This window comes from Amphiprion ocellaris, chromosome 5, assembly GCF_022539595.1.
Source record: "Amphiprion ocellaris isolate individual 3 ecotype Okinawa chromosome 5, ASM2253959v1, whole genome shotgun sequence".
Lineage (NCBI taxonomy): Eukaryota > Metazoa > Chordata > Actinopteri > Pomacentridae > Amphiprion > Amphiprion ocellaris.
Genome location: NC_072770.1, coordinates 8,443,657 through 8,515,745, shown reverse-complemented (window position 1 = coordinate 8,515,745; position 72,089 = coordinate 8,443,657). Strand labels below are relative to the sequence as shown.

At 38.6% G+C, this 72,089-nt stretch overlaps 3 protein-coding genes across 3 annotated transcripts; all 3 read left to right on the top strand.

Annotated features, from left to right (window-relative positions):
- The first annotated feature begins 20,005 nt into the window (after positions 1–20,005).
- pnp4a (purine nucleoside phosphorylase 4a) lies at positions 20,006–33,729 on the top strand. The gene is made up of 7 exons (XM_023291080.3): positions 20,006–20,116; positions 25,889–26,052; positions 27,544–27,647; positions 31,179–31,354; positions 32,207–32,397; positions 32,914–32,993; positions 33,485–33,729. Exons 1-7 carry the CDS (start codon positions 20,094–20,096, stop codon positions 33,629–33,631), a joined length of 885 nt encoding a protein of 294 aa, XP_023146848.1. The 5' UTR covers positions 20,006–20,093; the 3' UTR covers positions 33,632–33,729.
- A 3,860-nt stretch (positions 33,730–37,589) lies between these two features.
- On the top strand, positions 37,590–42,708 carry LOC111582423 (HIRA-interacting protein 3-like). Its single transcript, XM_023291082.3, has 6 exons — positions 37,590–37,732; positions 38,710–39,242; positions 39,421–39,492; positions 39,587–39,772; positions 40,156–40,230; positions 42,501–42,708. Exons 1-6 carry the CDS (start codon positions 37,626–37,628, stop codon positions 42,647–42,649), a joined length of 1,122 nt encoding a protein of 373 aa, XP_023146850.1. The 5' UTR covers positions 37,590–37,625; the 3' UTR covers positions 42,650–42,708.
- A 5,315-nt stretch (positions 42,709–48,023) lies between these two features.
- rem1 (RAS (RAD and GEM)-like GTP-binding 1) lies at positions 48,024–57,815 on the top strand. Its single transcript, XM_023291079.3, has 5 exons — positions 48,024–48,247; positions 51,026–51,420; positions 54,469–54,551; positions 56,270–56,477; positions 57,134–57,815. Exons 2-5 carry the CDS (start codon positions 51,060–51,062, stop codon positions 57,409–57,411), a joined length of 930 nt encoding a protein of 309 aa, XP_023146847.1. The 5' UTR covers positions 48,024–48,247; positions 51,026–51,059; the 3' UTR covers positions 57,412–57,815.
- The last annotated feature ends 14,274 nt before the right edge of the window (positions 57,816–72,089 follow it).

Here is a 72,089-nt window from a genome sequence, read left to right as displayed (position 1 = left end):
GGTTATTCCACCCAATATACCTCTTCCTGTCCAAATAGTTACATTTTTTAAGGTTTATTCTCACCTAATATACCACTTCCTGTCCAAATATTTAAAGTTTTAAAGGTTTATTCCACCCAGTGTACCACTTCCTGTCCAAATATTTACAGTTTTAAAAGTTTATTTCACCCAGTATACCACTTCTTGTCCAAGTATTTACAGTTTTAAGGGCTATTCCACCAAAATAGTACATTCTAATGAAGACATTATAGTTTAAAAGACTTATTCCATCCAGAATATTACTTTCTGATAAAAAGAGCTTATAGCTTTAAAGGATTATTCCATCCAGTATGTCACTTCCTGTCCAGTTTTTCAACATTGTCCCCAAATAGTACTCTCTAACAAATGAGTTATTGTCTTAAAGGTTAATTCCACCCAAAATGCTACTTCCTGACCACCTACTTATGGTTTTAAAAGATTATTCCATCCAATATACCACTTCCTGTCCATGTATTTACAGTTTTTAAGATTTATTCTTCCTAAAATGTTACTTTTCTGTCTGAGTAGTTATAGTTTTGAAGGTTTATTACACCCAAAATTGTACTTTCTGCCAAGTACTTATAATTTTCAACATTTATTTTCCCCAAATAGTATTCTCTAACAAATGAGTTATGATTTTAAAGGCTCATTCCACCCAAAATACCACTTTCTGTCCAAGTCCTTAAAATTCTAAGGGTTTTTTCTTCCCAAGTAGTGCTTACTAACTCACAATTTACGGTTTTAAAGGTTTATTCCACCCAAAATACAATTTTTGGTCCTGCAATTTAACTGTATTAGCAAACTGTATAATTAGGAAAATTAGCTGCTGTGACCTACAAAACCAAACACACCTACGAATGTTCCATAATAAATATACAAACAAAATGAACATCTTGTCTGGACTGATGCCACAACTTGGTGAATGAACTGTTCAAATGATAAAATCCTTCCTGTCATCTTAACAACACTTGTCCATTGTTTTGGTTCCTCTTGTAGCATATTTTTAAAATGAAGCCTATAGAGTGAAGTAAAATGCCCACAGTTACAGTTTTACAGTTTCTGATGGAAACATGTTGTCATTTTGGCAATGTTTCTTAAGCAACATGCTTTTTAAACATGGATTTTCACCAGAGCCATTGGTGTCCTAGCTAGAAATGTTTTGTTCTGCCTGCTGGTGTAACTCTGTTGGACATTCTGATTTACAATTTAGCCTCAATTTCAACTTTACATGACTTCCTCATTTTGTAAATAATCTCTTCACTTTCCGAAAATATATCACCTCACAAACACAGAAACTCTGCTCACTTCCTAAAACTCTCCATCGTAGCTCCTGCTTTTGTGATGAATGAGATTTTTTTTTAAAGAAGCGACAGTTTTCTCCAAATAACACTGATTCCTACTGAGAGTTTTGTAATAACTGACTGTCTTAAATGAATATAGTTGCACAACACTGCCTTGTTAAACCTGAAACCTTGTGCTTCATTTTAACTTGTGACTTGTGAGCTGATGGTCACAAGTCGTCTGTAGATTTGTGGTGAGTTTGGTGAAAAAGCTGCAGGCGGGAAGAGAGTAAATGGATTTATTTTTAGGGAGATGTGAAGCTTCACAGTCCAGTTTGGTTGTAGTCTTATCTACTGTAAGAATCAAATTGTGCTCCATTCAGGCCTGATGTTTAACTGTAAAACAGTTTAATTGATTTATCTGAGTCTCTTTCTGCAGAGCTTGCTGGACGTTGACCTTGTTTACATATAAAACAGTTTAACAATCAAATTAAAAGTCTGAATCAGGAAACTTCTAAGCAACATATAGAATAAACTGATATGTGGAATATAATTTACTATTATTGCACCAATAAAAACAGTTTTCACCCTGAATGTATAACAGTAAAATGTGTTTAACCTCATAAATACAGGATCATGAGTTCATTTTACAACTTTAACGCTGCAACAAATGATTTCTATTTCAGAACCCTTCATTAGAAATAGACCAAAATTATGTTTTAAAGATAAAAAGTCCAAAAAAAGTCAGATATTCACCATTTGCTGTTTTACCTTATGGGAAAACAGCAACTTTTTAAAGCAGCTGTTCCCTCAGTTCCTTTCTGTTCCCTCTGTTCCTTCCTGTTCCCTTGGTTCTTTCCTGTTCCCGCAGTTCCTTCCTGCTACCTTGGTTCCTTCCTGTTTTCTTGGATCTTTACTTTTCCCTTGGACATTTCCTACTTCCTCTGTTCTTCCCTGTTCCCTTGGTTCTGTCTTCTTCCCTGGGTTCTTTCCTTTTCCCTTGGTTCCCTCTTCTTCCCTCTGTTTCCTCAGTTCTTTCTACTTCCCTTGGTTCCCTCTTCTTCCCTCTGTTTCCTCAGTTCTTTCTACTTCCCTCGATTCCTTCCTGTTCCCTTGGTTCCATCCTTTCCCTTGGTTCCCTTCTGTTCCTTCAGTCCTTTCTTGTTACCTCAGTTCCTTCCTGTTCCCTCGGATCTTTCCTGTTCCTTCAGTTCCTTCCTGTTCTCTTGGTTCTTTCTTGTTCCCACAGGTTCTTCATTTTCCTATGACTCTTCCCTGTTCCTTCCTGTTCCGTTGGTTCTTTCTTCTTCCCTCGGTTCCTTTCTGTTCCATCAGTTCTTTTCTGCTCTCACGGTTCCTTTCTCTTCCCTCGGATTCTTTTTGTTCTCTTGGTTTCTTCCTGTTCCCCTGGTTCCTTCTTGTTCAATCAGTTCTTTTCTGTTCCCTCAGTTCCTTCCTGTTCCCTCAGTTCTTGTTACCTCAGTTCTGTCCTGTTCCCTCTGTTCCGTCCTATTTTCTCGGTTCTTCCCTATTTCCTCAGTTCTTTCCGATTCCCTTTGTTTTTCCCTGTTCCCTCTGTTCCTTCCTGTTCCCTCTGTTCCTTTCTCCTTCCTCAGTTCCTTCCTGTTCCCTTGGTTCCTTCCTGTTCCCTCGGTTCCTTCCTGTTCCCTCGATTCCTTCCTGTTCCATGGGTTCTGCAGCCTCGGTTCCAGCCAGTTGACTCAACAAACCCACCATCCTCCATTAATCTCTCCAGCTGCATTTTAATATTTCCTCTGAATCATGTTGACACTAAAACTGCATTTTCCAAGTTTAAATCTCCTGTTAAATGTTGAATATTTGTTAAATGAGTATTTTTATGTCATCCTGATGACTCATCCTGCCTCAGGGATGGTTTCATATATTTCTCATAATCAAATTTGCTCCAATTAAGTCGATTTTCTTTGCATGTTTGATGCTTTGATAGAATCAACCATAGTCACGATTTCCTTATTAGTTTTGTTCCCCCCCCCCCCGAGAAGGCAAAAGTTTTCTGCTGCAGTGAACTGATGTGAACTTTAATAGTACGTTTTTAAAGTTTGAAATCTCTAAACTGAGCTATAATAACATGTTTTAATAGTTAGAAAACCGTCTTTATTGATGCAAAATTCACAGAAAATCATGGACGACAGTCGGGACCTAAACTGTGCCGTAAAACACATAAATGTAGGAATCAATCTAAAGTCTGGCTGTTTCAAAATTAAAATTCTACAAGTAAGGTAGAAATTAGTTGATTTATTTAATCCTCTGAACCCCAACAGGTTAAGGAGTTATGTTATCTTTCAAAAGAATTGCTGAAATTACCATTTACCATTTATCAGAATCATCAAGGATTCTGACGGTCTTTGAACTACTCATCTGTTACATGCAGCTCTTTTGGGAAATTTAATCTAATATAAGCTTAAAATAAAATAAAAAACGAACTAATTGGTCTAACCAGATTCTGTAAAAGGCAAAAAATGATTTGATCTTGGGTGAAACCATGAAGCCATGAGTGACTCAGCTGAGACCAACAGTCATGTGACAAGAATTCAGAGTTTGTCATTTTGGTCGACAGAGCAGAGAGGAGACCAGAATGGAAACGAATGAAAGTAAAAATAAAATAGAATGCAATATTTAACGTTTGTGCACAATATTGTCACTGTAATGTGCAATATTTATTTTTCATGTTTCCACATATATATATATATATATATATATATATATATATATATATATATATATATATATATATATATATATATATATATATATATATATATATATATATATATATATATATATATATATATATATATATATATATATATATATACATATATATATATATATGGCTGCACAGTGGCGTAGTGGTTAGCACTTTCGCCTTGCAGCAAGAAGGTCCCTGGTTCGCGTCCCGGCTTTCCCGGGATCTTTCTGCATGGAGTTTGCATGTTCTCCCTGTGCATGTGTGGGTTTTCTCCGGGTACTCCGGCTTCCTCCCACAGTCCAAAAATTAACTGATTACTCTAAATTGCCCATAGGTGTGAATGTGTGAGTGCTTGTTTGTCTATATATGTAGCCCTGCGACAGACTGGCGACCTGTCTAGGGTGTCCCCTGCCTTCGCCCGAGTCAGCTGGGATAGACTCCAGACCCCCCCCCCCCGCGACCCTAGTGAGGATTAAGCGGTGTATAGATAATGGATGGATGGATGGATATATATATATATATATATATATATATATATATATATATATATATATATATATATATATATGTATATATATATATATATACTCTTTCTGTCCAAGTATTCCTTCCTTACTTTCTAAAATATTACTTGCTATCTATGTACTTATAATTCCAAAGGTTTATTTTTCCCAAATTTGTACTTTCTGTCCAAGTAATTACAGTTTTAAAGGTCTATTCCATAACAAACAATTATCGTTTTAAAGATTTACTCCACTCAGAATACTACTTTCTGTGCAAGTAGTTATAGTTTAAAGTTTGATTCTTGCGAAATAGTACTTTCAATCCAATAAATTATGGTTTTAAAGGTTTATCCCACCTATCCCTCTGTCCAAGCACATATACTTTTTAAAGTTTATTCTTACCATTTAAAACTTTATTACAGGTTTGTTTCCCAGAAAATATCACTTTTTGTCCAAGTACTTGTAGTTTTAGAGATTTATTCTTCCCAAAATACCACTTTTTGTCCAGGTTTATTCTCCCCAAACAGTACTTTCTAAGTAACAAGTTACGGTTTTAAAGATTTATTCCACCCAAATTACTGCTTTCTGACCAAATATTTACAGTTTTAAAGGATTATTCCATCCAGTATACCACTTCCTGTCTAAGTATTTCTTCCTTACTTCCTAAAATATCACTTTATAAGTACTCGTAGTTTCAAAGGTTTATTCCACCCAAAATACTACAGTCTGTCAGAATACTTTTAAATACTTTAAATGTTTTTTCTTCCCAAATAGCACTTTTAAACCAAGGAGTTACAGTTTAAAGGTTTATTACATGCAAAATACTGCTATTTGCCAAGTACTTGCAGTTTTTAAAGGTTTATTTCACCCCAAATATTACTTTACATCTAAGTATTTAGAGGTGTCTTCATCCCTAAATATGAGCCGCTAACTAACAAGTTGTAGTTTTAAAGGTTAAAATGGTTTAAAGGTTCATTTCACCCCAAATGCTACTTTTTGTGCCACAAATAGTACTTTCTAACCAACAAGTCTGGCTTTTAAAGGTTAGCTTAAAGCAAAATACCATTTTTTGTCTGAGCAATTACAGTTTTTAAGGTTTATTCCACCCAAAGTACTACTATCTGTCTAATTACTGATCATTTTAAAGGTTTGTTCTTCACAAATAGCACTTTCCAACTAACAGGTTGTCTTACAAGATATATGATATCTGACACAAGCAGGTGCTGTTGTGTAAAATCAACATGCAGGCATTTATATTTCTAGAAAAAACGTCCAGAAACAAGTTTAAACCATCTTTATGGCATAACATTTTCAGTCAAATTTAAGCCTGATTAAGTCATAATCCCTCTTATATATGAATACAAATACATGAAACTTATGTAAATGGAGGTAAAATCATTGCTTTCTTGTGGGCTTCATGCCGTTTAATGACCATCCTTTCTGTCCACATGACAACGCTCTGATCGCTCTTTCACGTTTCACCTCTTTAGAATCTTTAAAATCAAATTACTGACAACCTGCTGCACGTTAACGAAACTCGCGTGAGGAATTAAAACACACGTGAAATCATGTGGACGCTAAATTCCACAACACAGTGTGTCTCTTTGTACCTGGTGGAGGTTTTTTAAAAATTTTATATATGAATTAATCTGATAAAAGGCTAAAATTAGTTGTGTTTACTGCTGGTTGTTGTTGGTAATATCTTTAAACCTCCTTATTTCAGTCGTGTGTCTTGGTGCTGCTGCGTCACTCAGACGTCTGACAGAGAAAAAATACAAAACTTAATTTTCACTGAGAGTCTGAAACAAACTAAAAGCTGCTTCCATTAGTTTGTGGGACAAAAACACACAGCAGACGGTCTGAGTCGCCTCACGGAGAATCTGAAATATTCTCTGACGTGTTGACGGTTTTACACACTGACATTGTTTTTAGAGAAACACGTCACTCTGCAGAGAATTTGACTGTTTGTCCTACTTTATCAGAGACAGAAAATAACACACAGCTTCCATTGTGATGGAAACTACTGACATGCAAATTGTTATTTTAGAAAAACTACATTTTATTTTGGTTTTATGACTATATTAGCGGATGTTTGCGGTCTTGCTGAAGTTTTTTTTTTTCGTTTAATCTCATTGAGATCCAATAGGAAGAAGACTGGCCTCATAAAAAAGATAAAAATAAGACAAATTATGTGGATTCTGTTGATTTGGTCCATCAATACAGACATTGTAGGTTAATTCGGGATCTTTTATTGGTCTGTTTAGGTTCTTATTATTGTTAAAAAATTGTAAACTCATTCTTTTCCTTATTTAATAGTTAGACTATACGGTCTTATATTTAATGTTCAATCCAAGATAATTTCTTTCAAACTGTTTTATGGCCGGAATCTATCATTTTAGTGCAGTTTAAACATAGATTTTGTACTATCGTTATCGTCTTTTTGTCAGTTTTGTGTGTTAGCATGCTTGTGTTTTCCAGTTAGCTCAAAACTCAAACACACCAAGTCTGTCTCTAAGAAACAGCATTCATATATACTGCTTTTTTTTATTAAAGGCAGAAATGTAATTATTATGTTTATTATGTTTATGGATTGTGACAGAGTTGGAAGGAGGTGGTTGGGGTGGATGGTAGGTGAAGAAAACGCATTATTGTCACACTACAGTTTGGGGTTCACATCCAAACTCCATTCAATTGTTTGGAGAAAGATTGTGTTTTTGGTTAAATTAATACATTGTCTCTGAAGGTGGTCATTGGTGGACATTTGTGCTGTAAACCCGACCACAATAGTTTTTTGGAGGGATGTCACAATCTCTCCACAACAATTGGGACTGGAGTCAAGAAAAACATTTTTTAACATATTTGGCATGATCTGCTGTCAGACAGGTGTCTTAAAGGGAGAACATAATTTGTAGCAGAACACTAGAAATGATAATTTGAATATTTTTTTCTTAATCTGAAATTAGCAGCACAACCGATCAATAATTACCTGATTGATCACACAACTTAAGCCTACTGGACATTTGTCCTGACCTAACGTTGATGATTTGATCCATAAAGTCAGCTCTGTGATATATGAACTCTGTCCTAGTTGGTCCCAGCTGAACTTAACCATGTGAGCTCTAGTTGGAGGTCATTAAGCGTCACAGAAGTCTTTGTCATGGTGCCCGTTACTAGCTAAAGCCCCTCAGTGCTCTCTGCTTGCTAACATGAATTGTCAGTACTCCAAGTAATGCCTCCTTTGGTTGCACCAGTATCATACAGTAAGAGGCTCCACCTGGTGGAACAACCGGGTACTACAATTAATTCAGGAGCTTTTTTCCTTACAGTACAGCCCACTCTCTCCACACTACATTTAGGACAGCATACTATTGGAGCTATACAACAAGGTTCCCAACCACCTAAACAACAGTAAAGAACAGTTTTGATGCAGGAATGCTAATTTGTAGCACAAAACAATTTGATCTGAGGTCATTAACCACCACAGAAGACTTTGTCATGGTGTTCATTGCTAGCTAAACCCCCACATTGCTTTCTGCTTGCCAATAATGTAGTCTGAGTGAGCGCCCTTTGGTCACTACGCTATCAAATCAGAGTCTCCATCTGGTGGACAAACCAGGTACTACAGCTAATCAACAATACATTTACTGACATGCAGGTAGAGAATACAGACTTTCTTTGTCTTTTGGAGCTTGTGGAGTCACAGTACACCCTACCCTCGAACACTATATTTCAGACAGTGTCCTCTGGAGCTTTACAGCAAAGTTACGACCACCTGTGGAACGTTAAGGAACAGTTTGGATGAAGAAATGGGATTTTTATATAACAAAAACACTTGATCGAGGTTATTAAATGTCACAGAAGTCTTTGCCATGGTGCCCGTTGCTAGCTAAACCCGCATCATGCTCTGCTTGCCAACATGAATTGCCTGCAGTCTTAGTGATGCCTCCTCTGGTCTCTTAAACAGTAAGAGGCTCAACCTGGTGAAACAGCCAGGTACCACAGCTAATCTACAAGAAATGCATTTTTTTCCAGAATGCTTTGCAGAACTATTTGGTTATAAAGCGTATTGACTGGATTGATTTTAGTAACTTCAGTGCACTTGAAGAGTGTGTTCAGTCAATTAAGTGCTTCCGATGGAATCTGTGACATGAATAAAGTTCTTCCTCCAGCTCCCACTGTCCAACAATGCAGTCAAAAGTTCTTTGCCATCCAGACCAGTGTCTTCTTCTAGCACCTTCCTGAATGTTGTGCTAAGCCTGCCAGTCCTTCTGATAGTATCAGGTTTCCATAACAGTACTCGACCAGCTGCTTCATTGTGTCTCACCACATGTCCAGCATGACTAGTCTTTCCAGCATTCAGGAAGAGTCCAGTCAGTCTTATTTCTCGCTCTACCCGTTGCAGAAGGTCTTCTGCTTCACTGAGAGTGTGCTATGAGTGTGTATTGGCAGGTACAAAATATTAGATAACTCTGAAAAACTTGTAGTTGTTGTAATGTTTTGCCATTAACCAAGTGTATACTGCAAGACTAGATTTTTTGGCATACAAATACACATTTTCATGAAATACATAAACTACATTTTCCTGTTAGGTTAAAGGTGGAATCTGTAAATATGGAGACAGATAGTTGACATTTAGATAGCTAGCATGTTCCAGATTTACTGTCAATAATATTCATTTCAACTGAAGTGATGCATTTAACAATACATTTTTTTAAACATGTCGCCCAGTTTTTTATTCATCAGCAATAAGATTCACTCTCTGGACACCATCAATGTTATTATCATCAGCTTATGAGACATCTCAGTGCACTCTGACCGATATTACTCATTCTGACATCCCACACTGAGTCAGTTTCTGCTATGACACACTGCTTCATATGTTTAACAAGTCATCACTGGTCTGTAGTTTAAACTGTTGGTAGAAAACTCCTGCGCCCTGCACTTTTTACTGCACACAAATGCAACAATCCTTCCTGACTGTTTCAGGCTGAAGCAGCAGGAATAAACCAGGAAGCACCGATCGCTTGTACGTCACACTCGTCCAAAGAATCCCAGATATCTGAATGACATTTAAATGGACTCGGTCACATTTTTCACATTTTGACTGAGGTGAAGGAACGCAGTAATGCTGAGCGTTCAGCTGAGCATTAAACGCACAGACGCAGCAGCAGCAAAGACAGCTGGAATATATCAGTGGATTCAACATGTGACAGGAAAATTTGAGGTCAAATGACACAAATTTATCTGTTAGCTGCTGACAAGAGGAAAAAAAGGGGGGTTTGTTGGGGTTGGGATGATTTGCAATTTAGTAAAACTTCAGTCTAGAATGAACTCAGTGATGTTGTGGAGAATCTTAAAGACTTGCACACAATTCCTGCATGTGCTTCAGTTTTTACTCAAAGTGGTGAATTTTTGTGAGACTGTGACAAAGCAGGAACAAGCCAACTGCAAAGTTTTAACAATGATTTCTTCGGATCGACTCTTCAAATTACAACAATATTGCGTAAAAATGGTACAAGTCCAGTGTTTTTGATGGTATTTTAAATTTTAATAAGCACCACTCCACTGCATTAATGTCTTTGTGATGAAACCTGGAAATTCAAGCATTATGATGTTCATATAAGTATAGAAAAAGTTAGATTTTTTAGTTTTAGACACTTCAAAAGCGAAGAGCAGGGCCAATGTCCCGGTAAAATATTAGTGCAGTCTTATACAGAATATATTAAAAAACAACAGCAGAGAAAGTGCTTTCCTATGATTAAAAAACAAATGAATTCTGAATTAATTAACAAGGACAAGATTCTATAATGTTATTTATGGTGTGATTTTATTTTAGGAATTTAAATCGTACAAAAAATCTATAAATACTACCTGACAACAAAACATGTAAAGTTTGAGACCTTACGTTGTTATTAGTTATGGAAATTGACCCATTTTTGAGCTTTATTTTCAACTTTAACTGCTAAAATTCTGATTATTTTCTGCACGATTTTCTCAGTAACATCCTGAAACCTCCTTATTTCAGTTGAGAGTCAGAACAGCTGCTTCACTCAGACGGAAAAAAACACAAAACTTCAACTTTACTGAGAGTCAGAAACAAACTAAAACCTGCTTCCATCAGTTTGTGGGACAAAAAACATGCAGCAGACAGTCTGAGTCAGTTAAGAAAGAGTCTGTGGTATTCTCTGACGTGACATCCTCGTCTTTGCTTTAGGAGAAGAAATACTAGTATTATTAGTTATGGAGATTAACTGGACTAATTTAGAAGTGATTGAGTTTTGACCCTGCAAAACCGTGCTTAAAACCCCAACAAATCCATTTATAAGCTATACTTACAGCCAATAACTTATAGAATCAAGAACTGTTTTGATGCAGTTCACTGATACTTGTGTTAATGTTGTGTTATTGTCTATTTTAATGCACCCTGATGATGTGTGAGCATTATTATATGGCGTCAGTTTTTTTAAACCGACCCATGCGTTTTTTTGTTTTTTTTTTTGAGCTTATTATAACAAATGTTTCCCTTCAGTATCACTAGTATTTTTGGCTCCAGTCATTGGTCAGCTGCAGTTTTAGAAAATGGCGGCTGCACCAATTCAGTTGAGTGCAAAGGTTTCCAACATGCTTCAAATGATCCCAAAATCCAGAGGTGATCTATACATTAAACATCTGTTAGCTTCTCTCCTGCTCTCTGTGCTCACATAAACTGTATTTTAATAAACAGCTCAACACCCAATACATGTATTTTTATTCACAGATTATTCTGTTTCTGTTGTCAGACAGGACTGCACTGTGGCATGGTGGTTAGCACTGTCGCCTCAAAACTAGAAGATCCCTGGTTCACGTCCCTGCCTTCCCATGGAGTTTGCATGTTCTCCCTGTACATGTGTGGGTTTTCTATGGGTTCTCCAGCTTTCCTCCCACAGTCCAAAAACATCCTGAGGTTAACTGGTAATTCTAAATTGTCTGTAAGTGTGAATGCAAGTGTGATTGTTTGTGTCTGTATGTGTCCCTGTGATAGACTGGTGACCTGTCCAGGGTGTCCTCTGCCTTCACCCTAAGTCAGCTGGGATAGACTCCAACCCCCCATGACCCTAATGATGGATGGATGTTGTCAGACAGCAGAACTAGTGTGAAATATCTACTCAAACTCATGCAGATGACATAACATACTACTAATAATATGCACTACTTAAATAATAATCTTTTTCTATTTATTTTTATCATGCTTTAAATCACTGTGCCTTGAAATGTGTAAATACTATATATTGAATTTTAATTTCATTTAGTATCCTATAGATTTTAAAATTAGAAGCTTTTTTTATAGTATAGTATTATACAGCAAGATTTTCAGAGTATATACTAACATTTATTGTTAATGTTACTAACCTGCCTTTTTGTTATTTTATGTTGTTGTATGTAAGCTGCTGAACACTTGAATTTCCCTTGGGATTAATAAAGTATCTATCTATCTATCTATCTATCTATCTATCTATCTATCTATCTATCTATCTATCTATCTATCTATCTATCTATCTATCTATCTATCTATCTATCTATCTATCTATCTATCTATCTATCTATCTATCTATCTATGTTGGCATCATCCATCCATCCATTATCTATACAACACTTTATCCTGATTAGGGTCGTAGGGGGCTGGAGTCTATCCCAGCTGACTTAGGGTGAAAACAGAGGACACTCTAGACAGGTCACCAGTCTATCACAGGGCTACATATAGACACAAACAATTACACTCACATTCACACCTACGGACAATTTAGAATTACCAGTTAACCTCAGCATATTTTTGGACTGTGAGAGGAAGAAGGAGAACCTGGAGAAAACCCACACATGTACAGGGAGAACATGCAAACTCCATGCAGAAAGATCCCAGGAAGAACAGGACATGAATCGGAGATCTTCTAGCTGCAAGGCGACAGTGCTATCCACCACTCCACTGTGCAGCCCAGTCAGTAGATTAATTGGTAGAAAAATACCATGGAGACTTTTCCGTTGCAATCTGTGATATTTGCATGAGATTGGATTCAATTTTATTGTAATTGCACATAGTATAAATAATAATATCATGAAATGCAGTTTAGCCTCTAAGCAAAATGCAAAAGGAGTAGTAAAGTACTTTATATACAGGATAGATATATACAGTATGTCATAATATAAGTTTTACACAGTAGAAGATTGGTAATAACATACTGAATATATAAATATAATAGCTATATTGCATGACAATACAAAAATAACTAACTGCATGTAGGGATTCAAATTGTTTTATTATTGTTATTGTAAATATTATTTAAGTTTGGGTGTCTTTTTGGTATTTTTAGCATAAATTTGCAGAAAGTTCCTTAATTTGGTTGTTTTTTGTCTCGCATTTCTTAAATTAAAAACACAACTGTCAGAATCATGTCATATGTTGAAAAAAAGAATTATTCAGAGGATTAATTTATTCATGCTGTTTTTTCTTTGTTTTGTAGCAGAAATATACAGATTCACTAGGCAAGAAATCTTGAATGTATATGGAGATGCAGATATTTATGTTGTGTGAAATACCAGATTTTTTTTGATTGTATAAAAGAGCATCAGTTAGTTTGTGCCTCTAACCATCAGTTGTCGTCTTTAAATTAACCTGAAAACCAGTTTCCACATCATTCCTGTTACATAACACTTGCAAACCTGTCAAGCTACTAGACAAGAGGTTGGTTGGGTTTTTTTTGTTGTATTTTTAAGTGAATTTTAGGTTTGTTTTGGTGCCAAATGTGTTCAGATTGTCCTTTGAAGTTAAACACCAGAGTCTGGAGGTTCAAGTCCTCAGTTTGTGGTCAGTTCACCTGGTTCCAGTCCAGCTCTGGTCCTTGTCCATCCAACACACATGAGGCTCATTAGCTGATCAGAGCTGCAGCAGAGGAACATGTGAGGCATGTTAGCAGTCATGAGACTCGATGAGTTTTGTTAAAAACGGAGCTGACTGACGAGCTGTTCCTCGTTAAACCGCCGCAAGTTCAGGTGAACCGATCTGACTTTATGCTTGTAAGCTGTGCTGCAGAATGGAAGAGTAAAACTACCAACACACTGATATGAAACCTTTATTTGAAGCTAATCAGACAGCTGCAGGTTCATTCAGGTAGTAAACTCTCTGATTAAGCCGGTATAAATACCGGAGACACCGTATAGTTCATCCATCCATCCATTTCCTCCCTCTTCTAAAGAGTTGGTATGGGTGGAAACAGGCTAAGCAACGTTTTCCAGTTCTTCTTGTCCCAAGGCCAGATGAGATATACACCAATCAGGCATATCATTATGACCACTGGCCCAATACTGTGTTGGTGACCCGTCAAGACATGGACTCCACGAGACCCCGGAAGGTGTGCTGTGGTATCTGGCACCAAGATGTTAGCAGCAGATCCTTGAAGTCCTGGAAGTTGTGAGGTGGGGCCTCCATGGATCGGACTTGTTTGTCTAGCACATCCTACAGATGCTGGATTGGATTGAGATCTGGGGAACTTGGAGGCCAAGTCAACACCTCAAACTCATTGTTGTGTTCCTCAAACCATTCCTGAACCATTTTTGGTTTGTGGCACTGCACATTGTCCTGCTGAAAGAGGCCATCAGGGAATACTGCTTCCATGAAAGGGTGTACATGGTCTACAACAATGCTTAGGTACGTGTCAAAGTAACATCCACATGAATGGCAGGACCCAAGGTTTTCCAGCAGAACATTGACCAAAGCATCACACTGCCTCTGCCAGCCTGACTTCTTCCCATAGTGCAGTGGTTCTCAAATTTTTTCTGTCGGGCCCCCCTTTGGAGGACAAAAAACTTTCGTGCCCCCCCAATAACTTTGTGTGTGTGTGTGTGTGTGTGTGTGTGTGTGTGTGTGTGTGTGTGTGTGTGTGTGTGTGTGTGTGTGTGTATATATATATATATATACATATGAAACTGTGAAAACATGAATATGCAGGGCTGTGTTATTTTATCTGATTCCATTTTGTTGTTTTTCACAGTAAAGATCAGGGGTGTCAAACTCATTTTAGTCCAGGGACCACATAAATCCAATCTGATCTCCAGTGGGCCCCACCAGTAAAATCACAGCATAATAACCTATAAATAACCACAACTCCAACTTTTCCCCTTTGTTTTAGTTCAAAAAAGTACATTCTGAAAATGTTCACATTTAATCAAGTATCTTTTTACAAAATATTATGAACCTGAAATTTCTTAAGGAAAACAAGTTCAGTTTCAACAGTAGCCTATTATGCCTCAATTCATCATTTACACACGCATTGTAACTGCCAGATAACAGTTTATCTACAAAAACACAAAACATTCAGTCACAGGTATCTGCAACTGAACAATCTAGTATTTTACTTCATGATCAGAACAACTTGTCAAGTTCTAGAAATTATTTTAAATTTACAGTTTTACAAATTTACAATTTACAGTTAATGTTGTTGTGATTTTTATCATTTGTAAAGTCGTCCCGTGGGCCAAAATGGACCGTCTGGTGGGCCGGTTTTGGCCCACAGGCCGTATGTTTGACATTGCTGGTAAAAATAATCGGAGGAGATGAGCTGAGTACGTGACGTGATCGAGTACGCTGGTGTTCCGACTGCACATTAACGATGCGTTCTCCCGTTCTCAGGAGTCTGTACTTCGGAGTCTGAACGGCCAGTGCATATACCATAGATATATACAGAAGATCATTATTATTATTATTATTTATATCTATGGCATATACAGTCTATGGGGCCAGCACAATTTCAGTATTGTTGTACGCCGCGAAAAACAGGCCGACGTTAAAACAATAGTTCAGCTAATTAGTTCCGTGTTGAAGGACCTTTTCCTCCCAGTCACCCGCGCCCCCCTTGACATGCCTCTGCGCCCCCCCAGGGGGGCGCGCCCCACTATTTGAGAAACACTGGTCTAAATAAACATAAAATTTCCAGAATTATTCAAAATAGATTTAAAATTATTCAAAATAACTTGGAAACTTGTCCAAAATTATTCAGAATTTGTTCAAAATGACGATTTTTTGGACATTTTTGAGTCCAATTTTGAGTCCCACAGATGTTACCAACACTGGAAACAATGGAGGTTCCACATATTCTGGATATTTAACTGTTTACATCTTTCCAGCCTCTACAAATTTTTTAAATGTTTCACCGTGTTGAATGTATCTTCCAACAAGTTCCTGGTTCAGTTTCTGAGCCATGTTGCATTTATTTTATTCATCCAGTAGGTTTGATTTTCTTCTCAGTCTAAAACTGACCAAAATGTATTGTCCAACGTAACATAAAATTTCCAGAATTATTCAAAATATATCTAAAATTACTCAAAATAACTTGGAAACACGTCCAAAATGACTCATAATTTGTTAGAAGTGACAATTTTTTGGACATTCTTTTGTCTAATTTTGAGGTCTAACAAAGGAAACAATGGAGGCTCCACATATTATAGATATTTAACTGTTTACATGTTTCCAGCATTTACAAACTTTTTCATGTTTCACCATGCTGAATGGATCTTCCAATAACTTGCTCCTCTGTAGACACTTTTAGAGCCATGCTGCATTTAATCATCTCCAAAAAGTACCAGAATTTCTGTCATGTGATCTTTTGGTGAATTTTTAAATGAGACATTTGAACCATGATTTTAAGCTGATATTTGGTTAATTTTCCAGATGAAACCACACTGGACACTTGATTAGGTCAAGGACCATCAAAAATGTGAAAATACAAAGATTTGTTTCTACAGTTTTCTGGCTGATAAATGGTATTAATTTGGCTATTTTAAAAAAATGATATCATGCTTTTTGAGTAGCTTTAATGGTAATGCCACACCATGCTGTTTCTTCAACCAGTTGCACGTTCTTTTGTACATTGTCCTTCTATCTTGTTTGTAACATGTGTGGGGTACTATCTATCTATCTATCTATCTATCTATCTATCTATCTATCTATCTATCTATCTATCTATCTATCTATCTATCTATCTATCTATCTATCCATCTATCATCTATCTATCTATCTATCTATCTATCTATCTATCTATCTATCTATCTATCTATCTATCTATCTATCTATCTATCTATCTATCTCTAGCAGCAGTTGCACAATAACCACATCACAAAAGATTAAGAAATGACTTGAGGAAACGGCTTGAGGTTTTTTGTGCATCTTTGAGGTTGTTTTGAGTCTCTTTGAAGTTGTTTGGTGTCTCTGAGTTTGTGTTGTGTCTCTTTGAGGCTATTTTGAGTGTCTTTGAAGTTGTATAATGTCTCTTTGAGGTTGTTTTGAGTCTGAGGTTTTTTGTGTCTCTGAGGTTAATTTGTGTCTCTGAGTTTATTTTGTGTCTCTTTGAGTTTGTTTTGTGTCTCTTTGAGGTTTTCTTGTGTCTCTTTGAGGCTGTTTTGTGTCTCTTTGAAGTTGTTTCGCATCTCTTTGAGGTTGTTTTAGTGTTTTTGGGGCTGTTTTTTGTCTCTTTGACTTTGTTTTTTCCAAGCTCCAATTCAGTGTAAAAATCCGATCCACAGAGACTTAACCCTGCAACCCACAAGACCAAAAGAATCTGCTGCCAACATCCCAGTACCAAACACCACATCGACACCTTGAGAGCTCTGGTTTCTGTGACAAAACACAGTGGCTAATCAGTGCAGCTATTCTTAAAACAGTGCATTCACTATGAAGCTACAGCCAGCAGCTGGCTAGAATAGCTTATTATCTTAAACAAGTCCAACATACCCAGGATATCTGTTCATTATCTGGTTCCTCTAACAAGACCAACCATAATCCGGCTAAGCAGTCACATGAAACTGGTTATCAACTCAGGAAGTCAACCAGGATTTCTGAACTGAGCTTTGTTATTGGGTTTTGAAAGGGACAATGTTGGCACCAGATATTCTTCACAAGAACTAAAATCTTAAACCAGTTTAGAATTTTAATACAGGCTAAAAAACTGTCAATGCGTAAGGTACTAGTCTCATCACAAGTAGATCTGACTATAATTACCATTATATTATTTCATTATTACAAATGTGTTGCACAGATGTTCTCTTCTGGTGTGTAATGCAACACAGGCCTATTTCTTGCAGCTGCAAATGGTTCAACTGAACAAGAATAAATATTAAAACATAATTCAAAGTGGGAAGTCGACTTACTCACAGATCTTATAAGATCAGTAGAAGACTTTAACACTCCAGTCAGTGTTTGTATTAGGATTACATCACTAAACAAAAGCCTGTAGAACAATGAAATGGTTTTGAAATTACTTACAGCTCTAAAATCTCTAAACCCCACAGAATTTTCGAAGAAAGAAGGCGCCATTTTCGCAGAGAACTGAGTGGTCAGTAGGTAATTTAACACACATCTGGAATATAACCAACACTGGAGCAGGTCAGATATTCAGCAGAAGTTATGATTAGTCCAAAATGTGAAAATAGAAGAAAGAAGGTGCAAAGTAACATGTTCTTGTTTGCACTGTTCTTCTTCTAGCTGCACATATCATTACAAAAACAAAATGTGTCCACAATGGCATAAATCTCCTCAACAATTACCTAAAAATAATCCAAAATGACTAAGGCTGATCTAAAATTCATAAAATTAGTCTAAAATGCATCTGAAATGAGATGAAATCCATCCAAAATGACTTAAGTTTATCCAAAATTGATCAAAAATAACAGAAAAAAGTCTAAAATGACTCAAATGTATCCAAAACAAAGTCAAATTGTGTTCTTAATGAGTTCATTCTCAAAATGACTCAAAATTGATCTAAAATGACACATATATTGTCAAAGTTATTTTTCTAATTGTTCTAAATGACTAAAACTTATCCAAAATTCCTAAAATGTGTCAAAAATTTGGTGAAATCTGTCCAAAATGGCTCAGGTTTATCCAAAATTATTCCAAAATGACTAAAACTTGTCCAAAATACATAAACAATTGTCCAAAATGACTGAAAATTCACATAGACGGCTGGGTGCGTCGCTTACCTGGGGAAAACATGGCACCAGGATGCACTATGGCAGTGTTTCTCAAATAGTGGGGCGCGCCACCCTAGGGGGGGCGCAGAGGCATGTCGAGGGGGCGCGGGCGACTGGAAGGAAAAGGTCCTTCAACACGGAACTAGTTGGCTGAACTATTGTTTTAATGTCGGCCTGTTTTTCGCGGCGTACAACAATACTGAAATTGTGCTGGCCCCATAGACTGTATATGCCATAGATATAAATAATAATAATAATAATAATGATCTTCTGTATATATCTATGGTATATGCACTGGCCGTTCAGACTCCGAAGTACAGACTCCTGAGAACGGGAGAACGCATCGTTAATGTGCAGTCGGAACACCAGCGTACTCGATCACGTCACATACTCGGCTCATCTCCTCTGATATATTTTTACCAGCAATGTCAAACATACGGCCTGTGGGCCAAAACTGGCCCACCAGACGGTCCATTTCGGCCCGCGGGACGACTTTACAAATGATAAAAATTACAACAACATTAACTGTAAATTTGTAAAGCTGTAAATTTAAAATAATTTCTAGAACTTGACAAGTTGTTCTGATCATGAAGTAAAATACTAGATTGTTCAGTTGCAGATACCTGTGACTGAATGTTTTGTGTTTTTGTAGATAAACTGTTATCTGGCAGTTACAATGCATGTGTAAATGATGAATTGAGGCATAATAGGCTACTGTTGAAATTGAACTTGTTTTCCTTAAGAAATTTCAGGTTCATAATATTTTGTAAAAAGATAGTTCATTAAATGTGAATATTTTCAGAATGTACTTTTTTGAACTAAAACAAAGGGGAAAAGTTGGAGCTGTGGTTATTTATAGGTTATTATGCTGTGATTTTACTGGTGGGGCCCACTGGAGATCAGATTGGATTTATGTGGCCCCTGGACTAAAATGAGTTTGACACCCCTGATCTTTACTGTGAAAAACAACAAAATGGAATCAGATAAAATAACACAGCCCTGCATATTCATGTTTTCACAGTTTTTATATATATATATATATATATATATATATATATATATATATATATATATATATATATATATGTATATATATATAGTATATATATATATATATATATATATATATATATATATATATATATATATATATATATATATATATATATATATATATATATATATATATATATATATACACACACACACCAAAGTTATTGGGGGGGCACGAAAGTTTTTTGTCCTCCAGAGGGGGGCCCGACAGAAAAAATTTGAGAACCACTGCAATACACACACACACACACACACACACACACACACACACACACACACACACACACACACACACACACACACACACACACACACACACATTTCTACAACGCCACGCCGTGATTGGCTGCTGCTGATGAATGGAGGAGTTGTTGACCAATCAGAAGCATGTGACTGGTGAATATGTAGGCTAACCGGCATCAGTTGGACACACTTTCTCACCAAACACACATATTTACCAACAGAAGCTGCTCATTCAAACACAAACACACCAGTGAGCTCATATTCATCATCACCATGCACAGCAAAGACCAGATCAGGTGAGAAAACATCCTCATTACACCTCCTGTTTCTAACTAATGTGGGTTTTATCAGTGTGTTGTGTTATAATTGGCATTAACATGTTTTATTATTGTGTTTTGTGAACTTTTTTGGTGTAAAACTCACTATAATTGCATATTTCTGCTGTGTGTCAATGTTAGAAACCTGAATTTATCCAGAAAAACATCAAATATTAGAGGAAAAACTTTTATTATACTGTAAATTTGGTTGTCAGTTGGGTTCTTGACCCAAACCAGGCTTTTATACAACTTGTGGGTTACTATTTGATTTAGTTTCATCAATATAAAACCAATTATGAAATACAAAACTACCACTACAATTGGAAGAAAACCAAGACTTTAAGGAACAAGAGTGTTAAAACTGGGTATTTTAAATGAGAGGACGGCTCACTAAAGCTGGTGTATGGTTTTTGGTCAGGAAGTTTGGGAGAAACAGGTAAAATTTCAAATTTTTTTGCTATAAGACAGTCTTTTCTTTGTATATTTCTGCTTTATGTCACCTTCAGAAGCCTAAAAATGTAAGTTTATCCAGAAAGAATCTCAACTATTAGCGGAAAATCTTTAAATATCCTGTAAATAAGGGTGGTCAGTTGGGTTCTTGACCCAAACCAGGCTTTTATACAACCTGTGATTTACTGTTTGATTTATCCATTATCCATTATCTATACACCGCTTAATCCTCACTAGGGTCGCGGGGGGGCTGGAGTCTATCCCAGCTGACTCAGGTGAAGGCAGGGGACACTCTAGACAGGTCACCAGTCTGTCGCAGGGCCACATACAGAGACAAACAAGCACTCTCACATTCACACCTACTGGCAATTTAGAATGATCAATTAACCTCAGCATATTTTTGGACTGTGGGAGGAAGCCGGAGTACCCGGAGAAAACCCACGCATGCACAGGGAGAACATGCAAACTCCATGCAGAAAGATCCCGGGAAAGCCGGGACGCGAACCAGGGATCTTCTCGCTGCAAGGCGAAAGTGCTAACCACTACGCCACTGTGCAGCCCCTGTTTGATTTAGTTTCATCAATATAAAACCGATTATGAAATACTAAACTGCCACTACAATTAGAAGAAAACCAAGACTTGGAGGAACAAGAGTGTTAAAATTGAGTATTTTAAATGAGAGCATGTCTGACTAAAGCTGGTATATAGTTTTGGGTCAGGAAGTTTGGGGAAAATGGGTAAAAATTTAAAGGTTTTTGGTATAAAACAGTCTCATGATTGTATATTTATGCTTAGTGTTGTTGTTAGAAACCTGAAAATGTAAATGTACCCAGAAAGAACCTCAAATATTAAAAGAAACTCTTAAATGTCCTTTAATTTAGGTTCTCGGGTCTTGTTGGATTCTTGATAATGGACCCAAACTGGGTTTTTTATACAACTTGTGATTTACTGTTTGATTTAGTTTCATCAATACAACCCAACTGTGAAATGCTAACCTGTCCCTACAACTGGAAGAAAACCAAGACTGTAAATGGGTATTTTAAAGGAAATTTCTATGTAGTTTTGAGTCAAGAAGGTTGAAGAAATTGGGTAAAAATCCAATTTTTTTTTCTCATGATTGGATGTTTCTACTGTGTCATTGTTAGAAACCTGAATTTATCCAGAAAAATATCAAATATTAGAGGAAAGTCTTGAAATATCCTGTAATCCGATTTCGTTGGGTTCTTGACCCAAACCAGGCTTTTATACCATCTGTGATTTACTATTTGATTGAGTTTCATCCATATAAAACCAATTGTGAAATACTAAACTGTTTCTACTGTTGGAGGAAAACCAAGACTTTGGGGAACAAGAGTGTAAAAATTGGCTTTTTTTTAAAGGAGAGAAAGACTCATTAAGCTGGTATGTAGTTTTGGATCAGGACATTTTGGGAAAATAGGTAGAAACTCAATTTTTTGGCATAAATCGGAGACTTATCAATGCATATGACTGCTGAATGTCACTGAAATTTTAAATGTATGCTGTAAAAAGTCATATAATAATGGAAAATCTTTATTTTGGAAATCAGGTTGTCAGACTTTGTTGTATTCTTGACTGAGGACCCAAATCAGGCTTGTTAACATTTATACAGCCTGTGATTTACTGTGTAATTGAGCTGGATCAAAAAGAACACAATTGTGAAATACTAAACTCTTACTACTGTTGGAGGAAAAACAAAACTTTGAGGGATGAGAGTGTAAAATGGGATATTTTAAATGAAATGATGAATATATTTATTAGTATTGTGAACCTACAGGGGACAGAATCGGTTCTGAGTAACAAAACTGGAGAAAATGTGTTAAAGCATAGATATTCTACTAAAAATCATCTTAAAACATTTCTTAATGAATCTAAATAGGATACAAATATGCAACCAAAACCAGTACAGTCCAGCTATAAATAGTGTAAATTTATGCAGAATAAAAATCCAAAATTAAAGGAAAATCATTAAATAACCTGTAAATCAGATTGTGACATTTTTTTCTTAACCCAAGCCAATCTAATAACATATTTACAACAGTTTAATTAGTTTGAAACCAAATATGAAACGCTAACAAGGAACAAGAGTGGAAAAAATGGGAATTCAAAAAGGGGCAGACAATGAAATTACACCAAATATTACTGTACCTGTAAGAACCAGAATCAGTTCTGGGGAACAAAACTGGAGAAAATGCATAAATATGCAACCAAAACCAAAGTCCAATACCGTAATAAAGGGGCTTTAGGATAAGGAGGATTAATTGAGCAACATAAAAAATACACACTAGAGCTGCTGTGTAGTTTTGGATTAGGAGGCTGGAAGGAAATCGGATACAAATTCTAAAGTTTATTGCATAAAACAGTCTTATCATTGTATATTTCTGCTGTGTCACTGTCAGAAGCATGAAAACATATTTTCTTCTAGAAAAAATATCAAATATTAGAGCAACGTTTTCCATTACTCTGTAAATTAAGCTACTACTTCCTGTTGAATTCTTGATCAAGGACACAAACAAGATCTGTTTACATTAACACAACCTGGGATTTACAGTAAAAATTAGTTTTATCAATATGAAACCAATTATGAGATACTAAATTGTTCCAAGAAAACAATAATATGAGGAACAAGAGGGTAAAAACAGTTTTAAGACTGCAAACAAATAAATTATACCAAATATTTTAATAATAATATAACATCACAGTCCAGAGTCCAAAAATCCTCCAATGGGTTTGAAAAACATCTCTGTAAAACAACAAGAAAACAATAAATTTACTCTATTTTTTAGCCATAAAATGTAAAATCAGAGCAAATAATCCTCAGATTTTGAAGTTGCTGAGTGTCCTTGAACTACTCAATAACCAAATCTAAGCTTGAAATCATGATATTCTACATTTTCTATTTTAAAAATTAGCCAAACATAAACTGTTTGCTCTCACAGGATGCTGTAAAAAAAATAAATAAATCTGGATTTCTTTGCACAATCTTGAAACCATTCATGACTCGGCTTTGACCAACAGTTATGTGATAAAAATTCAGAGAACTTCCAGCTGAACTGCAGGCAGTGTTTTTATCAAGCAGAGGAGGAAATAAGTATGGAAGCTAATTTAAAATCTAAATAGTTAAATATCTATAGTTTGTAGAGTCACCATTTATTTTAGAAACATGGATAAAAGTTTCACATGTTGATTCCAGGTTTTATTTTATATTGATGTGAACAAAAAATACCCATAAACTTCTGTTTAGTGTTCAGAGGGTTAAGAACATAAAATATATAAGTACTTGGTAATGCTGCTGTGTAGTTCAGGATTAGGAAGCTCTAAGAAATTAAAGATTATTCTGAAGAAATGAAGAACAATGAGGGACTTATATTTATGAGTGTGATTATTACTCTTATTATTCCTTGTAGATTTCTTTTCCTTGTCTGTACCTGAACTACAAACCAGATAAATAGACTCCAGTCATCTTACTGGTCCCAGTCCAACAATGGTCCAGAACAGAAAACACTTTCACATTTTAGTCTCTGTAGTTGAGCTTTAGAGGTGCTGAATGGTTGGTTTTTATTTGCCTTTGGACAGAAGTAGACCTGATGTTTCCCTTCGTTTCTGTTCTTTATGCTAAGCTATGCTAACTGGCAGTATCTTAGTATTTAATGCACATTTAATTGACTCCAAAAAGACAAACAGTTAATTTAAAATAGAAATAACTAAGGAGGAAGGTAAATCACAATATCAGTGACAGTTCAGTTGCACTTTTACCTGCATTTTATCCTGATAAATGACATATTATGCTGAAAAAACACAATGAAACCTGTGTTGTATATTTAGATTTTTGGCGTTCGTAAATAAGCCCACAGTTTAACCACATAAACCTCATCATACTGAAGGTTCTGATTATTACAAACATTTATTCTATCTTCTATAAACTCAAACCTGTTGTGACTTCTATCAAATCTTTCTTTAAACCTGCAAAAGACCGGCTTATTTTCACCGTTTCAGTCAATATAATGAAGCTGACATTACAACAGTTGATTATAATCGGTACATGTGGAATCCAAAACAGAGCTGAATCCTTTAGCTATGTTTTAGGAAATATTTGACTTTTTATCCTCTAAATGCTCCACTGTTTTCATCGGCTCCTCATGGGCTGTTCCTGTCTGCTGCTGGGTGCCGAGAAAGTTGTGAGTTTACGAGAAACAGCCAAAAAAAAAAAAAATGTAGTGTGACTAGAGTGAACCAGAACCGTAAAGTTAGGGGCCAAATGCTCCAACAATGAGCTGAAAATCAACATAAAACCAAGTAGAGCTGCATAATTTTTAGATAATTCTCTGTAGATTCATAATTATGAGTCTCCCGTCTTCATATTTCACTTCAATATTGAAGTATTTTAATGAACACTAGTATATCTAAAGGCCTACGAGTCTTTGGACCTGCTGCTAGTAGAACACAGATTAGAAAAATGATCATTCTGTTTATCACAGAGAATATTCAATTATAACAATAATTTCACTTTGATTTTAATAACTAAACACATTTCCACATCTCCTTCATTATGGGACAGAGTCAGACTTAAATGTTGATGTTTAAATTAATGAAGTTTAAAGTTTCAGAGCTCTAATGTGTAGCTGAGAGTCAATAAATGTACTACCTTACAGCGTTAACAGTTTTCTACCAACATTTCTCACTGGAATTAATAAAGCGACAGCACTTTTTGCCATAAAAATGTTTTTATATTCCTCATAGCTGACCATTTTAACAACCCGTTCTATCATTGGTCCATTTATTGCTGAAGAAGAGTCACATAATTAGTCAATATTCCAGTTTTATGACTTTTTATGATTGTGGTTAAAGGTTTTGTTGAGCCAAAGAAACTGTCTTCATATTTAGAATTTACTTCATATTACACCCCTCTGATTAAGACTTTTGGAAAATGTAGATACAGAGCCAATAAAAAGACTTAATTTCTGACAAAAAAAAGAACTGATATGCAAAAGAGACCTAAGGACAGTCAGATGTATTCTAAGATACATTTTATATTTTTGACATATGAGATATTTGAAGCAAAATACATTCAAACTGAGAGAAAAAAAAACAACAACACTGGCAGCTGCAGGATCCTAAAAGTAACAAGCAGTAAAGATGTGATGATGATGCCGCCACCATGCCTTGTATTTACAGTCGACTATCTAGTCTGGAGTGAATTCTGCCTGGCAACATTTCTACTACTGTTGGTGCTTCTTGTACCTGAAATCATAACAAGCCCCTCCTCCGTTTTCATGTCCGCAGTCATGACGACTACCAGAAGACAGCTGATTGGTTGATGTCTCAGACAAAGCACCGCCCTCAGGTGGCGATCATCTGTGGGTCCGGACTGGGCATGCTCGCTGACACCCTGAAGTGTCAAGACTCCTTCGCTTATTCTGACATACCAGGTTTCCCTCAGAGCACAGGTAGGACTCTGGATGTACGGCTACATTTTAATAATAACGAAACTGAATAGTTACAATCGACAGATGAACTTTATTCACACTACCGTTCAATAGTTTGAGGTCACTTAGAAATGTCCTTATTTTTGAAAGAAAAGCAGTTTTTTTAATGAAGATAACATTAAATGAATCATAAATCCAGGCTAGACATTGTTAATGTGATAACTGACTATTCTAGCTGGAAACGGCTGATTTTTAATGGAATATCTCCATAGAGGTACAGAGGAACATTTCCAGCAACCATGTTACATTGTGTTAGCTAATGGTGTTGAAAGGCTAATTGATGATTAGAAAACCCTTGTGCAATTATGTTAGCACATGGATGAAAGTGTGAGTTTTCATGGAAAACATGAAATTGTCTGAATGACCCCAAACTTTTGAACGGGAGTGTACATATATTTTCTGTTTAAGAACTGACAGTATAGAGTTGTTCATCGTATGTTTATTTACATCTATTTTACACTTTGATTACAAAAATACAAATCATACAAACTAACTGAAACCGCAAACCCTCAGTGGGCTTTAAAAGCATGTTATCCTTATGAAATTAGATAATATATTGGAGCCAAGAGTGTCTACGTGTGGTACCAACACTGAGAAAAAACAGGAGGCTCTACATTCTACAAATACTTAACTATTTCCATTTTTAATTAGTTTCCATTCTTGTTTCCTATCTGCTTTTTTTTCAGACTTTTCAGAATTATTGTTACGTGATTGTTGGCCACAGCTGAGTCATTTGTAGTGTCACAGTTGTGCCGAGGAGCACAAAATTTTTAGTTTTTCACAGAATCTGTTTAGAGAAAATGATTTGTTTTAAATTTGAATGTTTTAAATTTGCATAGACTGTAGAAGTGATTCTGATGAAATTTCATGATTTTAAGCAGATGAATAGTTTAAGGGCAGTTGAAAATCAAATTATTCTTTCTGTTTTTACAGTTTCTGGCTGATAAATGGTGAATTATTATTACTTGTAAAACACAACATGCTTTTTAAACCTGCTGTCAGATTTGGAGTTAAAGAGTTAATTGGTATTATAGGTCTCTAAAATCCTCATTTGGAGGCCACTGTTTTCTGCTGCATAAAGTGATTCAGTTAATTGTCTCTAAATCTGAGCAAAAAACGCACTAACAGAGCTAAACAAGCTAATCAAACAGCCGGTTTGTGTATCAGCGCTAAAGGCGAAACAGCTAAGACATGGTTAAAATCTGAAGCAACCAAGGAATGGAACTAAACATGAACTCGCAATGAAATGTAAGAAGAAACAGGACTGTCTCTCCTTTATAATATGCAGAAATAATAGCTGGGACGTTTTTAGGCTAGCTTAGCGCAAAGACTGGCAGCAGGGGAAAGATATCCACGTAGCTCCACCAGACTCCAGAGCTGTTAGTCTGTAAATGTTTATGAATGAATTAAAATCACTCTTTGTGTGTCCTGACTGTGTGTTTGTTGTTGCAGTTCAGGGTCATGCGGGTCGGCTGGTTTTCGGGGAGCTGAAGGGGAAAAGTTGTGTTTGCATGCAGGGTCGTTTCCACATGTATGAAGGACACTCACTGCTGAAGGTACGAACACACCATCCTCACCGACATTCACTGCTGGACCTGGTTCTACCCTTAACGACCCAGATTGTTCCTTTTTTTTTTTTTTTTAGCAGATTAATTAAAGTCTCACATGTATTCAGAGCATTTCTTTCGGTGTTTCAGCTCCAAACAACACAAAGACGGTTGATTTCTCCATGACTGTAGAACTCCTGGTCTAATTCTAAATGGACAGTTTTAGTGTCTGTAGCTTTAAATGTAGCTGAGCTGCTGCTGGCCCCGCCCCCTGCAAGAAGAAGACCGTGTCAGATAGACAGATAGACAGACAGATAGATAGATAGATAGATAGATAGATAGATAGATAGATAGATAGATAGATAGATAGATAGATAGATAGATAGATAGATAGATAGATAGATAGATAGATAGATAGATAGATAGATACTTTTGGAAATTACAGTGACAGCACTTTCAAGACAGACCACACATTTACTCAAATAGCTCTCATACTTAAGGTAAAAAAGAAACAATGAATAAATACTAAAGAAAAAATATTAAAAATATATATAATGAATAAATAATAAAATAATTTAAAAAATAATGAAAAAAGTAAAATGATTTAAAAAATACAAATAAAAATTACAAAGTTATCTTTGTGCATTAGTTAGTGCAGATGAATTAGTGTATGAGAGCAAAACTTTCTATCTTCTAACTTTTTCTTCAGGATAATTTTGAATGAAATATCCTTGAATTCTCACACATACTTTCTCCTTTATATAAAATAGGATTTTATTTCACTGTTCAGTTTAAAATTATACTCCATGTACACAGTTTTGAGTTTAAAAATAATAAAATTTAAAGACACTGTAAGGATTTATTCCTGTAACACTTCAAAAAAAAATTTTAGTAATATAAAACAACAAAACTGTGTTTTCCAAACCACTCAATGCGACCAAAGGGAGTTGGTGTCACTTAAAATGTGTATTATTAATAAATCGACACATTTTATAGTAAATAATTACAGTTTTTCACATCAGTTTTCACTGGGATTTTTATTTTTAAGAGATTAAAGATTTAGGGTGATTTATTCATGTTACTTTAACGAATCACAAAATAATTACACATTGCCCTGATTAAAAACAAACAAAATGCTATGATTATTGCAGGGCCATGGAAACAGGTTCCAACACTCGGTTTTCCTCAAATATTTTTTTAATAACTGACTTAAATCATTACATCCGATAACAATCTGTTAAATTTTATGGTTATAAACAAATGTTAAAGTTATTTTTAAAATTTGCTTTCTTGCGTAATGTTCAGTTTCAGGTGTATTATTTCATTATTATGTGTGGTTTTACATTAGTACCTCAGAAATATTGCCAGGATTACTTCTTCATTTATCTACTGTAGTGTTTTTTAAACATACTTATTTTCATCAACGTATCATACTTTCATCTTACTTCCTTTTTTACTAGACAATGCATTTCTTAAGTTATGTAAATTCTGGCAATAACTGTAAAAACATTTTTAAAAAAATCTTATCTTAATATTTATTCTGCTAAATTGACATTTAAGTATGAAATTTTTCACCAGACAAATTACATATGTGAGTTTGGGACTCAAAAATCTTATCTGCTAGAAAACATACAAAATACTCCTTTGGTACAAGAGAATGAACTGTTCCACTTAATACGCAAAATGCACTCTTAAAATTAGGGTTTTCTCAAAAATCTTCACAGTTGTAGCTTCGCTTGCTTCATGAGAATCGAGAAATGTCAGACTTTTCCCGACTGCTCATGAACGCACCATTTCCATGTTGTATGTAACACAGTAGAAACACACAGTAAACACAGACAAGTCGTACATATACACACACAGTTACAGTGAGCTGATTAAAGCTCATGCTGCTCACACATGACTGTAATGAGCAGCATGAGACCGAACCTTTGGCTGGTTTGTAAGAACTCAGCTCAGGTCCTACATGAGTTCAGTCGCATGCAGCCCTTTAGCAAATGGTTCAATGCTGCTATTGTTTCCCTCCATATTACAGCCACTAACACATTATCCTCATACGTGAAAGTCCTGCAGGTGGCGCTCTGTCAAACCTTCCTCACAACCAAACACATTTCCTCCCAGGCAAAAAGATTATATTTAACCGTTTACAACTCGTGGATTGTGTAACTGTCAGGAGACACAGCCAGAGAGTTTCTACTGAAAGGGCAACAATTTCTAATATATTCAAGGCAGGTTTCTGGATGTGTTTCTGTCACATTTCTTCCTCATTGTGGGCTCATTTTTCATTACATTATAAAAAAAAAAAAAAAAAAAAAAGGTCCTGCACCTCTTTGGAAAGTTCTGCTCTTCTAGAAACTGTAACTTAATAGAATTTATAGATTAAGGCAAAAAAAACAAAAAAAACCCCAAAACAAACATAAAAAACAAAGTGGATTTTCAGATTATGAAAATTCATAAGTAAGGTTGGACTGCATCTTTGGTTTGTCAGCTAATGATACATTAAAGTGCATTAAAACTAGAAACTACTGAGAAAATAAACATCTACTGACCCAAAAAAAAGTGAATGTCAGAATTTCTTGAGAGTCTGTTGATTCCAATAACCGAAAAACAAGCCATAGCTGAACTGAAAAAGATAAACCTCTGAACTCTGAGCAGTTTCAAGGTGATTTTTACTCTGCCTGCCTGCAGTTCAACCTATAAGTCCCTGAATTTTTGTCACATGATTATTAGCTGGGGCTGCGCAGTGACGTAGTGGTTAGCACTTTCGCCTTGCAGCAAGAAGATCCCTGGTTCGCGTCCCGGCTTTCCCGGGATCTTTCTGCATGGAGTTTGCATGTTCTCCCTGTGCATGCGTGGGTTCTCTCCGGGTACTCCGGCTTCCTCCCACAGTCCAAAAATATGCTGAGGTTAACTGATTACTCTAAATTGCCCGTAGGTGTGAATGTGAGAGTGATTGTTTGTCTTTGTATGTGGCCCTGCGACAGACTGGCGACCTGTCTAGGGTGTCCCCTGCCTTTGCCCGAGTCAGCTGAGATAGGCTCCAGCCCCCCCCCCCCCCCCCCCCGCGACCCTAGTGAGGATTAAGCGGTGTATAGATAATGGATGGATGGATGGATGGATTATTAGCTGCAGATGAGTCACTGATAGTTTTACAGTTGCACAGAGAAGCCCTGCATTTTTTAGTTTTTTACAGAATCACATTAGACCAAACAATTAATTTTTTGTGCAATTATTAACTGAGACATAAGAATAAAGAAGAATAAAATTATTTAAATGGAATTTCAAAATTTACAATTCATGCCACAAAAAGACTACTTTGAGGATTTGTCAAGAAGTTGAAAATCTGACCATTTTTTCTGTTTTTACACTTTCTGGCTGTGATAAAAGGTGTAATTTTGGTGATATTTTGGGGTTTAGAGGGTTATTAGAAGAAGAAAGCATCCCCTGACACCACAGTTTCAAACCTAATGAAGAAGCTTCAGGAATGATGACTGAGGCTGTGATGAAATGCTTCACTTTCTGTCTCTCTGCATCCTCCAGACGACGTTTCCAGTTCGAGTCTTCAAGCTGCTGGGGGTCGAGACTCTGTTCGTAACAAACGCTGCCGGCTCATTGGCCGACGGCCTCCAGCCTGGTGACATCATGATCATCAAAGACCACGTCAACTTCCCCGGATTGGTCGGTCTGAACCCGCTGTGTGGACCTAACGATGACAAGTAAGGCCGATACTTTATACCCGAATGTAGGAACTGCGCTAAGAAGAAAGTTCACCATCCAGGCTTTGTTTAGGTTAGCTGGATCAACAAATCTAAAACCTGAATTAGAGATCAAATCAAGTCTGTTTATACAGCACGTTTAAAAACAACCAATGTTGACCAAAGTACTGTTCATGTTAACAGTCACGCAGCAACAAAATAACAAAAGTGCAAAATGTAGTCAATTAGTTAAAGAGAATAAAAATGTATAAAATAATAAAATGAGGCAAAACAGGATGACAAGCTATAAGATCAAAGTTTAGGAAAAAAATTAGGACCATTAAGAACTATCAAATGCAGTGCAGCATCAGTTACCATGATGATATAGTTGTGCAGCATTGGTTATCATGGTGATGTAGCTTTGTAGCATCAGTTACCATGGAGATGTAGCTTTGTAACATTGGTTACCGTGGTGATGTAGCTGTGCAGCATCGGTTACCATGGTGATGCGGCTATGCTACATCAATTACCATGGTGATCCAGTTGTGCAGAATGAGTTGCCATGGTGACTTAGATTTGTAGCATCAGTTACCATGGAGATGCAACAAGTAAAAACCACCTTTGTGACACTAAAAACTCAGATTTTAGCCTCAACAGACCAGTTATTAAACAGATCTTTGTTCATAGTTCACCCCTCTAGTTTTGTGCTGTTTGTGTTGTTGTTGTTGTTTGTTGTCGTCATTCATGTTTTTTACCGCAATCTTTTTGTGATGGTGTTTCATCTCAATTTTCACGGTGGAGCAGTATCAATGTTGTTCCTGCTGTCGTATGATTTTGTCCACATATTTAATGTTTATTATTTGATGTTTGTAGGTTCGGGCCCCGTTTTCCCGCCATGTCAGGCTGCTATGACAAAAACCTGCGTTGCCTAGCGATGGAGATCGCCAAGCAGCTGGGCGTGGCCGGCCTCATGCAGGAGGGCGTGTATGCCATGGTGGGCGGGCCCAACTTTGAAACCATCGCTGAGGCCAGACTGTTGCATCGACTCGGCGTGGACGCTGTTGGTACGATGGAACAGATTTTAACTGTATTTTTTAATTTAACAGTTTTGTTGAATTACAGGTAATATCTCATGAAATCACAGAAAAAAAGGTTTCATTAACATGTTGATGGCAAAAACTGGCCAAAATACAATGTCCACATCAAAACCCTGTATTTTTACAAATAGTAATCCTTCTTTTACGTTTGATTATAAAATTACACCATTTTTACTGTATTTAAATCAGCTAAAAACAAAACAAACAGCCCATCAGTGTACATTGTAAATTTTTGTACAAGACAATTTGAAGCTCAAATCTAGAGCAACAGATATGATGCATTCAAGAACCATTGGAAAGTTGCAAATCTGACATTTCCTTCTGTTTTTATGGTTTCTGGCTGATAGATGATGTAATTTTGATAATTTTTCATTATAATCTGCCTTTAGGGGTTCAGAATGTTAATCACTGATCACTTCATGCGATCAATACTTGAGCTGATCACCGTGGTGTCAGGTGTCACTGATCTCCATCTGGTTTCAGGTATGAGTACGGCTCCTGAGGTTGTTGTGGCGACGCACTGCGGCCTGAGAGTCTTTGGTCTGTCTCTGATCACCAACAAGGTAACACACAGCCGATCAATACAGCCATCTATTGATTAGTTTTGATAGACTCATTGATTATGACCTGTAACTAAGCTGTACAATAACCAATCACCTGATCAATACAACAGAACATGCTGAGATCAGCCTGGTACATGTTTGATTGATTGTCTGATTTATTAATAAACTGAGTGATTGATTGACTGTTTGGCTGAGTGAATGGATTATTGATTACCTGATGGTTTACTTATGAATTGGCAGATTAGTTGGATGTTTATTTGATTGATTAATTGATTGATTAGTTTATGGTGGTAAAGACTTAGAAGGACCATGGTCATAGTTGATTGACTGGTTGGTTGGTTAGTTGGTTGGTTGATTGATTGGTTGGTTGGTTGGTTGACTGACAGATCAGGTGGTGATAAGTTAAAGTGACTCAGTGTGATATGTGAAGGATTGATTAATTGATTGATTGATTGAAATGATTGATTGATTGATTCTGATCAACTGATCAGGTGGTGAAGAGCTACGAGGACTTGGACAGCGTGAACCATGAGGGCGTTCTGGAAGTCGGTCGGCTGCGTTCTCACACGGTGCAGCAGCTGGTGACCGAACTGATTGGCAGGATGGAGATCAATAACAACACCAATAATGCTGCCTGAACACACACACACACACACACACACACACACACACACACACACACACACACACACACACACACACACACACACACACTGTGTACATATTGATCTTTGTATTCACAACATTTTCCCTCTGGTTTCATGTTATTTTATATCTTCGATGTAATGAGAACTTTATTTATGTCTCCATGGTGCCTATTAACTATCAGGGTAAATCAGACTGTAATTATTCATTTATTATGATATTTATGCCAAATCTAATAATTAATATAACGATGACTGTTTGTCTCAAATGGTGCTTTAATATAAAAACAAAGATTCCTTTTTTAAAAAATATGATTATCTTGTATATTCTTGCTGTTGAATTATTGAGTTGTGTTTTGTAAAGGACTTTACTGACTCTGTTCCATGATAATCTGATTTAAAGATGCTGAAAAAAACCCTGCTGCTTCCTGTTTTCTGTTCGGCTGCAGATCCTCTGACGTCCACTAGATGCTGCTGTGATTTAACTGAAGTGAACTGGAAACCACTAAACCATCTTTTAATGCAGTTTTATTCTTCTACAAACTGTAACTGAACATAATTTATAGATTAAGGTAGAATAAATAGCAGATTTTCACATTATGGAATGGTATATTTAAAAGTAAGGTTGGACTGCATCTTCAGTTTTTCAGCTAAAAACACATTATAGTGCATTAAAACTGGCAACTGTTGATAAATAACATTTACTTAGGCAAAAAAAGTGAATATCAGAATGTCAGAATGTCAGAAAGCCATAACTGAACAGAAAAAGATAAATCTCTGAACACTGAGCAGTTTCTAGGTGATTTTTACTCCCTTTGGGCTCATCTTTACTCACTGTGGGCTCATTTTTACCCACTGTGGGCTCATTTTTACTCACTGTGGGCTCATTTTTATCCACTGTGGGCTCATTTTTACTCACTGTGGGCTCATTTTTACCCACTGTGGGCTCATTTTTACTCACTGTGGGCTCATTTTTACCCACTGTGGGCTCATTTTTACTCACTGTGGGCTCATTTTTATCCACTGTGGGCTCATTTTTACTCACTGTGGGCTCATTTTTATCCACTGTGGGCTCATTTTTATCCACTGTGGGCTCATTTTTACTCACTGTGGGCTCATTTTTATCCACTGTGGGCTCATTTTTACTCACTGTGGGCTCATTTTTATCCACTGTGGGCTCATTTTTACTCACTGTGGGCTCATTTTTACTCACTGTGGGCTCATTTTTATCCACTGTGGGCTCATTTTTATCCACTGTGGGCTCATTTTTACTCACTGTGGGCTCATTTTTACTCACTGTGGGCTCATTTTTATCCACTGTGGGCTCATTTTTACCCACTGTGGGCTCATTTTTACTCACTTTGGGCTCATTTTCACTCACCGTGGACTCATTTTTACTCACTTTGGTTCACTTTTACTCACTGTGGGCTTATTTTTCACTGCAATCTATGTACTGTAATCTTCCTATGGAAACAGAACAACCGTGAAAAAGGAGAGATAACTCAGAAATATTTTCTGTGCAACAGGTTAGAATGACAGAAATCAGAAAAGCGAGCAAATAGAAGTTGAATTTGTTTTTATTTTTGAACTAAGATGCTCTGCATGTCTATAATAAATGTTTTAACTTGAACATGCTATCAATAACCGCAAAAGAAATATAAAAACCCACAAACTAAAGACATAAAACAGAATCCCAACAGCTTCACTCATCACATATAATGCAGGCATAACTAAGTGTCATCACATTTATCTCATATTCATGTTTTTCTCACACATTTTTGCAGCCATATCGTGTATAAATATACTTAAAGCTGAAGCACTGATCAGTCCTCTGCAGATTTTTCCTCTGGTTGGGATTTAAACAGAATGTTTTCTCTCAATTTTCTTAGAATGCTAGAAGTTTAAAAGCTGCTGGTCTTCTCCTAGCAACAAGCAAACTATCTTTAGATACAGAATCCCAGAAACACCTTCAGGTGAGTCACACATACAGGTTAATGATGATTTATGTTTAACCAGACTGCATGTATATTTTATCTGTAGTGTTTTTACAGCATAACAGGCATTTCTGTTGACTTAATCTGTAAGGTTTGTCCAGCGCGCAGCGCTAAAAGAGATGCTTAGAGAAGGAATCTGTCCAGTAGTTGAACAGTTGGACTTGAACTTCCTGACAAACGTCTTTTTTAAAAGATTTCTTCACACATGTTCAGTACTAAAGGGGGAAAAAATTATTCAACTTAAATTGCTTGAAGGTGTACAAATAAGCTGCTAAATCTCAGTTTCTGAGTGTTTTTCCTCACTGTGGTTCATTTTTCACTGCAATCTGAAGTCCTGCACCTCTATGGAAACAGAGAAACCATGAAAAAGGAGAGAAAAGTCAGAAATGCCTGATGTGTAGCAGTTAGAATCGGAAAAAAGACAAAACAATTGTTGAATTTCTGGAATCAGCATGTTCAACATTTCTCCAAGTGTCCACCATGCTGTGTTTCACCATGCTGAATGTAACTGCCAACAACTTGCTCCTCTCTTCACTGTTTTAGAGCCATGGTGCATCTATTTTATTGATACAGTGTGTTTTATTTTACTGTCATGATCACTTTATGTCATTTTGAAAAAATTTTGAATCACTTTGGACATTTTTTTCCCATTGTTTGGAGCAAATTTTGAGCAATTTTATAAAAATTGTCAGTTATTTTGAAAACGAAATTGACAAATTTCATATGTTTTAGACACATTTTTTCCATTTTGGACAAAATGTGAGGCACTTTAAATATAAATATTTCATTTTTTAGAGTCTTTTCAACTGTTTCCTTTCTACTCTGCTCATCAGCTGTAGAAAGATGTTTCATCATGCTGAATGTATCTTTCAGCAACTTGCTCCTCTGTTCCTCTCTGCTCTGTGGATACCCTGCCTGCAGTTCAACCTGAAAATTCTCTGAATTTTTGCCATGTGACTGTTGGTCACAGCTCAGTCACTGAAAACTTCCTGGTTGTGCTGAGGAAAGAAGAATTTTTAGTTTTTTTTTTTTTTTTTTTTACAGAATATTTTTGACAATTTTTTAAATGAGACATTGTGATTTTGATAAAATATCACAATTTTTTAGCTGAGATTTTGGTTAATTTTTCTGAAGAAGTAACATGTCACAGAGGAGTAGTTCATATAGTATCAGAAAGTGGAAAATTGGATGATTTTTTTACTTGTTTTTACCTTTGCTGGCTGATGGATGGTGTAATTTTGGCAATTTATAAAAGATAAAATGACTTTCAAATTTGGATTTGGGTTTAAATGGTTAAATAAGACTGATCTAAGTTACCGTGGAAACAGGTCCTGTCAAATTTAGGAAGATAAGCAAAAGAAAACAACAAAGCTGAGCGAGTCCTTGCTTTATGGTTGCAGAATTTTAGTTTCTTGCAGAATCTGGTTAATTTTAGGGGAATTTTCGAATGAGAAATGTAGAAAAATGGGATTTTGGTTTTTAAAAATGGAGCATTTTAAGCTTAGATTTGGATGATTTCAGTTCTGTCACACATGAATCGTTTAAAAAGCATAAGAAAATTGAAAATCAAATGATTTTCTTTCAGTTTCTGGCTGATAAATGGTGGATAAATTTTGGTGTTTTTTTTTTTTTTTTTTTTTAAATACAATATGCCTTTCAAAGCGGTTAACAGGTTCTGGGTTTCAGAAGTTTTTGTTGTAAATCTCAGTCTTTTGTGTATTTTTCAGTGTAACCAAATCATGTTTTTCGCTTCAATACTCCAAGATGATTCTTTGAATCAAATGTCATGATCTTCATCAGCGGACATCCTTTAGAAGTTGAGATTTAAACTCCATCTGCTGATGAAGATGGTGTGATGTGACTGAAAGCAGCAACTAAACAGACCTTTATGTGATTTCAAGTTCAAGAATGAACTGTAATCTTCAATGTTCTTCTGGTTTTTCCTGCTAAAACAGGTGCAGTAGAACATTTCTGATCTTCATCTAACTGAAACGATGGCCGAGCTGACCTTTGACGTCTTTATCGTGTCTCTGCTGGTTCTGCTGCTGGTTCTGATGGTTCTGCTGCTCATCTGCTGCTTCTTCAAGCAAAGGAAAAACAGGTGAAAACCCCACAGTCTTAGAACCAGATGGTCAAATCTGCTTTAACCACAAAACCCATCAGCGGGTTTTAAAAGCCACAAAAATCACCTAAATTTCACCATTTATCCTGATAAAAAACATTAAAAATAGAAAGAAGTGTCAGATTTTAAATTTTTCAGCTGTTATTTTAAACATCTTCTTTGTTATGTTGTTTAGTAGATTGACAGAAGAAGCACAAATGTACACCTTGACTGTAAAAAAAAGCTAAAAATTGTAAATATTGTTGATTTAAAATAATAATAATACTTTACAACTTCTGATACCATGTTTTAACATAAAAGTACTCAATTTTTTTACAGAATTTCAGTCAGTTAAAAATAATTTTATTTTGCAGATATTTACTGTAAATTGAAAGAAAAAATATGTATACGAATGTTTGAAAACGTTTTTTTTGAAACGTCAGCCTAAATTACAGAAAATGCTTTAATTTACATGTTAACTGTATAAAAAAATTTAAAAAATATATCCACATAAAAAATCTGTTTATTTACAAATAGTGATTGTTTTTTTTCATGGTGTGTGACTTTAATAATACACAGTTTTTCAGGATTTGAATTAGCAAAAGATATACATTTATAGGTATTTGTCGTTATATTCACAGTTTTGATCATTTCAGTATTACACCTTTTTTTTTTTAAGTATTTTTTTCTGGCACCATTGTGAACTGTTTGTGCACAGTGGTTTATATTTTCTGTGTACTGGATGAATAAAATAAATGCAACATGACTCAGAAACAGTGAACAGAGGAGCAAAGATACATTCAGCATGGTGAAACATCTTCCTACAGCTGATGAGCAGAGTAGAGAGGAGTTTGTGGAGGTTAAAAAACTCTAAATAATTAAATCTCTACAGTATGTGGAGACAGCATTTTTTCAGTTGGACTTGTTGATTCCAGGTTTTTCAGTTGATGTAAACTCTTTTGGTTCTGGTTCCTCAGAGATATCGCTGAGCTAAAGATCTCAACAGGACGACCCCATCGCTCACTGACCATCAGAACCAAACCGGACCATGCCAACCAGCTGCTGGACCAACTGCTGGACCGAGTCTTCCTCCAGGTGGAGGTCAGACCAGAACCAAGAGGAGAACCTCTAAGAACTGAACAAGAACATAGAGGAGAATCTCTAGAAGCTGAACTAGAATCTGGAGGCGAATCTCCAGAGGAAGCTGAACTAGAATCTGGTGGATCTCCAGAGGAAGAATTTCTAGAACCTCTGCAAGTGCCTTGGGGAGAATACTCAGATGTTCATCTAGAATCTGGAGAAGAATATCGAGAAGCTGAACTAGAGCCTCAAGGAGAATCCAAAGAAGAAAGTGGACCTAAACCTGGAGGAAAATCTCTACAGGAAGTTGAACTAGAACCTGGAGGAGAATCCAGAGAAGAAAGAGGACCAGAACCTGGAGGAGACTCTTCAGAGGAAGGTGGATCTGGACCTGAACCAGTTTCAACAGCTGCTTCTCTCAAACGCAGAAGTGAGTTTAATCAGACCAGATGTTTGCAGTTCAGATTTTTTGATGTGGACATTATTGACAGTTTTGACCTGTTGTTTTTTTCTGTGATTTTATTAAATATTATCTCAGCATAAATAAATATACATGCATCAGAGTTAAAGTAACTTTAACTGAAGGTCGATTTGTTTTTCTCCTGCAGCTCTGAACGTTATTCACAACAAACTGCCCCATTGGATCACTGCTTCTCGACATAAAAATAATAAGAAAAAAGGTCTGTATTTATTATTATTATTATTATTATTATTATTATTATTATTATTATTATTATTATTATTATTATTATTATTATTATTATTATTATCTAGAAGCTCAACTGGAACATGGAGAAGAATCTTCAGAAGATGGACCAGAACCTGGATTAGAATCTTCAAAGGAAGGTGGACCAGAAACTGGAGGAGACTCTTCAGAGGAAGCTGAGCTAGAACCTGAAGAGCATCTTGAAGGAGAGCATGGATCTGAACCTGAAACAGCTGCTTCTGTCAAACGCAGACGTAAGTTTAATCAGACCAGATGTTTCACTTTAAACAGTTCAACTTTTACCATCTTTTACTTTTTAACGCAAAACTGTAAATATCAACACAAAGAAAAAATAATGATGAATTTGAACCACCAGAAACATGTTAAATTATAATAAAAATTTAATTCCATTGTGTTTGTAAATGAAAACAGTTAAAAATTCAAAATTATATCGACACAAACATGACTGTAAAAAAGTGATGTATTTTACAGGTATTTTTCTGTTATTTCAACAAGGAAAAAAACTATTGTGAAGGCAAAAAAAGTTCAAAATCATCATTTTAAGGTTATTAACAAATAGTATAGCATGGGATTAAAAGTAACTTTAACTGAAGGTCAATTTGTTTTTCTCCTGCAGTGCTGAACGCTTTTCATGGCAAACTACCGCATTGGAACAGTGCTTCTCAACAGCATAAAAAGAAAAAGAGAAAAGGTCTGTATGGATTCCTGTTTATATAAATCAGACATGATATTATTATTATTACTGTTAATATTATCATTTTATTGTTTTATTATTATTGCTATTATTATCATTGTTATCATTATTATCCATCCATCCATCCATCCATCCATCCATCTATTTTCTTCCTCTATCTGGCGTCGAGTCGCGGAGGCAGCAGATGAAGCAGGTCATTCCAGACGTTCCCGAGGCGTTCCCAGGCCAGACAAGATACATAATCCCTCCAGCAAGTTCTGGGTCTGCCCCGGGATCTCCTCCCAGTTGGACATGTTCAGAAAACCTCCAAAGGAAGTCTCTCCAGAGGCATCAAAATCAGATGTCCAAACAACCTGAACTGGCTCCTTTCGACGCGAAGGAGCAGTGGCTCTACTCCGAGCTCCCTCCAGATGTCCGATTTTCTCAAACCTATCTCTAAGGCTGAGCCCAACCACCCTACGGAGGAACCTCATTTCAGCCGCTTGTATCCGCAATCTTGTTCTTTCAGTCACTACCCAGAGCTCATGACCATAGGTGAGGGTTGGAACGTAGATGACTGGTAAATCAAGAGCTTTTCTTTGTGCCTCAGCTCCCTCTTCACCACGTCGGTTCGGTACAACTTCTGCATTACTGCTGATGCGGCACCAATCCACCTGTCCATCTCTCACTCCATTTTCCCATCACTCGTGAACAAGATCCAGAGATAATTGAACTCCTTCACTTGGGGAAGCAACTCCCCACCAACCCAGAGGGAACAATCTTTCTGGCAGAGAACCATGGCCTCGGACTTGGAGGTGCCGATCCACATACCCGCTGCTTCACATTTGGCTGCAAACCACTCCAGTGCTGCTGAACATCACAGTTTGAGGAAGCCAACAGAACCACATCATCTGCAAAAAGCAGAGATGTGATCCTAAGGCCCCCAAAGCAGACACCCTCCTCACTCCGACTGCACCTTGAGATCCTGTCCATGAACACCACGAACAGGATCGGAGACAAGGGGCAACCTTGGTGGAGTCCAACACCCACTGGAAACGTGTCTGACTTTGTGTTGATTATGTGGACACAGCTCTCACTTTGGTTGTACCGGGACTGAATGGCTCGTATCAATGAGCCTGGTGCCCCATACTCCAGCAGTACCCCCCACAGAGCCACTCAGGCGACACTTCAGATCCACAAAGCACATGTAGACTGGCAGGCCAAACTCCTATGACCCCCTCAGCAGCTCCGCAAGGGTAAAGAACTGGTCCACTGTTCCACGTCCGGGACAGAACCTGCATTGCTCCTCCTGAATCCAAAGTTTGTCAATCGGTTGGAGCCTCGCTTCCAGCACCCTAGAGTAAACTTTCCCGGGGAGGCTGAGAAATGTGATACCCCAGTAGTTGGAACACACTCTCTGGTCCCCCTTTTTGAAAATGGGAACCACCACCCCGGTCTGCCACTCCACAGGTACCGTACCCGATGCCCACGTGACATTGTAAAGACATGTCAGCCAAGACAGTCCAACCATGTCCAGAGCCTTCAGCATCTCAGGGTCAGATCTCATCCACACCTGGCGCTGAGGAGCTTCTTAACCTCGGCGACCTCTGCCACGGATATGGACGAAGATCCCCCCAAGTCTTCAGGCTCTGCCTCCCCCACAGAGGACGTGTTTACCGGGTTCAGGAGTTCCTCAAAGTGCTCTTTCCACCACCCAATAATGTCCCCAGTATGGGTCAACAGTTCTCCTCCCCCGACGGTACACAGCCTGAGCAAAGCCCTGCCTCCCCTTCCTGAGGCATCTTACGGTTTACCAGAACTTCCTTGAGGCCAACCAAAAGTCCTTCTCCATAGCCTAGCCGAACTCCTCCCACATCTGAGTTTTTGCTTCCACGACTGCTGCAGCTACCGCCCTTTTAGCCGACCGGTACCCATCAGCTGCTTCAGGAGACCCCCAAGCAAGCCAAGCCTGAAAGGCCTCCTTCTTCAGCCTGACGACTTCCCTCACTGCTGGTGTCCACCAGCGGATTTTTGGGTTGTCACAGTGACAAGCACCAGTGACCTTCTGGCCACAGCTCCTCTGCAATGGAGACTTTGAACATGGCCCACTGATATCATGATTATTGTTGTTGTTATTATTATTATTATTATTATTATTATTATTATTATTATTATTATTATTATTGCTATTATGATTATCATCATCATCATCATCATCGTCGTTGTTATTATTATTATTATTGTTATTTTAAATGACTGACTTTAATTCTGGATGTTCTACCCTGCAGCTCCTCCTCCTCCTCTTCCTTCTCCTCCTCCTCCTCCTGCTGCTGACCAGAATCAAACCGACAACCTTCAGCAGCTGGAGACTTCCCAGCATGCATTTCACTCCTGGAAGGAGGATGAGCAACAGGATGACACTTTAGGGCCAGAATAAACAAACCAGCTCAGCACGCCTCGACACAAAAGGACGACTGACTCCTAAAAGATCAGCAGTAAAAAATAAACACATTTAAATTGCTTTTCTTTTCTGATAATTTACTATTAGTTTACAGATTTTTCCTATTTTTGTTAAATTAAAGATAATAACTAGTAAAATCAGAGAAAAAAGAACAATGGTCAAAAGTGTAAACAGCGGTGCCCATCAAAATTTAGTATTTTTAGGAATAGAAATTCTTTTTTTCATTCTTTTTTAAAAAAATATTTTTTTAAATTACACAATATTTTACTTTATTTAAATCAGCAAGAATAACAGTATTATATGGTCTGTCATTTGAGAGGAAAAATAGGTATATTAAGAATTTAAGAATGGTAAAATGTTTTACCGATTTACCCCTTTTTCTTAAATTCGAACATCATATCAAGTAATATCACCACAAAAAATTTAAATTAATTTACATGTTGACTGTAAAATGTCAAGAATATCCCCATCAAAAATCTGTGTTTTTAAATATACTTTCTTTTACAGTGTTTGGCCATTAAAGTTTGCTGTTTTACTGTATTTACAACAGTCCAAAAACAAACCAACCTTCTTTTACAGATATTTGCTGTTGTTACACTTACAGGAACATTGTTATTTTTTTTACAGTTTTTTTTTAAAATGTCACAGTAGTTCACTGTTTTTCAGTTTATTTTTTCTGACCTTCTCGCTGACAAATTTTATCTCTTAATAATATTAAGTTGACTAATTCACTTAATATGAATCTTGTATTTATGCTGCCAATCATTAATCCTCCTGTTAGGTTAGTTTCTCAGGACCAGTTAATTGATTAATTATCCAAAAGTGTCAAAAAACGGAAAAAAATTCCAATAAACATTGCTTATATCTCATTATGAACTCCATTACTGAATATTTATGTCAATATTTAGTGCAGTCGTGTTCTTTACCTCTCACAGATCATGGTTCAACGAGGATGATTCAATCGTTTTTCATAAAAAAACAAATCATGTTAAAAAAATTTTTTAATGTGTACTGGAAATACCTACATATAAAATACAACAGTTTTAGATTACATTGATTTTTCAAAAATTTATTTTATATTTTGAATTTTTTTTTCTTTTTACGGCATTCATAAATTAACACAAAACACCTCTTCTGTTCAGGGTGCAAATTTGTGAAATGAACCATTTTAATTTTATAGGTTGATTCCACTTGTTAAGCAGAAGAAATTTCATGACAAAAAAATAATTTTAACACTTAAAAAATAAATAAAAATTGTACTTTAAAGTCTGTGGATTTGACCCGCAACATAACAGGAGGGTGAACAATTAAAAACACCTTTAAATGTAGAGGAAAAGCTAATTCTACTAAGTCAATGTAGTTTAATTAGAAGTTAAACTGTTCATGTTCTTGTTGGGCCCAAACATCATTTTTTACAGGGTAGCTTGAACAGTTCAGTCTTAATGTGTTCTCTGAAGAGACTGTCAGCTGCTAACGATGCTGACAAACGCTGGAGTTCAGAAACCGTCTCAGTGGACAGGATGCGGCCGGAACGTCGTCCTCCTCTTCCATCTAAACTTTTAAACCGAGTGGGCGGAAAATCTAAACATCTGTGATGTGCTGAGAGTCGCATGGACACAGAGGAAGTGACGGCTGCTTCACCATAATCTCATTTTCCACTTCAGCTGGTGGGGAAACTGTGGAAACACATTTCTGCCAGAAAAAACGACAAGTTAAGAATGCACATTAATACTGTTTATCCAAAGTCTAAGATTAATAAACATTAAAATGTTTGTGTGATACCTAACAATCTGTGGATCACAACAGGTCAATGCTTTTTCACTGACTTTCAGCTAAACATGTGGATTTAACCCTTAGCTACACGAGTGACTGGACCCTGTACTCTTAAATAAGTGAGTCAAAAATGACCCGTATTAGAATCAATGTGTTTTCATTTTGGTTAGAAATAATCATTTCTATTATTGTTTATATTATATTTTTGTTCACACAAGAGTGATTTCAGGTTTGAAATATATTTACTTTTCATTTTATCACAGATTTTGATGAGTGAAAAAGAAGAATATTAGACAGAACAGCAATAGAAGAATGTCAACATCCATTTTGTTGATATTTTTCCAGTCTTTTCCTCCAAACGTTGCTGCTCTCTGTCCCTCCAATTTTGTGCATCAACTCTTGTATGATATTATCAGTGATAAAGAGCTTGGGGTAGTAATACAAATATTACAATTTCTTAAAAAATATAAAAGTCATTAAAAAATAAATGGAATGAGATCGAAAGATTATTATTATTATGTCTTATTTATATATATACATACATATGTATACACTACTGTTCAAAAGTGTGGGGTCACTTAGAAATGTCTTTATTTTTGAAAGAAGCTCAGTTTTTTTCAATGAAGATAATTAATTAATTAATTAATCATAAGTCCAGTCTAGACATTGTTAATGTGGTAAATGACTATTCTAGCTGGAAACGGCTGATTTTTTACAGTTTTTCTCAATTGATAAGACACTAAATTCCATTCACTGCACACAGCCACCAACTGACTGCACACATTTCTCATAAACAGGACTCTGCTGTCCAAATTGTGGACACTATTCATGGTATTTCCAAAACTCTTGCACTCTTTTTGCAAAAGACTGAACACGTTTTTTGCTCATTTGAACACACTTTTTCACTCATAGCGCACATTTTTCAAAAAGTGAACACTAGGAAGCAGAACTGGGACACTGTTCCAACACTGCTGTCACAATTAAGACACAACAGGTCAAAGCTGAAAACACTTTTGCCAATGAACTGCACACTATAAAACCTGCTGGGAAGCAGAATTAGCTGTTCAGAATGGATGTCAGAGGAGCAAGAGGTTGTGTTGGAAGAAGAGGACATGGACGACCCAGACCACGGCCAGAACCAGAACCAGAACCTGGACTTGCCCCTGCACCTGGTCCTGGACCACTTTACATGGTATGTAAATGTTGTTTGTCACTTCAGTGACATGTCTATACTGGAACAATACAAGCAGTCAGAAATGTTCTGAGAATACTGTAAAAAATCTAATGCATAATTTTGGTTCACAAGTGCTAGTAAAATTACAGAAAGTGTACATGACTGACTTTTTCTCTGTTTGGTGTGTGTTTGTTCCAGAGAGTTTTTCAGTTGGATTCTGATGATACACATGAATAAATCTATGTGGATGAGGCTGGTTTCAACCTGGCCAAGAGGAGGAGAAGAGGGAGAAACATCATTGGACAATGGGCTATAGTGAACATCACAGGTCAGCGTGGGGCAACGTAACCCTCTGTGCTGCAAGAAGCAATCATGGAGTAATTGACCATCATGCAGTTCTGGGCCCATAGAACATCCAGCATTTGTTGACTTTCCTAGATGGACTTGGTGAGGGTCTACTGACACGGTGCAGCAGGGCGTTTGGCAAGAAGACAGTTTTTGTTGTTGTCTGGGAGGATGTTAGTTTTCATAGAGGACTATTGATTCAGGAATAGTTCAATATGAATCCTCAAATTATTGTGGTTTTTCTGCCACCATATCCTCCCTTTCTGAATCCTATAGAAGAATTCTTCTCTACATGGAGGTGGAAGGTATATGAGTGGCAGCCATACTTTGGGAAAATCTCTTGCAATCAGGGGTCTTGTCATGTGGTGATGTTTCTGTTGATGCATGTCAGGGATGGATCAGACACATTAGGTCTTTCTTTCCAGAGAAAACATAGCTTGTGATGTTGATGAGGTCCTGTGGTCTGACCAGGCTGAAAGAACTGATGCAGATGTGGTGTAAATATTTGCATACTGTACTGTGTACAATACAGTGCTGTATTTTTTGTCTAGCATTATTTTTATTTTGAAATGTACAGTCAGGCACTGCAATGACCCCTCTGATTCATTTATAAGATGCATTTGCGTTGAAGTTGTCATTTTTGAGGACTGTATCATTTTTTTACACTTCATGTGAAAACACAGTGAGAGAAGTTTTGTATTTAGCAGTGCAGTGTCCTACTTCTGCTTCGTGTGTCCTAATTTTGAAAACAAAGTTCAAAATTTGACAATAAAGTGCGCTTTTGACGCAAGTGTGCAGTACTTTGTGAACTGTGTTCAAATAAAAAAATAGTGTGCAGTGTGTTGGGAAATGTGTGCTATTTTTCAGGAACAGTGTCTTATTAATGGAGAAAAACTGTAATGGAATATCTCCATAGGGATACAGAGGAACATTTCCAGCAACCATCACTCCTGTGTTCTAATGCTACATTGTGCTAGCTTATGGTGTTGAGAGGCTAACTGATGATTAGAAAACCCTTGTGCAATTATGTTAGCACATGAATAAAAGTATGAGTTTTCATGGAAAACATGAAATCATCTTGGTGATCCCAAACTTTTCAACAGTGGTGTATGCTCATTCATCTGTCAATCACAGACAGAGAGTCTTCTTCCTTAAGGATGACTCATTAAACAGAGGTTAAAAGCATCTTTTGTGCTGAGAATTCACAGATATTTCCATGTTTGATGACACTCGTAGAGAAAGTCAGAAGATAAAAAGTCTTGCTTTCACACATTCATTCATCGGTCAGTCACAAAGAGAGTCTTCTTCCTTAAGATTGATTCATTAAAAACATAAGTTCAAAACAATTTTTGTGTTGAGAATTCACAGATGTTTCCATGTAAAATGATCCTCATAGAGAAGATAGAAAGCCCTGCTCTCATATGCTCATTCATCTGTCAATCATAGACAGAGAGAGTCTTCTTCCTGAAGAAGGATTCATTAAACACGGGAGTTAAAAACAACTTTTGTACTGAAAAATCACAGATATTTCCATGTTCAATGATCCTCGTAGAGAAAGTTAGAAGACAGGAAATCCTGCTCTTAAACACTCATTCATCTGTCAATCATAGACAGAGAGAGTCTTCTTCCTGAAGTGGGCGGGGCCGACAGCAGCAGCATTTAAAGCTACAGACACTGAAACAGAATGTTTAGAACAAAACCAGGAGTTAAACAGTCATGAAGAAATCAGTCATCTTTGTGGTGTTTGGAGCTGAAACACTGGAAGAAACCTTTTTACATACACAAGAGACTTTAATTAATCTGCCAGGAAGTGGAACAATAGGGAGCCTTTAACTTGACAGAAAGTTAGTTGACAAACTGTGATGGCGTCTTTTCATTCAGTCAAGCTGTCTTTTACGTCAAAGGGGAAATGTTTCCTCAACTAACTCACCCTCCACACACACACACACACACACACGCATGCGCGCACACACACACACACACACACACACACACACACACACACACACACACACACACACACACACACACGCACACACACACACAGATATCTGTTTCTGCTCGGCTGTCGCTCTGACATACACACACTCACTGAGGAGGCAGATAACTGTGATTCCACTGTTGAATTTTTAACGCTGTTGTGGAACTTTTTTTTTCCTTCCACCAGGCGGGTTACTGTGGCACCAGGGTACGGTTACAGCGTTACACCGACACAGGAGGGTTCACTTCAGTCCTGCTGCTCACCGAGGCTGGATGGAAAGTGTGTGCGAACGGGCTGAGCGGTAAGTCTGTCTGCTGCATGATGTCTGCTGCTTTTAGTCCTCACTCGGAAAAAAATCACACGAGAAGTCCATGTTTTCACACTAAATAATGTCACTTTATACTGTTGCATGTGTGAAAACTTCAATTCTGCATGTTTCTGAAGCATTTTTTCCTCTTTATTTATCATGTTTTAGACTTTTCTCATGTAAGTAGAATTTAAAAAGCGAAAACATGAATGTCTCTTGGTTTTTTGTAAGCAGTCTCCTATTTTTTCTAATTTAACTCCAATCAAATGCTGCATTTTTCACCTCTCTTACTGATATTTTACAGAAAAAAAACTTAAATTTGTAGTTCTGCTGTGAAGAAATGAGCCAAAGGTTTAAACTGAATCTGTAGATTTTGAAGCATTTTGCAGGATTGTTGGTGTAAACGTACCTGACCCTTGTACTTGGCACCTTTAAACGCTTGAATTATTAATTGTAGGAGGCTTGTTTGTGTGTCTGAGTGTTTTTATACGCAGCGGAGACCTTCACTGATCCGTTTGGTTCCTATTAGAACTGATCTCAGTAACAACTTTGTTTCATAAGAATAGCTTTATTTATGCAGTACTTTTAAAAGCAAAAGTTTGAAAGCTGCTTTGGAAGTCAACGAAAACAAGAAACCCAGAAGACAAGTCACTGTTATTGATACAGCGCATGTTGAGCCAAAGTGGTTTCCAATGTAAAACTAAGATTAACATTGACCAAACAAGTTCAAATATTAAGTTTAAAACTCTACGGTGTTATTTAAAACACAAATTTACCTGGTTAAAATAAATTCTACAGTTAAAAGTCCATTAAAAAAAACACAAATTTGCCTAAATAAATAGATTAAAATTGTGCAAAAATACAAACTTTACCTGAATAAATTCATTTTCCATGAATCTAAATCATAGACCGGCTCTAGCAGAGGCCAAATTTATATTTAGAATGGAAAAAAAGTGTTAAAATTTCAAATGAGGATGGTAATGTTCTCTCTAAGTGTCTCTATATGGATGTTTCCATATTTCCTCCTAAAAATACAGTCTTTGGTCAACATTTCATCAAATTTTAAAGCCTCTAACATCAATACATTTTGATATGAAGTTTGGCAAGACAAGGATCCAGTGTTTTGATATTTTAATGTCAAAAATCCATTTTGTAGTTGTTTAGGACGAATTTTGAGTAAGTTGAAGAAGTTTCATGTTATTTTACCCATTTTTGAACCAATCTGGATAGGTTTTGTGTCATTTAGATATCTTGGACCATGTTGGAGTTGTTTTGGACAAATTTTGAGTATTTCTTGAGAAATTTCAAGTTATTTTAGTCCCAGACTAAATATTTCCAGCAGATCTAATTGACTGAGTGACTCCAGAGGACATACAATTAATTATTGGTCCTGGAAAATTAAAAAATCCTAAAATTTTCCATCAAGGTTGGTATTGTGGCCCCAGAAAGTTCCTGAAAGTGTAAATAAATGGATGTATCCATATTTCCTACTAAAAATACAGACTTTGGTTCACATTTCACCAACTTTTGTGACTCTAACATCAGTAGAATTTGGTGTATGGAAAGTTTGACAAGACAAGTTTCTTGATTTTTTTAATATTTTGACATCAAAATATCAATATGAGTCCGTCCAGAGCATTTCTGAGCCATTCTGACCAAGTTTTGGTCAAAAAGTGCAAAATTTTCAATTGTGGGTTAGGGTTAGGGGCCCCAGACTGTTGCTGTGAGGCTCTAACATCAGTAGAATTTGATGTGTAGCAAGTTTGGCAGGATGAAGTTCCAGTTTTTTGATATTTTGACGAAATGGTGATGCCTTATTGGTAGGAGCACCAAAACGGGTGTTTATGGGGTCTGTATATTGACATTGTATGTTCAAGGTTATAGTGTGTTTCCATGTTATCATCATGTTGAAACTTAACAATATATAAGGTTTGTTTTGCCAAATGTAGGTAAATACATACATACACACTAAAAGAAACTTTCTGGAGCCACAATATGACTCTCGTTTGAAAATGATGCACTTTTTTCCATTTTCAAGGAACAATAATTAAGAATTTGACCTCTGCTGGAGCCATTTCATCATTCTGATCTACTGGAAACTATTCTGTCTGTGTTCTCACCAAACGTCATGACTATGAAAGTTCTATTTCTGGAGATACTGAGGCCATAAAATGGCTACAACATTTGTTTCTGGGGTAAAAAGATGAAAATCTCAGCTCAATAACATATGAAATTGTCACAATTCAGCCTAAATATTTAGCAGAACTTAGGGTCAAAAAAGAAACAAATAACTAAACTCTGAACCATGCTTGGGCTGCACAGTGGCTTGGTATTTAGCACTTTCACCTTGCAGTTAGAAGATCCCCAGTTCACGTCTTGGCCTTCCCAGGGTCTTTCTGCATGGAGTTTGCATGTCCTCCCTGTGTATGTGTGGGTTTTCTCCGGCTTCCACCAGCAGTCCAAAAAAACATGCTAAGGTTAATTGGTAACTCTAAATTGTCCATAGGTGTGAATGTGAGTGTGATTGTTTGTCTCTATATGTAGCCCCGTGATAGACTGGTGACCTGTCCAGGGTGTCTCCTGTCTTCACCCTAGGTCAGCTGGGATAGACTCCAGGCCCTCGTGATCCTAATGAGGATTAAGCGGTGGATAGATCATGAATGGATGGATGAACCATTTTTCCTGAGTTCTGTCTGAATTAACTGACTCCTCTTAGACCATATTGGAGCAGCCTTTCCTCTGAAACCTGGATCTTCTCATTTCATCCTTCAGGCCCATTTGGTCCTGATGCTGTCACCATAGCAACATGACCCTCAACACCCAGAGAGAGAAGGAGCCCCTGCGGAGGAGAGGCAGCACCCCGATCCCGCCACTCTACCAGCACCCGTCTTGGCCTCAGGACCCCCGGACACTCGGCGGCGCCCAGCCCGACCCGGAGCAGCCCCGACCCCAGCGGAGCCACCCTCCTCTAGGCCAGTCGGCCTCCTACCACCCCGGGGACACATCCCTCCACTACCGGGCTCAGTGGAGCTCGGAATCGGACGACGACTCGCAGAGCGACTCGGACTGCGTCTACAGAGTGGTGCTGCTCGGCGACCACGGCGTCGGAAAGACCAGCCTGGCAGGAATCTTTGCCGGGATCACAGAGAAAGACGAACAGCCTGGAGGTGGGATGCTGTGTGTCTGTGATGGGGTTAACCTTAATGTCCTCACCAACTTTTATTGCCTGTTTCTTCGTTGTTGCACTCTCTGAATGTTCCACTGAACTCTGGTTTCCATCAGTCCTGACAGGATCCAAGTTTCTCAGTAAGATTCAGATTTAGTGCAGGGACTGAATGATCTGCTTCAGCACTGAGACAAAGGAAACTGAGGGGAGGAAACCTTCAGAAGTGATGTTGTATATAGAACTTATTTATCAGTTAGCTTCATACAAAGTGCAACAAAACATTAAATAAACTGAGTAAAGTCAATATTTACAAGGAACGACAGTCACCTCTAATGCAAGGTACTTGTTATGTTGTTCCAGCATTCTTAGAGAACTTGTAGTTTGTCTCTTCATGCTCTCCAGACTGACTCCATCATGATGTTCAGATCAGAATTCTGTGGATAAAACTGTTGAAAAACACCTTGTTTTTATTGTGGTTGAAGATTGTTCTTGTTCCGTAATGATAACTCTCTCTACATCCTGTCTCAGAAGTAAATTCGTAAATAACTCATTACCCAAACATTGTCATGTAATTCCAATTTTAAACTTTAGCAGTGTATCCAGAATAATATTATAATATTATAACAATTATATTTACAATATAACATCACTGAATGGTTTTTCTGTGGTGAAAAATAGTTTTTTTTCTGGTATTCAATGCTAAATCTACATCTATGACAGAAACAGGTGATTTTCTATAAATTCTGCAGCAAAAAAAAAAACAAATATGTTGCTTTCTATGCATTAATAGTCTACCAACAGCTGCTAACACAGCATTTCTGTTATTTTGATGCTACATCTATCATAAAAAATCCATGTATTTATTTCCTATTATTTAATGCTTTATCTATACTGAAAAACAACTTTTTCCCGTTTTTATTTGTTTTCATATTTAAAAAAATAGACATTTTCTATATATGAATGGCGTACGAACAGTAAAAAACAAACAACAAAAATTGGAGTTTTCCCTGTTTTTTAAATGAAGTAGATATTCTACTTCTGCTAGAACTCCTCATGCAGGATTCAATGTTTTTAGACTTTGGTTTTTACCCCTAGCAATTGAAAAATGTCTGGATATTTTGGTCACTGCTGCACAAATCTGAACATGAAGTTAATGGAAGTGATCGACTGCACCATTGGAAGTCTTGTTTAAAGTGCTACAGTTGTGGAAAACAGGAAAAAAATAGCTTTGGGGTCAATTAGGGTGATGGACATTTTGAAAACTCCTCCCTTTAGATTGATCCATATTGACTTTCTTTGCTGCATAACATTAGAAAGTTTAATGAAATATGACAAACAACTTTTAATGAATAAAATGTCACTGCTCTTTAAAAGCAGACTAATTACATGAGCCATTAATGCTGGATCTGTAAAACTTTCTGCTGTGGTTTCATGTAGCAGCTTCTCAGTGCTGCTGTTTCTGTTTCTGTCTCTGACATTACGACCTTCATCATTGATCAGCTCTTGTGTCACGTGTTGATTGGCCTCCAGCCATGATTGAAGCCTGTATTGATCCAATGATCCTCTGACAGAGTCTGTCTGCTGTTAGAGTTCAGGTTCTCTGGACTCTGTCTGCTTTTACATGTTTTCTGGAGTTCTTGTCATTGTTGTTCACCAAATTGACCGATGTTATAAAGGGAATTTGGGATTTCTTGTTGGTCCTCCGTGTTGTTGTGACGCGGCTAAAGGGATGATGGTGTTAGTGAGAGGACTGCACTCTCTTTAACCTGCTAGATCACCATGGCAACTGATGCTGCACAGCGAACCAAGACTTTGTTAAGAAAGTTGATAGACACCATCTGATATCTGTCACTTGTGATTGGGGTTTTATGTTTAATTAAGCCAGTTAACGGAAAGAAAGCCTGGATATGTCTAACTTGCTTTATATTACAACTCCCTGTTCCTCAGTTGATCTCACACTTTGGTTCAAACCAAAATATCTTAACAAATATTGAATGGATTGGTAATAAATGTTAGAATTTAATAACTTCCATGATATCCTGACTATTCAGTCAGCACATCATCAGATCAGGATTTGAATTCATTCAGTAATTTCTAATACTATACACTATTGTTGAAAACTTTGGGGTCACCCAGACAATTTCATGTTTTCCATGAAAACTCACACTTTTATTCATGTGCTACCATAATTACACAAAGGTTTTCTAATCATCAATTAGTCTTTCAACGCCATTAGCTAACACAATGTAGCATTAGAACACAGGAGTAATGGTTGCTGGAAATGTTCCTCTGTACCCCTATGGAGATATTCCATTAAAAATCAGCCATTTCCAGCTGGAATAGTCATTTAACATTAACAAAGTCTAGACTGGATTCCTGATTAATTCAATGTTATCTTCATTGAAAAAAAATGTATTTTCTTACAAAAATAAGGACATTTCTAAGTGACCCCAAACTTTGGAACGGTAGTGTACCTTCAAAGCTGATGACATCCCATCAGACCTGTGTGTTATACATATTTTAAACATTTAAGAATCTGTAAAATATGATTTTTCTCTTCATATACAAGAATCCTTGTGATATCACTGTTTTTCTACATGTGAAATAACCCTGTACAATAGCATGCTTTCGACCTCTAGAGTAATCTGTGCTGTATCTGAATTTCTCCATATAGAAGAATTCGTATAACACCAACAGTGATATATTCTATATATGTATATTTCTTGTTTATTTTTGTATTTTTCTGACGTTCCTGTTTTTGCACTGCCCCCCTTGCTCCTGGAACACTGTGGCATTAAAAAAAGATGATCTTATCTTATTGTATCGTATCATAGCTAATCTTCGCTTATCTTAGCTGAATTTAGCTAACCCTAAGTCTTAGTATGCTAACTGACTGAACTGGATGATAAACATTGTAAATATCTACATGTTAGCATGCTGACAATGGCTCAAAGCAGCACTGGGTCTGAACATAACCTCTCAGAGACATTAGCCTGTCTGTAGGTCATCAGTCCTGCTGCTAACTGTTTGTGTTTGTTGTGTGTTACAGAGGATACGTATGAGCGAACGCTAACCGTAGATGGAGAAGAAACCACACTCATCGTCATGGATACCTGGGAGAATGACAAACTGGTACTTTATGTTTGTGGTTGTTGATTTCGAACAGTGGTAGAACAAGAGATGCTCTGTCCATAGATGATTTCAATTGTCGGCAGCTGTAGGTTTCAGATCCATGTAAGACAACAACAGCATTTTCATGGAAGTGGTTTGATGTTTGCAAGCATTTTGTTCATTCAGACACGAGAGCTGAGATGCTTCTCTTGTTGACTATTATCAGGAAAACCAGTGGGGAATTTAAGGGTGTGATTTAACCAAGAGTACCTGGAAACCAAAGGAACTGCTGGGATCTTGACACAATAGGGGCTCAGTCCACAAATCTTTAGATCTTTCCCCGATATTGTGTAATTTTCACAGTAAATTGGATACAGAATGTGAGATCATGTGCTCTAGATTAAGTAGGGTCATCACAATTTCTTTTATGTTTTTATTGGCTGTGTTGTTTACTGGTGTCAGACTTTTTATTTTAAATTTGATCAAATCATGAAGTAGTTTTATTTACTTTATTTGTGTTTATTTAAAATAAGCTTTTATAACAATGTGACGCTGAAGACTCTGAGTTCAGTCTATTTGTCATGAGTTGTCTAAATCTAAGGCCCATAGCCAGATCTATCTCCATAGCTGTCAGTGCTGGAGAATGGTCTGACTGCACCTCAGTATTATTCTGCTATCAGGAGAAAAAAACCCCACTCTGGCTCATTTGTATTTTTTTCAATGCTTCAAAATCTTTTATGGCAGAGCTAAGCCCAGGATGCAGCACTGGTGCCCCATTAAAATAGTAACAGGGGAATTGCTTTGGTGAAACACTTGCATGCAGGGAAACAAGAACTGTCATTGACATGGATAAATAACTGAATAACACTAGCAGGGCTACCTTACTGCATGATCTAAATTTTCTAAATCTTGGCCTTTTCAATGTGGTAGGTTGCTGCTTGAAGGATATTGTTGTTTCCTGTAATGAAGGAGATTGTGAAAATGGCAACACATAGACAGCATACTGAATTAAGATAAAGAAGTTAAAAAAAATCCTTTTCACACAGAATTTTTAATTGACTAGATATTTATTAGATGTTTATTGACTCCCCCAGTTGCTAAACCAGCAGTGACCGAGGTGCAAACTGTGTTGCGACAGACCATTTTGTATTATCACTTTGCTATAAAGAGCAAAAAAAGAGAAGCCCTGGCTTGTTTGTTTTTCTTTATATCAATCACAATCATTGTGGGTGAAGCTAAGCCCAGGATGCAGCAATGGTGTCCCATTAAAATAGTGACAGGCGAATTATTTTGGTGCAACACTTGAGGAAAGGAATTGATAATGAACTGAATAAAACTAGCAGGGCACCTTACTGCATGATCCAAATCTACAAAACTTGAAACTTTCAGTGTGTAGGTTGATGTTCAGATGTTGGAGTTGTTATTTCCCTTACTGAAGACGATTTTGGTAACACCTAATTTGCAAAAGGGGAGGCAAAAGCTGTGTGAAGTGTGCAGGTTTATAGATGTCAGACTACTCTTTAGCAAATAAACCAGTTCTTTAAATTTGAAGTTTAAGACAAACCCATAAGACACTGAAGAGGCTGCGTCACCCAGGATATTTAGGTTGCACTGCTCACTCTGCTGCACAATTTTATTTGTTTTTATTTAATTTTATCAGTATTTGTAAAACTGTCCACTGAAGTCTTGATAATTAAAAACAAGCAGGAAGTTTCTCCCTCTCTGCGTTCATGTCTCAGGAGGGGGAGGCTGCCTCGTCTCACAACGACTGTTTGAAGGTGGGAAGCGCTTACGTCATCGTCTACTCTGTCACCGACCGGTCCAGCTTTGACTCGGCCGCTGAGCTCCGCATCACGCTGCGACGCACCCGCCAGGCCGAAAACCTTCCCATCATCCTGGTGGGGAACAAGAGTGACTTGGTTCGGTCCAGAGAAGTCACTGTAGAAGGTAGGAAGCATACATACGCTGATGTGAGGGTTGATCACAAAGTAGTGCAGTGATGCTCCGCTCTGAGTGCTCCTGCAACACTTGTGATGCTTCCTATAAACATATCAAGCTCCATCTCTAATGAGCTGAATATCCTAAACTGTGTCAATTCGGTGACTCTTAAACTAGAATTATATTTTGGGGAAGAAAAAGAAGCCATAGGGAGACACATCTAGTGAGTAGGATGGGCAGAGGGTGAGTTACTACCAAAAAAGACACATCACTGGATGCACAGGGAATCATAGCACCAACACGCCACGGATCAGGTGGTCTGATCCAGATGTTCTCTCTCAGACTGTTCAGGATCTTACTGTAGAACTTTGCATTCATGTGCATTGTGTGATTTTGCAAACTACAGCTCTTCTGCTGTTAAACTGCTGTTTCTTCTGCTGATGGTAGCTGCTGACCTTCCTCTGGTCACCATGACGATCCTCCACATGAAGGTTGGATCATCCAGCTGCTGACTGACACACAATTTGTTCACTTTGATCCCTGGAGAAATCACAAATGTCCACCAATCCTTTTTGATCAACACTTGTGCAACAAAATGCTAAGAATTCATGATCTACTTGTTCTACTATAACAATTTAATCTCTGTCTGTGTATTTTCTACCCAGAGGGCCGAGCGTGTGCGATTGTGTTCGACTGTAAATTCATCGAGACGTCGGCGTCTTTGCAGCACAACGTCTCCGAGCTGTTCGAGGGCGTGGTGCGACAGATCCGCCTCCGTCGGGACGGCAGCGAGGCCGTCCAGCGCCGACACTCCATCTATAAACGCAAAGAGAGCGTTACCCAGAAGGCTCGGCGCTTCCTGGACCGACTGGTGGCACGCAACAACCAGCGCATGGCGGTGAAAGTGCGATCCAAGAGCTGCCACGACTTGGCCGTCCTCTGAAGATGCATGTCCATTGGGAGGTTTTCTGAAGTCCTCTGGTTGTGGATGGTGGTGTCTGTGGTGATTCTGGCTCTGCAAGGGACAAAAACAATCAGCAGCGAACTGAGTCAGCAGACAGTTAAAGATGAACTGTGTGATCAGCTCATTTCCCCCGTTTGAACATTTGGTGTCAAACTTTTTGTGACTTTTTCTCCAGATGACCTAAATGTAAAGCTACCAGACGACTTTAAAGGATCATCAGCGTAGGTTGAAGGTTAGATGAACATTCAGTGAGTGTGTGGGAACAGTTGACACCGTCATGGAGGATGACTTCCTGCTAGTTTCCACTGTGTTCACTGTGCTGTTTCTTGAGGTTTCTACTGTTTTCAGTTCAACACTGTGCAAAATAAAGTCTTAAATTAACAGTCAGAAGACGATCTCTATGACACAAACACTTCTTTGGTGTTTTAGGACAGATACCTGTCCAGGTTGTAGTTTTCACTTTATTCTTCTGTAGAAGTGCTTCTGTAATTTTGATCTTTGGATGGTTCTCGTTCTGGAATATTCTTCTTCTACAAGGTTCATCTTGTCAGACAGTATTTTGGTTTATCTACCGACAGTCACGATGTATCTATAAATATCACCTCTCAAACACCTTTTGCACTCATGCAGCCTCATATCATCACCCTCCCACCTCTGTGCTTCACTGCCAGGACTATGCATTCACTGTGGTAATCCTGATCAGGTTCACACCAAACATGTTGAACCCATTCTGAGCCCAACAAATTTATCTTTGCCTTAGCTTACTCAAGAATGTTCTCCCAACATCCACCAGGCTTTTTGTGCTCTTCAGCAAAGTTCCATCTGGAAGTTTGTTTCTGAACAGCAAGAAGAGCTTTTTTCATGTCCTCTGTCCTTAGAGGTTGATGTTCTGAAGTGTCCTTCACTGTCTGAGCTTCACACAAACTCTGATTTCCATTGGTAACTCCTGTACCAAGTCTGAAGCAGCTACTGTCTGTTTTTCACAGCGAGATTGTGAAAGTAGTTCAGTGTCTGCAGAGTCATTTTAGGAGGACAACCACTGCAGCCCTGATTAGTGGTACTATGACTCCTTCTATACCTCCTGATTACTGCTGACTCTGTGGTTCACTGATGCTTAGTTGCTCGCTGATCTTCCTGGATAATTTTCCATCTTTGAGAAGTCGCCTCTCAGTCAGATTTTTCAGTTCCTCTGTTCAATTCTTTTCCATATGGAGACATGATGTAGACGTAGACACAGCTCATAGATCCAAAACTGAGAAGTTCTGCTGTTCATAGCTCATTTTAGAACCAGTTGCAGTTAGTCTGACTGGAAATCACAGGTGGACTTCTAAATTGTGTGTCAGTGATCACAAGTGGATTCAGTTCGGTTGCACTGAGATTCTACTTTGGGGTATGAGGCCTTACTGTAAAAAAATATATATATTTAGTTATTTCTTTAATAATTTGATTTACTTTTAAATCATTTATCTAAGTGTTTTGTGTGTTTTATTTAGTTGTAACCTTCTCTCTGCAGGAGCAGCAGGGGTCAAACCTCTGCTTCACTTCACATAAACACACTGTCAGGCCTCCTGAGTGTTTACCATTGCCATGGAGACGAGGGGTCTGTTGAAGACGGGGTTGTTTACTGAGCTGTTGTCATGGCGACACAGTGGGCTGACAGAAAACAGGCCAAGCGTTTGGGACGGTGTCCTTTAATGGGTCTTTCTTGACCTCAGTTCAGTCTGTGAAGCTGCAGATAAACCCTGATCCAAACATCTAAACTAATGTGTAGAACTGGCTGGTTAACGCTGGTGGGAATGATTAATACTAGTAACTAGTACTAGTACACAGCTAAGGTACTGGGACAAAAAATAGGAGTCTACGACCATGCTAGCAACTCTGTCAGACTGTTCTTTGGTACTTTATGCTAAATGCTAACAGCCCTACACTCACATACTCACAATGCTAACATGCTAATAATTAGCAGGTAATATTCATCAATGTTTACCGTGTTTGAATGCTAACATTTGCTACTTAGCACTGAACACGAATTCAGATGTTGACCAGTGATGGTGCAGCAAAGTTAAAATATCGCTAAAATTTTATTGCTCGTCCTTTGGGCAACATGAATCAAATATCATGGCTGAGTTCAACATTTCAGCCAAAGCTACAGATGGTGTTGAGCCAAAAGGCTTTTCAGCAGAAAAAAAAGATTGATACTTTGAATTTAACTAACAAGACCCTACAATATTATATAAAATGCAAATTTTCCTGATTATTTTACCTATTTAGAATTTTTATTTTAATACTCACAATAATAATAATAATAATAATAATAATAATAATAATAATAATAATAATAATAATAATAATAATAATAATAACAATGCAAATGTACCGAACAAATTGAAATATTAAGATAAGACTTTACAATATGACTAATTATGCCAATTTACCAGACTAATATAAACATTAAGGGTAAAGACGTGAATTTATATATATTAGAAATGTATCTGACTGTTGACATTACACAGAGTAAGTAGAAAGTAGAAAAACCTACAACGTTATTACTTATGCAAATGTGTCTGACTAATATGAAGATTAGGTCCTAAATATGGTTAATTCTATATTAAATATATATTTTAAATATTGTTAACTATTCATTGATATTTATTTATCTGTATAATTCATTTAAATATTAGTTACAACCCTACAATATTATTAACTACATAAATGTACCTGACTAACTCAATAAATTTATCCGATTAATTTACATATTAAGATCCAAATTAATCAGACTAATGTAAATCCTAAGGAAAAACCCTACAAAATTATTAATTAGACAAACTCAGTAGACACTATTAGAAAAGATGCAGACTATATGCTGATATTCATTATGCAAATGAAATTAATTTAAATGTTAACTTTAAGACTCTACAACATTTTTGTAAAATGCAAATTCACCAGACTAATTTAAATACTAAGTTTTAGGTTATTACAATAGTATTCATTATGCAAATGTGTGTGACTGATTTAATTATTAAGATTAGGTCCCTATAATATTGTTATGTAAAATTACTGGAATAATTTAGGTACTGTTATTGTTAGATATGCACATTTATCCATACATTTATGCAACATAATATAAAATACAAATTAATCTGACTAATGTAAATTTCAAGTTAAAGACCCTAGAATATTATCAGTTACACAAATGTATCTGAATAATTTCAGTCTTAAGATGAGGGCCCTACAATATTGTGAGGTATGTCAATTTACTTGACAAAAGTTTACTGATATCAGTAGAAGTGACACCGACAGAACAGCAGTTCATGCAAGCAATGCCAGCATCAGTTCTGAGGATTCTCTCTGATCTTTGGGTAAATATTGTAGTTGGGAAAAGGCCAGATTTAGATTACAGACCAATATGGTGACAACTAGTCTGTTTAGTCACATCAGAATAGACAATATCTCATCTTGACCAGAGCAGAGAGTCCTGATGTATCTTTCTCTGACAGCGTCTGCCTTTCGGAAGATAATTTGGATGACGTCAGCTAACAGCTGCAAAGAAGTACTTCAGAATGGGGAAATAATAATTTTTCCTTCACAAAATACAAATTTACTTAAGGGAAAAGCCTACAACATTATTAATTATGCAAATGTGCTTAACTTATTTAAATACTGAATTTAGGGTGAATATTCTAGTAAGTCAGCAGATCTCCAGAGTTGGTTGAACCGGTTGTGAACTAAAATGAATTTTTGCTGCTGTGAAATAACATGAAACTGGTTTAAAATGTGCTGCAGTTTATCTGGTTTCCACATCAGACAGACTGGTTGCCCCAGTTTTTACTGATCAAATATCCTATCAGTTTATTGATCGGGCGTTTTGCTGACACACATTCATGCTCACACACTGAGTGGCTGCACAGGGACAGTAGATGGAGGAGGAGTGTTGGACATCGATTTGATGAGGCTAATGGAAAGAATGCTTGACTCTGCTCAACCCGGATGACACGCACACACACACACACACACACACACACACACACACACACACACACACACACACACACACACACACACACACACACACACACAGACACACACAGTGATGTAAACATCCTCACGGAGTCTCAGAGTTGTGAGTTCAGCTCCTCCTAAACAGAAACTTCCTCCAAGTTTCTGAGTGTAAAACTGATTTTAACAGCAACTCATGATGCAGCTGGAAACTTCTTCTCCTGTTGTTTTATTTACAGCTGAAACATTTAGCTCTCATGTTTTTAACAATACCTTTATTGTCAACACGAACACACATGAACATAAATGACTTACAGAAACACTGAACTGCTCCAATTAACTAACATATTAAACCAGATCATTTTCAAGATCAAGGAACAAAAGTTTACAACACTTAAACAGGGGGTCCTCGGTTTACGACATCCTCGACCTACAGCGTTTCGTTGTTACGTCGGAACTGGTTACGTGGAACTAGTTGTCGAGCAGAGTGGATGAATATGTCATCACGCAGCGCTATAAGATGACTTTGTTTACATTTGCTGGTTGTACGCCACCTAGGACTGTGCTACTTCACTAACTTTTTGCCCTTCATTACGCATGATCATGTAGTTCAAGTTGTAAAAACAGTGCAACATATTCTGTTATCTTCTTGTAAAATGATTCTTACATGCATGAAAGTCATTGGTATTCATGACTTTTCTGAAGAACTGATTGATATCATGATGCACGTAACGGCTTTGTTTACATTTTCACCAGAGTTCCAACTTACGGAGAAAATCGACTTACGTCAATCCATGGAAAGAGAACTTTGACGTAAGTTGAGGACCTCCTGTACACCATGAATATCGTGTTAGTCCTGAGTTTTTAATGACTCCTATGATTCTGGATTTCATATTATGGAATCTAGGGATGTCCGATAATATCGGACATCCCAGAGTGCTCCCAGAGTGCAGGCACACAGGAGGCAGATGGATTCTAAAACAAGGACTTTAAATTACAAAAACCGAAGCAAACCAAACTCCATACAGAAATCAGAGAATTTAACCAAAACCCAAACAGAACTCTGAAATAATCAAGAACTATAACTAAACTGGCCACAGCATGGGCTGAAAACCTAAACTAAAACAAACGGCACAAAAGTCACAACTCAAAAGTCCAAATGGGGGGGGCAGACCAGTTCGGAAGCCAGCGGTCTCTGGCAAGGTACGCCAGGGCCGCTGACATGCAGCGGAGACGGGCGGCTGCGGGAGTGCAGCGGAGATTGGCGGCGAGGAGCCGAGGTAGGGGCAGAGGGGAAAAGCTCCAGGAACAAGCCAGGCAAGACTGGGCAGGCAGGGGGGACTCCGGAGCTGAAGCAGACCAGGGCGATGTGGCTGGCAGGGAGCCAGCAGAGACAATGAACCAGCGGCTGCTGGTGGGTCGAGTCAGGCTTTAACTGCCGCTGATGAGTGATCGGACACAGCTGCACTCTATCTGCAGCTATGTCCAATCGGCCGGGATTGTCCGCTGGCTGGGGGCATAGAACCGAGGAGGGAGGGACCATGACAGTACCCCCCCCTCTACATGCGCCTCCTGGCGCACAGCTGGGCTAGTCAGGGCGCTGGCAGAGAATCCCAGATGGGGGGGGTCCTGGGGCTGGCAGAGGTCAGGCAGGAGGGACCGCTCCGGAGGGCAGCGCGGGGGCTGGACAGGCAGGAGGGACCGCTCCGGAGGGTGGCCCGGGGGCGGGACAGGCTGGAGGAACCGCTCCGGAGGGCGGCCCGGGGGCGGGACAGGCTGGAGGGACCACTCCGGAGGGCGGCCCGGGGTCTGGACAGGCTGGAGGGACTGCTCCAGGGGGTGGCTCAGGGGCTGGAGGGACCGCAGGCTGTGGATCTCCAACAGGTCCTGCAGTAGCCCAAGGCAACAGGCCCTCTTGGGAGGCCGGCGGTGGACAGGACGGGGACCCTCTGGAGGCTGGCGGTGGACAGGACGGGGACCCTCTGGAGGCTGGCAGCTGACAGGACCTGACAGGACGGGGACCCTCTTGAGGCTGGCGGCTGACCGGATGGGGACCCTCGGGAGGCCGGACTGGGGGCCGACGGCTGGCACGACAGGGACCCTCCGGAGGCCGGACTGGGAACCGGCAGCTGGAACGACGGGGACCCTTGGGAGGCCGGGCTGGGAACTGGCAGCTGGCACGACGGGGACCCTCGGGAGGCTGGGCTGGAGGCCGGACTGGGAACCGGCGGCGGCGCACCACCTCTGGAGGCCGGACTGGAGGCCGGACTGGGAACTGGCAGCGGCTGGCCCCCTCCGGAGCCCGGGCTGGAGGCCGGACTGGGGACCCCTCCGGCGGCTGGACTGGGCACTGGACAGGGGACCCCTCCATGGGCCGGACTGGGGACTGGACAGGGGACCCCTCCGGGGGCCGGACTGGGAACTGGACAGGGGACCCACTCGGTGCTGGGGCGGCCACTGCAGGGGGACCACTCGGTGTCGGGGCGGCCACTGTAGGGGGACCACTCGGTGCTGGGGTGGCCATCTTGCCAGGGGAGGTGTCTGCTGCCTCCGGAACCATCCTCAGGCTGGTGCAAGGGCAGTAGACCCTGGCTGGTCTCTGTCTTGAGCTCCATGGACCCTCTTGAAGGTAACAGGGCCCTCCCTCGTGCCCCTCAAGGACAGAAGGACAGAAGATGGAGCGGTGGCCCCAACCAGGACAGGAGACGGGGAGCCGGCGCAGGGCCCTTCCACGACAGGAAATGAGGCGGCGCAGGGCTCCTCCATGACAGGAAATGAGGTGGCACTGGGCCCCTCCAAGGCAGGAAATGAGGCGGTGCAGGGCCCCTCCACGACAGAAAATGAGGCGGTGCAGGGCCCCTCCACGACAGGAAATGAGGCGGTGCAGGGACCCTCCACGACAGGAAATGAGGCGGCGCAGGGCCCCTCCACAACAGGAAATGAGGCGGCGTCGAGCCCCTCAAAGCCTGGAAGAAGCAAGGTGGCGTCGAACCCTTTAAGGCTGGAAGTGAGGTGGCGTCGAGCTTCTCCAAGACTGGAAGAAGCGAGGTGGTGTCGAGCCCCTCCAAGGCTGGAGGTGAGGCGGCATCGAGCTCCTCCAAGGCTGGAAATGAGGCAGTGCAGGGTCCCTCCACGACAGGAAATGAGGCAGCGCAGGGCCCCTCCACAACAGGAAATGAGGCGGCGCAGGGCCCCTCCACAACAGGAAATGAGGCGGCATCAAGCCCCTCAAAGGCTGGAGGAAGCAAGGTGGCATCGAGCCCCTCCAAGGTTGGAAGAAGCGAGGTGGCATCGAGCCCCTCCAAGGCTGGAAGAAGCGAGGTGGTGTCGAACCCCTCCAAGGCTGGAGGTGAGGTGGCGTCGAGCCCCTCCAAGACTGGAAGAAGCGAGGTGGCATCAAGCCCCTCCAAGGCTGGAGGTGAGGTGGCGTCGAGCCCCTCCAAGGCTGGAAGTGAGGCGGCGTCGAGCCCCTCCAGGACCGGGGGTGAGGCACAGTGCTTTCTGGAGCTGTGTCTTCTGTGAGAAGGCTTTCCCTCAGTTGGCTCAACCGAAGGCTGGAGAACAGGCTCAGGTAGGTTGCTAGGGGAGCTACTGGGTGAGGTGGTGGCAGGCTGTGAGCCAGCTAGCTCAGGAGCAGGCAAGGAATCAGCAGGCTGGTAGCTAGCCAGGTCTAAACTGGGTGAGGAGTTGGCAAGCAGGCTAGGCAGGCAGGTCAGGGGTGAGTTCAGAAATCTTAAGATGCGATCAGGCAGGTGGTGGACCAGCTAAGACTTTTGGGCAGGTACGCCAGGACCGCTGACGTGCAGCGGAGACGGGCAGCTGTGGGAGTGTAGCGGAGATTGGCGGCAAGGAGCCGAGGTAGGGGCAGAGGGGAAAAGTTCCAGGAACGAGCCAGGCAAGACTGGGCAGGCAGGGGGGAGTCCGGAGCTGAAGCAGACCAGGGTGATGCGGCTGGCAGGGAGCCAGCAGAGACAATAAACCAGCGGCTGCTGGTGGGTTGAGTCAGGCTTTAACTGCCGCTGATGAGTGATCGGACACAGCTGCGCTCTATCTGCAGCTATGTCCAACCGGCCGGGATTGTCCGCTGGCTGGGGGCGTAGAACCGAGGAGGGAGGGACCATGACAAAAAGTGGTGTCACACCACGAGTCAGACCCACAGAGCTGCTGTCCTCTGAAACTCACAACTGGTTTACCCGGAGCAACAACCACCGCTGAGGTACCGACATCAGGCTGACCGGGTTTGTGATTTAAAAGCATGCGTGTGTCCGTTCATTGCAGAACTTGTCGTTCACCAAATCTCAGCCACTCGTTAATCTGTGCTGAAGATAAAAATGCTTTGTCAAACTGTCTGTGTCAAATCAGCATGCTGGTTCCATAAATACACATGGCATAGCACCAGCATTTAAGAAATGAGCATTTTAATGTTTTTGTTATTATTTGAACTGAATGATAGTTTGCTGTTATAAACTATATTTTTCTTTATTTTTTTGCACTGTAACTGTTTGCATAGTTGTATTTCAGACTAAGTAGTGCAAATGGTGCACATATTGTTAAAAAGTGAATCAATGTCCTTTTCCATCGCTATTACTGATTGGTTGCTAAATAATTTATGTGCACCATGTTGTAGTCAGATGGAGTACCTACCACCACCTACTGATCTTTTTAGTATTACTATAATCTGCATTCTGAGTTTGTGAAGTCAGATATATTAATTTCTTATTAATTAGCTACATTGTACCCCGACTCCCACCCAGAGGAAAAAAATTCAGGTTTAGGATTATTTTTCACTTTAAGCCCTGCAAGTGTGGCTGCAGTAACAAGCTTGCTGCTCGGTATCAGTTGATATCGGAATCTGAAATTTAGAGTTAGACAATATATTGGTTATCGGCAAAAACGCCAATATCGGACATCTCTAATGGCATCCCATGCGTCTTTGTTACAATAAAACAATCCTTCATTTTGGTTCTTTCATAGATTTATTTAAGGTCTTCTGGTAACATGACAAAATCTGCTGGGTCAAAAATATACATAGAGCAACTTGAATTGTCAGTTTTGGTGATGTAGAAAAGCTGTTAAAATAAATTAGATTCATGGCCTCTTAGTTTCTCACTGGTGATTACAGTTAACTACAGCTGCTGACTCCTCTGAGCCTGTAAAAAAAACCCGGGCCAAGCTGTAGACATTGTCCATATCAAAAATCTAAAGCGAATAGAGTTATTTTACACATATTTGTCATTATCTGACAGTTTTTGATTGTTACAGTATTCCATCATTTTTCATTGTATTTTTGCGGCCAGGTTTTCACATTTTTACAGCCTTTTTTAGACGTGTAGGTGCCTTGAAGTTTTCTTTGAATTATAAAACATGGTTGAATCAGACAAATATCATCAATAATAATGTGTGTTTAATCTTTATGATTTATTGTTGTCACTCTAAACAACATTAATTATAACTGCAATGTAAAAAGCCGGAACATTTTTCAAAAATAAAAAAAAGAGAAAATTTCCTTTTAATTGTTTAAACTGTTTTGTTAAATTGCAGATAATTTCTAGTAAAATCAATGAAAAAAGTACATTAACTGTAAAAAAAAAAAACAAACAAAACAAAACAAAAAAACAGGCCAAAGCTTTAAATCTATATATTTAGAAAAAATAATTTGTTCATTTACAATGTGTGACCATGATGTTACACTGTTTTTACTGTATTTAAATCAGCTAGAAATGTCATTATTTTACAGGTATTTGCTCTTATTTTCACAGTTTTTTTACAGGTTTCAACATTATAGTATTCCACAGTTTTTAACATTTTTTTTCTTCTTGCATCATTATTATAAACTTTTTTTTTCACAGTGTGTCAGAATTCAACGTTTAGGTGAACAAAGCAGATCAAGAAGAAGGTTTTATGATAACATCTGTGAAAAGGGAAACTGATATTAAATCCACACACTGAATCCATAACATTAATATTCTATAGATGCTTTAATTCTCTCTTTTTCTGATGCTAATATCAGTTATTTCTGCATAGATGAAGTTATCAGGTTTGATTTTACATTTGATCTTCTTGGTTTGCTGGTAAAATGTTGTTAGAAGAAGAAAACACATCGTGATGTTTGAGATCATTTCAGTTCTTCAGCATCACAGACCCCGACCATGAAGCCGATCTCTGGTTGTAAACATCTCAGCCCCTCAGAGGTCCAAACTCAACATTATTCTTCACAACATTTCAAACATCTGCGCCGCTTTGAGGTGCATTTGATTTACAGACCAGAGCACAGAAGATGTTTGTTTAAACGGCACAGTTTCCTCAGTGTCTGTTATAAGGTTCAGTCCTGCAGATCTTTACTCTCAGTCAGAGACCAACGACATCTGCAGAAAAAAAAAACCTGACTGAAGGAGAAAAAACTGACTGAAGGAGAAAAAAAACTGACTGAAGGTCTCCATCTGCTGGACACATGATAGTAGGGAGGTTAAGTGACTTTTGACTTCAAGTCATGATGCAAAGGTCCCCTTTGGTGTTGAAGTACCTTAGGTCATACAGATAAATCTATCCTAAGACACAAGTGAGATCACGCTTTGGCGGCCATTTTTAAAATGGCCACCAACCACACTTGAGAGGCCCATATCTTTGCTTCTGTTATAGCTATAATGGCAAACTTGGTGTCAAAGTGTACATTTTTGGGGTCAAGGAATCCAAAAAATAGGTTTCAAGACTAAAAAAAGAATGATGTTTTCCCCACCATGACAACTGAAGGTAAAACATACAATTTATTTTAAAAAAAAAAACAAAAAAAACACACATACCAAAAACACAGTCGATTCACAACTCAATAATTTAATAAATACAAACTTAAAGTGTTGAATATGTGTATTCTGGATGCAAAGAAACTGAGTAGTGAGAAACAGGTTCATAACTACAATCATGGAAAAAATTATTAGACCTCCCTTTTTTTCTTCAGTTTCTTGTTCATTTTAAAGCCTGGTACCACTAAAGGTATACTACCTGAAGAATACAGTGAACGGGACTTTAAATGCAGGTGATTCCATCATACTTTATGTCCTATTTGACATGCTTCAGCTTCATGATATTCCCAGGTATATAAGAGGACATTTCATGTCATAAGCAGCACTGCACATGCAAAGGCCGAGAGTGGTTTCCTGCTGACATTCAAGCTGTAGCACAACTCAGAAATTGTCAGCTCTCACATAATGCCTAAAACTAAAGAATTATGTGAAGCCACAAAGGCAGACATCATGAGTGAGAGACAGGTAGCGAAAAAACTAAAGATCTCCAAGAAAGAAACACATTTTTTCAAAAATGGCCGCCAATGCACCGAAAATATTCTAGAGCCCATATCTTTGCTTCTGTTATAGGTATAATGAAAAATTTGGTGTCAAAGTGTACATTTTGGGGGTCAAGAAATCTAATAAAATAGGTTTCAAGTTTAAAATACCAACAGCTTTCCCCTTACCATGACAACTGGGGGTAAATATGCACATTTCACATAAAAAATTGTGTCATCAGAATGACTTTACTTATCTTTTCCTTCAAAAAGTTTTGCATTGAAGCAGTGCAGCTACTTCTGTACATTACATTTGTCCTAAGTAGCATGAGATTTCAACTAGTCAGGAGTAGCATATGCCTAGATGCACCAAGGGTTGTGGCAGCTGTAGCAGCTGTTGAAGGTCAGAGGTGACAGGTTGACACTTTGAGGTTCGTATGACTTTCTCATTGAATAGAAAAAGGTTTTTAAGGTTAGATTATTAATAACTAGCTAGCTAGTAAATAGTTAGCTACATTATAACTAGCTAGTTACTAACTAGTTAGCTTCATTATTATTGAAGCAAGCACATGGCCTACATTTTGCTAGCTAGTTACTTAGCTTCATTGTTATACACACACAAATGAATTGCACTTCAGCTTATTGCACATGATAGTTGCTAACTGTCATTAAGTGAGTGTGTGTGGTCTGTTGGGAGCTGATTATAAAGTCTGATACCAGCATGAAGGAAGGACCTGTGGTAACGCTCCTTCACACACCTGGGGTGATGCAGTCTGTCACTAAAGGAGCTGTCCAGAGCCCTCAGAGTGTCATCATGGGGTAGGAGATGCTGTCCAGCAGGGATGCTAGCTTGGCTAACATCCTCCTTTCTTCCACCACCTACACTGGATCCAGGGGGCGCCCTTGGACAGAGTAGGCCGTCTTGATAAATCGATCAAGTTTCCTTTTTTCAGCAGCTGTGATGCTGCTGCCCCAGCAGACCACTCCATAAAAGATGGCTGATGCCACCACAGAGTCATAAAAAGTCTTCAGGAGTTCCCCCTGCACCCTAAAAGACAGCAGTCTCCTCAGTAGACAGTCTGCTCTGACCCTTCCTGTAAAGTGGACTAGTGTGGTCTGACCAGTCCAGTTTACTGTTCAGGTGAACACCCAGGTACTTGTGTGAGTCTACTCTCTCCATATCCATGCCCTGGATGTTCACCAATGGTGGGAGTGTGTGACTGCGCCTGTGGATGTCCACCACCAGTTCTTAGGTCTTTCCTGAGTTGATCTGGAGGCAGTTCCACTGGCACTAGTCCACAAAGTCCTGGTTCAGTTCTCTGTACTCCCGATCATCATCATCTGAGATGAGACCGACGATCACAGAGTCATCAGAGAACTTCTGCAAATGACAGGTGGCTGAGTGGTCCATGAAGTCTGCAGTATACCAGGTGAAAAGAAATGGAGCAAAGACCATTCCCTGTGGGGCCCCTGTGCTGCAGACCACCATGTCAGACTCACAGTCCTGTGTCCTCACAAAGTGTGGTCTGTCTGTGAGGTAGTCCATTATCCAGCCCGAGAGGTGGTGATCCGTCCCTGTGACCTCCAGCTTGTCCCTCAGGAGAAACGGCTGAATAGTGTTAAAAGCACTGGAGAAATCAAAGAACATGATTCTCACAGCGCTTGCAGGCTTCTCCAAGTGGGACAAAGCTCTGTCCAGGAGGAAGATGACAGTGATTGCAATCATGTTTTTAAAAAATGCTGTAGATATCATCCAGGAGCTGAGGGTATTTGGGAATCTGCTTGAGTTTATAGCAGACATTAGTGGTGCAAGTCAGGATGTAGTGCAGTTGATGAGTCAAAATCCTATCATGTGGCACAAAAGCTGTAGAAATGCTATTGCATCACAGAGGCTACTACACCCATCCAAACCATAGATATTGCCACTGTTCACAGAGTTGCCTACCAGCCCCACTATGGCTTGGCATGCAATGAAAGTCCTCAGATAAACAAGAGAACCTTAGTCCAGGTCAGACACCCATGCTCCAGAGATTTGTCCTGATGCTCTATGGTGTATCTGAGGACAACATCACAACTGTGGATGCTGTGCAACTCTCCCTATTCTTTCACAAAGGAAAAGATTTTCACCACATGCCACCAAGCAGTGATGCACTCCATCAGCACCTCCTTTGAGTAGCTTTTCAGGTAAGATAAATTTGTATAGGGACATAATATAAATATGGCTAAGAATAATGGAGGACCTTGGTATCATGAATCGTGTTTCTCTTTAGAGTGGACATGTATGGGACAAGGCACTTGTCAAACACCATGCAACAATTTTGCCGTCTCTATGGGGATGGCAGCAGGATTCCCCAGACTTTCCACCAACTCCTGTCTACGCTACAACTGCCACTATTTCAAAGGACTTGCCAGAACTTGTCATTTGCAAGTGTAAGACTGACTGCAAGGCACCTTGCAAATGCTGCATGCAGAGGCTGCCTTGCATGTCTCTCTGTGGATGTCATGGCCCATGTTCCCACAGTTCTGCAGACATCTAAATAGAAAATCATCTTTGTGATGTATTTACACTAAGCTAATAGTCTTCATCACGAGAAAATTGTAGGTATTTGCATTGCCTACGTCTAAAATGTGAACATACAGTCATGGAAAAAAATGTTAGACCACCCTTGTTTTCTTCCATTTCTTGTTCATTTTAATGCCTGGTACCACTAAAGGTACATTTGTTTGGACAAATATAATGATAACAACAAAAATAACTCATAACAGTTTAATTTCCAAGTTTAATGGCCAAGAGATAGCTCTCCTACCCCCCCCCCCCCCCCCCCCCCCCCCCCACACACACACACACACACACACACACACCTGTTGACTTTTGGACCGGGCCAACCGAGGACGTCTCCATAGCAACCTGCTGTGTTATCGTGCTCCCACCCTCGCGAACTGAGACACCGGAGGTCTGAGATGGAAGAAGATGGGCTACACGCATACACACACATTCGGACTCATGAACTGAGGACTGAGCTAAACATTCGCACACATGTCCATACCCCCCTCCCCCCCGCCTCTCTCTCCTCCCCTTTCTTCCTTTTTAGGTTTTCCATGGAGTAATTGCAGCAGCAGGTGTTCTACATCATCACCATCATCAGCCAGTTCAGGAGCAGATGGAATGCAGCCAATCAAGCCTCACACACTCTGCAATAAATCCAGATGCCACTCACCTCTCAGTGCCGGATCGTGACACAGCCGCTCCAGAGCCACCTGTTCCTGCTTGGACTCACCTGGGTTCTCCGTCGCTTCTCTCTATTGGTGCTTTCTGCCTCAGAGATTCACTCACCAGAGCCGACTCGACCGCCTGGCGTTCTCACCATAACCTACCAGCCGC

Bases quoted from the DNA above. Each gene is read 5' to 3' on its own strand.
- pnp4a (XM_023291080.3), top strand. From the start codon at position 20,094: ATGCACAGCAAAGACCAGATCAG. The intron at 26,053-27,543 runs GTAGGACTCTGG...TTGTTGTTGCAG, and splicing joins AGGTTTCCCTCAGAGCACAG to TTCAGGGTCATGCGGGTCGG. The intron at 32,994-33,484 runs GTAACACACAGC...TCAACTGATCAG, and splicing joins TGTCTCTGATCACCAACAAG to GTGGTGAAGAGCTACGAGGA.
- LOC111582423 (XM_023291082.3), top strand. From the start codon at position 37,626: ATGGCCGAGCTGACCTTTGACGTCTTTATCGTGTCTCTGCTGGTTCTG. The intron at 37,733-38,709 runs GTGAAAACCCCA...CTGGTTCCTCAG, and splicing joins TTCAAGCAAAGGAAAAACAG to AGATATCGCTGAGCTAAAGA. The intron at 39,773-40,155 runs GTAAGTTTAATC...TTTCTCCTGCAG, and splicing joins TGCTTCTGTCAAACGCAGAC to TGCTGAACGCTTTTCATGGC.
- rem1 (XM_023291079.3), top strand. From the start codon at position 51,060: ATGACCCTCAACACCCAGAGAGAGAAGGAGCCCCTGCGGAGGAGAGGC. The intron at 51,421-54,468 runs GTGGGATGCTGT...TGTGTGTTACAG, and splicing joins GAAAGACGAACAGCCTGGAG to AGGATACGTATGAGCGAACG. The intron at 54,552-56,269 runs GTACTTTATGTT...TTCATGTCTCAG, and splicing joins CCTGGGAGAATGACAAACTG to GAGGGGGAGGCTGCCTCGTC.